At 38.0% G+C, this 72089-nt stretch overlaps 3 protein-coding genes across 3 annotated transcripts in view; 2 read left to right on the top strand and 1 right to left on the bottom strand.

The window, feature by feature from the left end:
• Positions 1 to 27660: 27660 nt before the first annotated feature.
• On the top strand, positions 27661 to 28407 carry LOC108995742. Its single transcript, XM_018971364.1, has one exon. It carries the CDS (start codon positions 27661 to 27663, stop codon positions 28405 to 28407), a length of 747 nt encoding a protein of 248 aa, XP_018826909.1.
• Positions 28408 to 30601: 2194 nt separating this feature from the next.
• Positions 30602 to 45249, bottom strand: LOC108995927 (E3 ubiquitin-protein ligase DA2L-like). The gene is given in 10 exon segments (XM_018971608.2): positions 30602 to 31267; positions 31269 to 31519; positions 35379 to 35445; positions 42959 to 43073; positions 43168 to 43312; positions 43419 to 43500; positions 43574 to 43619; positions 43698 to 43749; positions 44015 to 44212; positions 44990 to 45249. Coding segments are annotated over 9 exon segments (1272 nt in total). The 5' UTR covers positions 44207 to 44212; positions 44990 to 45249; the 3' UTR covers positions 30602 to 30945.
• A 26819-nt stretch (positions 45250 to 72068) lies between these two features.
• Positions 72069 to 72089, top strand: part of LOC108995748 — a 989-nt gene continuing 968 nt past the window's right edge. Inside the window, exon 1 of the mRNA XM_018971377.1 lies at positions 72069 to 72089. This exon is cut by the window's right edge and continues 262 nt beyond it. Coding sequence (XP_018826922.1) covers positions 72069 to 72089 — 21 coding nt within the window.

The following is a 72089-nucleotide window of genomic DNA, read 5'->3' as shown; positions in this document are numbered from 1 at the left end:
TCTGTTTTGGACTAAGTTCAAAACCAAAAACTCCAAGTGTTGTTTTGTGATTTTTGGTAGCTTTTGTTTGATGATTTAAAGCATGGTTGATCTTAGGATGATGTTATGAATATGTTAGAAGTAAGATTTGATTTTTTGGAATTCTTGGAGATGTTTTTATTAAGGTCAAAACTTGTGATTTAAGGGTTTACTTTTTGTTAAAAAGTTTGGGTCTTTTTACAAAAAGTTTGGGGTTGATGATTAGCTTTTATTAAAGGATATTTTAAGTGTATTTTTAAACTTAGGATAGAAAGATCCTTGTTACAAAATTTTGATTCAATCATAGGTTTTGAAGATGGAAGAAATTACAACCAAAATCAAGAGGAATGGCCTTTGTATGTTTCGGCCATTGTGAGTTTTCCATAGTTGTGGTTAATTTTAAACTTTTCTGAGTTGTTATTTGAGTCTCGGAAAATATTTACATTATGAATGTAAATTTTAGGAATTTTTGGAGTTAGGATGTGAAATCTTTAAGTTAAGAGTAAAATGGTCATTTTTCCACATGTAGAGGGTAAAATGGTAATTTTACTCTAAGTTGTCCCTCTTCCCTTTTCTAATTGTTAGTAATTAATTTCTAATTTTTAGAATACCTTCTTACAGTTACTCGTGTTTCGCGCTTTACACTCATAGGAAGCAACGATCGAGCTAAGTTAGCTTTTAACTTACTGTCAATTTAATGTGTATGAGTGATAAATAAGGGAACTAAATTATATGTATGCATGTTATCATATGTGTCATGCCAAGTCATTACATAATTATCTGTTACACATAATTTATTTTGTCATGAATTATTCATCTGTTACACAAGATATTCTGTCATGTATTGCTATACATTGCAAGTATGTCATATTAAGTTAAGTATGTCATCTGTTACATGTATTTTATGTCACGTAATATTTACTGTCACATGTTACATCATGTTAAGAAATGTTGTCTTGTATGCTATGTTATGAAATGTACTCTATTACATTTATGTCTTGAAGTATGTCATGTCTGTCGTCTTACATTCATGTCATGTTATGCTACGTCAGGACTTCTGTCTTTTATGTCAGGTTCATGTTACGTCACGTTGCGAAATGTTATGTATGCCAGTTAAGTTATTCATGTCAATCACGACCCTAAGCGCTAGGATGAGATAATATCCTAGTGGAACTCCTTTGTTCACCCTGGGTTGACGAAGTACAGTCAACAGGTTGCGAATGAGGCCTAATTAGCTGGTCACCGGAGTGCGCCAGGCACTAACGCCGATAGAGCCACACTTTATGTTACGTGTGTCCACAGCAAGTGTAACACAAACAAATAAGTCATGGGGTCACAACAACTGTGGAGCATACCCTACGTGAGATACAATAATTGTGACACATAGAATACGTGGGGCCACAACAACTGTGGAGTACGTGTTAACGCACTCACAGCTGGTATAGAAACTTGTGATGTGATGCGGTAATCGGCAGGGACACACGGCTCAAGGGGACCTGTGTAACACCCATATAGTCACTTTAATGATTAAGTCTATTGAATAAGATTCCAAGTTCATGCATTTCACGTTCAAGTCATGTGTCACGTTATGTTATGTTCAAGTTTACGTTCACGCAATTATGGTAATCCCATGAGACAAGAATATGTTTCAAGTTAATGTTATGTTTTATTCATGTTTGCGTTATGTTCAAAGTTCACATTTATGTTATGTCATGCTCAAGTTCATGTTCAAATTATGCATGTTCACGTTCATGTTATGTTTCAATTCCATGTTATATTTCAAGTTCACGTTCATGCTATGTTTCAAGTCACGTTCATGCTAAGCTTCAGTTTCAGTTTAAGTTATGCCAGTTATGTTATGTTGTATGTCAAGTTATGCTATGATTACTTATGATTTGATTATGTATTCATGCTTTTACTGCCATGCATGCATCATTAACTTGTGTGGAAATTTTCTATTAATTAGCTGAGATTTGTAATCAAATCTTACTGTGGTAGTCCCAACTACCATTCCCCCCGAATGATAGATTTTGTTATAGGATCTGAAGGAGAACCGGGAATCGACCAACTTGAAACGGTTGACTAAGCGACCGTGTGACATAGATGGTAGTACAGTAGTTATCTCAGATTACTACTTGTATTTGTGAAGTTCAATCTTCAGCACTCTTTTGATCACAACTATATGTACTATTATTGTGATCTTAGTTGTTTAGTATGTCGTTAAGTATGAAGTATGTTTTAAGTATTTGGGATATTTCAGTTTGGTGCATAGTATTGCTAAAGAAAAAAAAAATAAAGAAAAAATTTATTATCCGCTGCGAATATTGCATAATGCTATATGCATGTTAGGAACATTGCATCTTATATGTCATGAACGGGGGCAAGTAACCTTGTGTTGCATGTCTCGACGCTTCAAATTTCTGTCCGATCCTAAGCGAAATTTGGGGGTGCCACAAATAAATCCAAACATGGCTTTGGGGTTTGTGGACTTAAAAGGACCAAATGTGTGGGTTCATGGCTTATGGGCTCTTGGGCTTGAATGAGAGTGGCCTCATTTCCAGATTTTTAGGGTTGAAAAGAAACCCCAAGATCTACTAAGATGGGCTTGAAAAGGTTTAATTTGGCCTAATTGGGCCATGCGTCCATTCTACACCAAGTTTTGTCCAAGGGCCTTAAGCCTTCTATACCTTGGGCTTAACTTCTAAGGTTCTACAAGAAATGCCTATATCCTTATAACTCTCAAATTGTTCTAGGGCTTATGGCATCTATTCTTAGCCCACCACATCCTTTGAAAATTAGAGGCCTAAAGTCTTATGTGTGACGCCCCTAGATTCCGCTTGGGATCGAATGGACATCTGAAGTGTCGGGACATGTAACACAAGATTACCTGCCCCTGTTCATGACATATAAGATGCGATGTTTCTAACATGCATCTAGCATTATGCAATATTCGCAGTGGATAATTTTTTTTTTTTGCAATACTATGCACCAAACTTATAATATCCCAAATAGTTAAAACATAAACCATGCATACTTAATACATCCACGATTACAGTACAGGTCTTAGAAGACTGTAATCTTAAAACAACGGAGACCTAGCTTCATAATTACATTGCCAAAATATACTATTGGGCTAGTTCGTTGAGTAACTCGCATAACTCGACTAATGATGCCGGAATACTATCCAAAGACCTAACTATGGAGGCTGCAAGCTCCATGTTGCGTCTACAGTGTCTAGTCAACCTCCTCCACTCTACCAATGTCTGCTCCCTGCTCTGATCCTGACACATCTCCTACCATTCGAGGGGAATGGTAGTTGAGACTACTACGGTGAGATTTGATTACAAATATCAGTAAGTTAACAGGAAACTTCCACACATGTTAATGATGCATGCATGACAGTGAAATCATGAATACATAATCAAAGTCATAAGTAAGCATAACATAACTTGATATACAACATGACATAAATGACATAACTTGAACTAAAACTGAAACTTAGCTTGACGTGACATAGCATGTACGTGAACTTAAAATATAACATGGACTTGAAACATAGCATGAATGTGAACATACATAATTTGAACATGAACTTGAACATAACATGAACCTGAGCATGACATAACATACATGTGAACTTGGAACATAACGTGAACGTGAACATGACATAACATGAATGTGAACTTGAACATACCATGAATCTGAGCATAATATAACATCAATGTGAACTTAGAACATAACGTAAACATGAACATGACATAACATGAACGTGAACTTGAACATACCATGAACCTGAGCATAACATAACATCAATGTGAACTTGGAACATAACGTAAACGTGAACAAGACATAACATGAACGTGAATTTGAACATAACATGACATAAACATGAACTTGAAATATATTCTTGTCTTATGGGGTCACCATGATTGAGTAATCTTATCTCTTGGTATTACCATGATTGACATGAACTTGAAACTTGACATGAACGTAAACTTGAACATAACATGACGTGGAACATGACTTGAACGTGAAATACATGAACTTGAAATGTTATTCAATGGACTTAATTAATAAAGTGACCATACGGGTGCTACACGGGCCCCCTTAAGTTGTGTGTCCCTGCCGATTACCGCATCACAACACATGTGTCTATACCAGCTGTGAGTGCATTAATACGTACTCCACAGTTGTTGTGGCTCCACGTATTCTACATGTCACAATTGCTGTGTCTCACGTAGTGTATGCTCCATAGTTGTTGTGACCCCATACTTCATGCTCTACAGTTGTTGTGGCCCCGTGAATTGTTTGTGCCACACTTGCTGTGGACACACGTAACATAATGTGTGGCTCCATCGGCGTTAGTGCCTGGCGTGCTCCGATGACCAGCTAGTTAGGCCTCATTCGCAACCTGCTGACTGTACTTCGTCAACCCAGGGAATTTTACACCTATTTAGATACTCCAGCATGAACAAATGAGTTCCACTAGGATATTACCTCATCCTAGCGCTTAGGGCCGTGATTGACATTAATAACTTAACTGGCATACATGACATTTCGTAACGTGACGTAACATGAACGTGACATAAATGACATAAATGCTGACGTAGCATAATGTGACATCAACATAAGATGACAGACATGACATAAAATGTAATAGACAACATTTCAAAACATGGCATACATGTAACAGACAATATTTTGTAACATGACATAATATATAACAGACAATATTTCGTAACATTACATAATTTGTGACAGTGAATATTACGTGATATGACATACATGTAACAGCTAGCATACGTAATGTGACATACTTACAACAGATAGTAACATGAGACATAATATATTGTATAACAGATAAATATTTCAAGACAGAATAATTCGTGTAATAGATAAACATGTGATGACATGGCATATATATTGACATACGAACATAAATTGTAATTCCCTTACTCATCACACATACACAGTAAAGTGATAGTAAGTTAAGAGCTAACTTACCTCGATTGTCGCGTTCTACGAGAGTAAAGTGCGAAACAAGAGGAACTGTAAAAGGGTATTCTAAAAGTTAGAAATTTAATTACTAACAATTAGAAAAGTGAAAAGGGACAACTTAGAGTAAAATTACCATTTTACCCTCTACATGTGGGAAAATGACCATTTACTCTTAACTTAATGATTTCATATCCTAACTCCAAAAATTACCAAAATTTACATCCTCATGTAAATGAGGATGTAAATTTTATCCTAGGCTCAAATAAAAACTCAGAAAAATTTAAAACCATTCACAACTATGGAAAACTCACAATGGCCGAAACATTCATAGGCCATTTCTCTTGATTTTGGTTGCAATTTCTTCCATCTTTAAAACCCATGATTAAACCAAAATTTTTGTAACAAAGATCTTTCTATCCTAAGTTTAAAAATATACTGAAAATATCCATTAAGAAAAGCTAATAATCAACACCAAACCTTTTCTAAAAAGACCCAAACTTTTTAACAAAAAGTAAACCCTTAAATCACAAGTTTTGACCTTAATAAAAACATCTCCAAGAATTCCAAAAAATCAAATCATACTTCTAACACATTTATAACATCATCCTAAGATCATCCATGTTTTAAATCATCAAACAAAAGTCACCAAAAACCACAAAACAACACTTGTTTTAAACTTAGTCCAAAACAGAAACTTTTTTCTCCACTAATTTTGATCAATCTCTTGATCCATAGCTTAAAGACATGTGATCTTCAAACTAAAACATCTCATGGTTTAAAAATATGTCCTAAAGAAGATCAAACCATCAAACTTAAAATCACATGGCTAAAATTCAACAAAAAATGGATCTAATGCAAAAACATCAAATCTTAAGCCAAACCAAAATCCTCTTACTTAGAAAAAGATATCTTTAAAACTATACTAAATATCTTCGAAATAACATCCTAACATGTATGTAAGAGGCTTAGGAGCATCATATAAAAATATCAAAACCTTTGGAATAAGATTAAACCATAAAATATTCAAACTTTCACAAAACAAAAACTGTTTTTCCACTTCCAGTTTTCAAGTTTCTAAATCTAAGGAAATCTATCATCAAAAACTTTATTCATGCAATAAAACCTAAATAAAAATTTATAAGCACATGCTAATAACACTCCATAAAATTTTCGGACCAAGATATGTCCATTAGCTTGGTCAACAATTCCAAAACATATCATACTCTCTAGTTTCACGCCCAGAATGACCTTTCTATAGTTAAAAATACTTTTTACAGATCACATGAGCATGGAATGAGACTAATAAAATATCTACGGAAAATAGACTCAACTATGAACAACTTTTATGAAGGAGTCATCATGAGATAATACTAACAAAGGGTCGAAAATGGCCACGTAAAAAGACCCAAAAATCTGCCCGAGAGAGCTCTTTTGGGTTTCTCTCTAAGAACGGGGGAAAAAAGTGATAAAATTGAGAGAAGTGTGTCTTGCACGACTTTAGACTCCTGGAGGGGGAATTTATGTGCTTGAATGACCCTTAATTGGGGGTGGCTATGTGACATATAGTGGATAATAGAGAGGAGCAAGGATTGCCTGCAGCAGCTGTGAGAGATATAGGTTGATGGAGTGGATTTCTTCTTCACATCAAGACACTATTGGGTGCAGCCAACGGTAGTGGATGGTCTACCATGTGGGGGAGGAAACTTCTTCAAGAAGCTTTGCCAAGGTGGCCAATGTCGCGGGCCTTGGTGGGCCCCAACCAAGTGGGCTTCAATTTGGGGTTTAAAGGGGGTTTGGTTAGGGTTTGAGATGCTATCAAGCCCAAAACCAATTTTTCTTGGCCCAATCAAATTTTCAAGGTTTAAAATGTTGGATAATGATGGCATCACAAGGATTTGATTAATTAATAGCATGTGAAAGTGATTTAATCAAGTGATTAAACACAATGCTAAAAATCAGATTAAAAAGGGTTTGGAGGCCAACTTTAGGGTTTGGGGAAACCGTTTAGGATTTCGGTTTCAACCAAACTTTTGGGGTTTCAATTGGATTCCAACCATTTTGGGTTTTCTCTAGGATTGAAACCTTCTTTAGTCTGACACAATTTGGTTGATCAGATGAAACAAAACTTTGTTTAAGTGGCATGATCACACACCTTGACTTCCTTCACAAATCCATCTATTGGTTCCTCTTTGTGCCAAGTCTCTAATATTATTCACTATGTGTGGCTAAGATCTTGCCAAGTATCCAAATAAAACTTCTCTAACCTAATTTGGACATTCCACACTGTGATTTTGAAAACACTGCACTTGGTGCGCTTATCGATGTTACTATTCACAAAAAAAAATAAACTTAGTACTGAAAAATTCTAAATATTCATATTAACCTATAATGAAAATCATTTAAAGAAATTCAACCCCGAAGTACCCCTAAAAATAATTTCACAATTTCGAACAGTCGTTTTGTCTGAAATTATGAAAATTGGCTATTGTGCCATAAAATCCTAAATAATCAACTGAGTCTAATAGTGTAGACCAAAACACATTCTGACACTTCTAACTATCTCAAATAATTAAACTCATATTTCTAGCATCATAGTGAGTGATAACACTGACTATGTTGACAGACTAAAACCTGCGCAATTGGTCGATTCGTAAAAAATTAAGGAGTTTTCACGAGATTCCTAAAGTCAATAAGAATTCTACCAGTGAATTTCTAGTGGGCTGTTACATTATGTCCATCAAGTAGGGCCTAGTGTCCATCAAGTTGAGCCTAATGTCTTTACTCTTACTAGGTTAGGCCCAATGGCCTTAAGTCCTTTTTATTGGGCCTGTTTTCTAGTGTCCTCCAAGAAAGATTTAAAACTTTATATCTCCCAAGTTGAGCCTAAGGTTTTTTAACATCTTAACATCAGCCCATCAAATCCTTAATGCATTAGGGCCCTAAATGTTGAGTATTTGGAGTCTGGTTCACGCCGCTCGAGCGGAGCGTCTAGCCGCTCGAGTGAATACAAGTCAGAGAGCTTCACCCGAAGAGAGCTCGACAGACCGTTTGAGCAAAAGCAATTCAGAGAGCTTCGCTCGATAACTGCTCGACACTCAGCTCGAGCGGAGGGAAGTCAGAGAGCTTCGCTTGAGGAGCCACTAAACACATGGCTCGAGCGATTGCGGGAAACAGGTTCGCTCAATGCGGGCTCGACACCCCGCTCGAGCGAACATCACTAATTCTGCTGAGTTTAGGGTTTCCGCCGCATAACATATAAATTGTTTATGATTTTGACTTGTACTGTATCAGAGTGAACAGTAGCCGTCCTACACTATTGTATTGTGATTCCTCAAGAAATAAAATCCTCTGCAGCTCCCGTGGACGTAGGCAATTTGCCGAACCACATATATGTGTATCGTTCTTGATTGTGTTGTTTTTACTTTATTTGCCATCGTTGGTGTGTGTGCTTTACATAGTATTTCACAACACTAAAGTCTTATTGCATTTCGTAAGCCTTTTTACCCAAAAAGCTTAGGCCCTTAATAAACCAATATCTTGGGCCTTCCTAAGTCTGTCAAAAAATTTTACACAAATTACTTAGCCCAATAAAGTGGCAAAATCTCCATTATGCCACCACTTATCATTCTGACATTGGCCTCATGGCACCCTTCCTCAAAATTAATTAAGTACTAAAAATTATCCAAAATAATACTACTATACCAATCAAGATCCAAAAATCTTCATTTTCCTAAAAAATAAATATTGCACTAGAATCTTCTAATAATTCTACAAAACTCAAAGTATATTCTTATTATTCTTGTTCTACAATATCTCAACTCCTAATTCACTAGGATTAAGACTACTAAGGTCAAGGTTTAAGAATCTTTTTAGGTGGGGTGTTACAAAAAAATTCTTGGGGCATACTTGACTTATCACCCATTCCACATATTGGTCGCTTGGACGTTAAGGTGGAGGAGATAGTAGCGCACCTTCATGTAGTACACGACCAAGTCAAGCAAGCAATCCAGGAGAGCAATGCTAAGTACAAGGCTCAAGCTGACAGTCACTATCACCAAGTTCTTTTTTATGTTGGAGATTTTGTTTGAGTTGTGCTAACCCATGATCGCTTTCCTTAAGGTGAGTACAATAAGTTGAAGGATAGGAAGATTGGGCCTTGTGAAGTTCTCCAAAATATCAACAACAGTGCATACAAATTGCACCTTCCTAGTCATCTGAGAACCTCTAATGTGTTCAACATCAAACACCTCAGTTCGAGCTTTGCTAATGCTGACGTGAACTTGACGGCAAGTTCTTTCCAACCCAGGGAGACTAATGCAAGGGAATTTGGGTATGATGATGCTGAGTTAGCATATTCCATGTTGATAGCGTTAAACTACCTCGAGAAGGCATATCAGCATAATATGACAGAAAATTATGAAGACTCCTTGGATTTGGGCAATATTGTGCAGGCATCAATATTTTGGCCATAACTTTGGCAGCAGGTATCATAATCATGCATATGACCCCAATTCAAAAAGTTATTTACGGTATGCACGTTGTGGTTACCAAGCTATGACTGGTGGTCTACATTTCGACCCCAAAATCAATGATTTTTTCCCTTCTTAGCTTTTTGAGCCCAGGTTATGGGTTTCAGAACCAGTTTCTGTCTTTATGAATAAACCTTAATTTCATAGTTCTCTCTTTTTTGCATCTTGGGGAGGAAATAAAAAAGTTTTAAAAGGTTAGTAATCTCTTTCTCATTTTCTAAAACTATTTGTTAAAATCACACCACAAGGACGAGCATTACATGTTGCAAACTGGATCAAAGAATACAATCATTTTACTCCACCATCGCATTCATATACAGCTAAAAGGATCACACTTTTGTTTCTCAAGCACATTCTGTGATGCCCCCAGATTAGGAGGTGCACCAGGGAGGAATAGTAGTTGGGATTACCACGGTAAGATTTGATTACAAATCTGAACAAGTTAACAGATAACTTGACATATAGTATACAAATGCATGCATGGTAATAACGACATGAATGCATAATCATAATCATAAATAAGCATGACATAACTTGACATGTAACATGGCATGAACTGACATGACATGACTTAAACTAAACGTGGACTAAACTTAAAACCGAACTTGACATGATATGATCTGCAACGTGAACTGAAACATGAATTGAATGTGAGCTAAAACATGAACCGAACGTAAACTTGAAACATGACCGAACATGAATTACATGGACTTGAACTGAGTAGGACCGAACATGAAATATGTTGTGCTAAAAATATCTGCAAGTGCATAGAATCGTAACAAGTAAAAAAGTATTTTAAACAAAACGGATGTCGAATCCATAGGGAATAATTATGCTATTAAGTATTGAAATTTACTAAATTAATTACTATTTGAAAAACTAAAATTTGAAGAATAAATTATCTAAATTAAACTAAAGAAAAATAGCATTAAAATTAAGATTTTAAATATACTAAGAATAGATCTAGAGCGTTTTATTTCACCTAAAAAATCTCATACAATTTATTCTTCATTGTTATAGAATTCCAATTATTCCAAGTTGATTATAAAAATCCCTTAACTATTCAATAGTTTCCCTCGAACAATACCAAAAATATCTCTAACTAATAATTCCATATCTCTATGTGAATTTAACTAATTGGAGACCCATTAAGTTTTTTGAATTTTTTTTTAAAATCACACTAATCGCGATAAAGTATCTCTACTTACGCTCAACTAATGGTGCTTAATCCTAAAAATTTAATCACAAATCACCTCTTGGTCTAATTGCGATTCAATAGATCGAACAATAATTAGTTAGAAAATTGCAAGCATTAAAATAAGGAATAAACACTTAATCAAGAAAATATTGAAATAAAATAACTTAGAATATAAATTGTGTGTTCAATGCTAGACTACATCAAAACTCTAAAAATAGAATTAGTTCATAATGAAATTGAAAAGAAAAATAATAAAACTAGTGTTTTTCATTGAAGTCGGTTGATGAAACATGTAGCTCTCACCTCTGCCCTCCAGATCCGCTTCCTTGAAAGAAACTTAAATGATAAACTCTGGACTATTGAAATCTAAAACTCAGACTCTCCTCTCCATTCATCCCACAAGATGGGATTAAATAGATTTCAAAACTCAAATCTGGAAACAAGATAAATACGGTTACTATCTAGCCTAAAGATCTGGAAAATAGTTTCTAAAGATAAATGTTAACATAAAAGAAATTATCCTAAGAATAATAGAATTATCTAAAATGGAAGATTCAGTAATAAGCGGCTTGATTTACAGAGTTCAGGAGGATTTGGTGGTCAGCAAATTGATTGCGGAACTCAAAAGGGTCCCACGGGGTAGATGTTGTGTGCGTTGAATATAATTAGTCTCCTCGCCCTGTGGCCAAGATGTAAAGTTCCTGACCGAGATGAAAAACTCCTCTCGCCAACCTACCAAGCGGTAAAACTACTTGTCTTTGCTAGTTGTTGTCTACGATATCATTTAGATTGGTCACTTAAGTTGGTCGTTTAGATTGGTCGCCCAATCTAGTAGCCCAGAGCCTTGCGCCAAGTCTTCTCACTCATAAAGTAAAATATCTCGCTTATCTCCTAACACTTGTCGCCAATTCTAGTTGCGCCTTATGGTCGCGAATTTTGGTCGCACCTTTTTTGGTCTGGATTCGTAATCTCTTCTTTAGTATCAAAATACTCTACTTTCATACTAAATCTTCTCATTCCTTCAAATCCAAGAAAATAAAGAAAAATGTATAGAAATAAAATAAAATCAATAGAATTGAAGAGAAACTGACACTTTTCATAAATAAAAGAGTAATAAAAATCACACTTATCAAAATACATGAACTTGGAACTGACTGAAATAGCGTGACATGAAACTGATCGTGAAATAACATGAATTGAAACTAAACATGAGACTGAAATGAACTAAACGTGGAAGTAAAATGACTTCTGACAATCAAAATAATTTTGCCAGTTGTTTCATCAAGAATAGTGAACAATCAGAATGATTACGTCGAACATATTTCGTCAAAGATACTCATACAATCAAAATTATTATGCCATGAGTATTTTAAATGAGATACCCTAATAATCAGAATAATTACATGAGGAGTATCAAGTAATAGTTTGACAATCAGAATAATTATGTTAAGAGCATTTGAGTAGAGGTATACTAACAATCAAAATGATTATGCCGAAATACTTAGCGTGAATTATAAATTGAAATGCTCGAACAATCATAGTGATTACGTCATGAGTATCCCAGGCATAACTAACTGAGAAAATACTGTTTTAGAAAGATATATTGTACTCGAGACATGACGTGATGTGAGACATAATGACAGATGACATGACATACGTAACGTGACATATATGTGAGATGCATGACTTGATGTAACATGAATTAGATAAACAATACGTAACATGGCATAACATGTAATAGATAACATTAAACAACATGGAATAACATATAACATACAATATTACGTGACATGGGAAAACGTGTAACAAATAGTATTACGTGACATCGCATAATGTGTAACAGATAACTATTTCCTGACAGAATATAATATGTGTAACGAATAAATATTTCATGATAGAATATAATATGTGTAACAGATAAACCTGTAGTCACGTGACATGGCATGGCATGGCATATATAATAACATAAATGCATAACCAATAGTTCCCTTACCAACACACATATACAATAATCTGACAGTAAGTTAGAAGCTAACTTATAGTAATCGTTGTGTTTTATGAGGAAAAGCATGAAACACGAGATACTGTAAGTATGAGTTTTAAATGTTAGAAAATTTATCACTAATGACTTAGAAACATGAAAAATGCTAACTTAGAGTAAAATGAACATTTTACCCCTAACTTAAGGATTTCACATCCTAACTCTAAAAATCATCAAAATTTACATTCCTCATAGAAATTTTCTCCAAAACTCAAATATCAACTTAGAAGAATTTAAAACTAATCACAACTGTGAAAAACAACATAAGGCCGAAACTTCCAAAGGCCATATCTCTTGACTTTTATTGCAACTTCTTCCAACTCCAAAACTCATGAGCAAACCGAAATATTGCAACAAAGATCCTCATGTCTTAAGTTTAAAAACTTGCTTAGAACATCCAAAAAAAATCTACTTCACAAAACATAAAATTTTTTAAGCAAAAGATCGGTACTTTTAACCAAAACACAAAACTTTGAATCACAAGGTTTTGACCTTTATTAAAACATCTCCAAAAAGTTCCAAAAATTCAAAAATTTAATCTAACATGTTCATAACACACTCCAAAGAACTAAAATGTTTTGAATCAACACATAAACGTCATCAAAAATAAAAAAAAAATCGTACTCAAAGTACTCGGCTCCAACACTAAGTCAAAAACATAATTGTTTCTCAACTTTGACTTGATCAAACACTTGATCCGAGAGATAAATGAAGAAATATTCAAACCAACAGCATCATATGGTTTATAAATGTGTCCTAAAGTAGATACAATCATTAAACTTTAAACCAAATGGCTAAAAATAAACCAAAACATGGATTTAGTCGAAATCATCAAACGTTTGACTCAATAGAGTATTCCCTTGCATAACAATTTATATATTTGAAACTAACATAAAAAAATATTCAAAATAACATCCTAAGATGTATATAAAAGGTTCAGGATCATCAAATAAAATTATCAAAGACATTGGAGTAAGATTAAACTGCAAAAGATCCAAACTTTCTTAAAATAGAAACTGTTTTTCTCCTTCCAATTTCTAAGTTCCTATATCTGGGAAAATATTTTATCAAAGCCTTTTATCAAGAAACAAATCCTTAACACACATTCATATAAATATGTTAGAAACACTCCATAAAATTTCCGGACCAATATTTGTCCATTAGCTTGGTCACAAATTGCAAAATACAATATACTATCCAGTTTATCGCCCAGATTGACCTTGCCATGATTAAAATAACTTTTGACCAATCAAATGACTATGAATTCTAACATAAAAGGTACCAACAGAAACTATACTCAAAGTGTAACAACTTTCTTGAAGGAAGATTAGTGAGATAATATTTAAAAGAGCTTCAAAAACTGAAGGCAAAAAAGTACAGAAAACTTTCCGAGAGAGGACTCTAAGGCCCCGTTTGGATACAAGAAGTGTTTCATCTCATCTTATCATTACAACTTTTCTAAATTCCCACACAAATTAAAATAAGCAATTCAACTTTTTTAAATTTTAAAACAATAATAATATTAAAAAATAATATTCTAACAATATTTTATTCAACTTTCATCTTAACTCATTATCCTAACGGCACCTGAGTGTTCTCTCTAAGAACGAAAATGAAAAGGGGTGAAATGAGTTAAAAGATAGATAACCTACACGCCTAATACACTTCTGAAGAGTGAAGTATGGGCTTGAGTGATACCTTGATGGATGGGGATTAGGTCTCAAAAATGTGCAAATAGTGAGTGATTTTCAGTCAAGGAAACATCTAAGAGAAGGGTGATGGTGAGGTTGCCTTTGGCTTTCACATCATGCACAACTTTGGGATTTTCATAAGCAGTGGATGGTCAATCTTGAGTGGGTGGAAATTTTCTCAAAAAACTTTGTCAAGATGGCCAAAATTTGTTGGCCTAATGGGCCTTAAACAAGTGGGTTTCATTTTGGGAATTAAAGAGGGTTTGGTTAAGGTTTGAGATGTTATCAAGCCCAAATCCAATTTTTCTTGGCCCAATCAAATTTCCAAGGTCTAAAGGGTTGGATAATGACGTCATAATATGAATTTGAGGAATTAATAGCATATGGAAGTGATTTAATCAAGTAATTAAATACAATGCTAGAAATCGGATCAAATAGAGTTTAGAGGCTAACTTTAGGGTTTGGGGAAACCGTTTAGGGTTTCGGTTTCAACCAAGTTTTTGAGATTTCAATTGGATCCCAACTATTTAGGGTTTCACTAGGGTTGAAACCCTCTTTGGTTTGGCACAATTTGGTTGGATGGATGGAATAGTGTTTTGGTTAGGTGGCATGATCTTACACATTGATTTCCTTCACATTTCTGTCTCATGGTTCCTCGTGGTGCCATGTGTCCTATGCTATTCTCCAAGTATGGCTAAGATATTTTCAAGTGTCCAAATAAAACTCATCTAACCTAATTTTGACATTCCACACTGATTTTGAAAACACTCACTAGGTGCTACTATCGAGGTTACTATTCACTTTGAGAAAAATGAAAATAGACTTTGCACTGTAAAATTCTAAATATACACACTAACCTAACTGTGGAATTCGTTTATCGAAATTCAACTCTGAAGTGTCTCGAAATAAACAAAACGCGTTTTTGAACAAGTGTTTCGTTAGAAAATTGAAAATAGGTTTATTGTGCCATAAAATTCTAAATATTCAAAAGAAACTAATGGTGCAGACCGTATTCCATTCTAACACTTCTAACTACCTCAAATAAATAAAATCGCACTTCTGACACCAGAATGAGTGGTAACACTGACTATGTTGACAAACTAAAACCTACTCGATTAGTCGATTTGTGAAAACTTACAGTATTGAATTTTGAATTTCACTATTGAATTTCTAGCGGGCTACTACATATTCTCCATCACCAGGTGATGTCCATTTCTATAGTATTTCAATCAGACAACACAATTCCAATCGAATTTTGACAAGAATTGTTCAAGATGTAAGGGTTTCAACTGGCACTTAGTTGCTTACCATCCTTAGACTAGTGGTCAATTAGAGGTTGTTAATAAAATGTTTGAAAATTACCCCCAATGTTTTGAGGGGGATCAACCGAAAGGATTGGGTCTAGTGGATGCCCTTGGCAAAATGGTGATATACACCACCAAACATATTTCTATTCGACTAACTCCTTTTGAAGCCTTCTATGGCTACTTAGTATCATATACCGTGAACTTCAAAGGTGGAGGTAATAGAGATTGCAATGCATTCAAGGGACCAGACTTACAAATCATTCATCACAACCTTTGCAAGGCGCAAGATTGGATGAAAATGTATACAAAGAGGGAAAGAACAAGAGTTGAGAGATTGCATTTACTTACATCTCCAACCCTATGATAAAATCTCTATTGCTCATTTTCAATATCTTTAGCTAGCTCCTCATTTCTATGGGCATTTTCAGATTACCCAAAGCTTTGATGTTATTGCATACCAATTGCCACTCCTTCCAACCCAAATCCAGTCTGGTCTAAGAAATTAGGGCAAACATTTAAGCTTGAGAAGAAATTAGGGTTGTACCTCTTGCTAATTCTCACGGTGTTCTCAAACATAAGCCAAAGGAGGTGTTAGCTCGTTGTCTCAAGAAATCATAGAATTATTCTACCATGGAACTTTTGGTCTGCTGGCAAGGACAATAGATGATGCTATATGGGAAAACTATATGGAAAATGATACTTAGCCCCATGTTTTTGCCCCTTCAAAGTTACCGCTCAGGTATTTTAATTTTAATTTTATTTTTTTCTTGGTTAAGGAAGTTAATATTAGTGAAGTTGTGACTTTTTTTTCCTTAATGATTACGGATGCTTAAAAACTGTTTGAAAGAAAATGAAAACAAAAGTGCAATTTGCACTAGTGATAACTTTGAGGGGGCAAAAACATGGAGCTTAACAGAATTCTAATGATAGTAGATGAGCAGAATAGGAGACATACGAGTCTAGAAGGCTTGGAAGGGGTTTTCAAAAGTTTTTTTGAGAAACTGTATACCTCCTCAAAACCTGAAAGTGGAGATATTGAGGACTGTTTGAAGAACATGACTCCATGTGTTACAAGAGGGATGAATGACCACCTTTCAAAAGCTTACACTAGAGAAGAAGTAGAAGAAGCAGTAAGACATATGGCTCCTCTCAAATCCCCAAGACCCGATGGATTTGGTGCCTGTTTCTATCAGAAGTACAGGCATTTAATTGGTGAGGAAGTCAGCAACTCTGTGTTGGCTTGGTTGAATGGTAACTCCTTAACCCCCCTACAAATTTCATTCATTTAGTTCTTATCCCTAAGATAACAAAACCTAAAATGGCCAATGATTTCAGACCCATAAGTTTGTGCAATGTAGCTTATAAGATAATGGCTAAAGTGATGGCAAATAGACTGAAGAGTGTATTAAATGATATCATTTCCCCTAATCAAAGTGCCTTCATACCTGGGAGGTTAATCACTGACAACATTATGGTAGCATATGAGGTTTTACACACTATGAAAGTGAGGGGAAAAGGGAAAGTGGGGAGTATGGCTATCAAGTTTGAAATGTCAAAAGCTTATGGTAGGATTGAATGGTCTTGCTTGCAAGCAGTTATGGAAAAAATGGGTTTCTGTAATAAGTGGATAAAGCTAACCATGAAGTGTGTGTCAACAGTTTCCTATTCAGTTCTTGTTAAGGGTAAACTAGGTGGGAGAATAAAGCGCTCAAGAGGTTTGAGCCAAGGAGACCCATTGTCTCCCTATTTGTTCATCTTATGTGCTGAGGGGCTTAGCTCTTTGTTTAACAACTCAGATCTAAGGGGAGAAACAAGGGGAGTGATTGTTTCAAGAGGTGGGACTCGGGTAAATCATTTACTTTTTGCTTATAACTGCATACTCTTTGGCAGAGCTAAGGTAGAGGAATGGGTTAAAATCCAAGGTTACCTATGGCAATATGAAAAAGCATCTGGTCAATTTTTAAACAAGGATAAAACAGTTGTTTTGTTTTTGTTTTTGTTTTTTTTTTTTTGGCTCCAACTCAAGAGAGGAAGACAAGAAAAGGATAATGGAGGGAGGAGGTGCAGTGATGAAAGGAAATTATGAGAAATATCTGGGGCTGCCTGCAGTTGTAGGGAATTCAAAGTACAATGCTTTTAAAGGCATAAAGGAGAGAGTGTGGAAAAAGATCAACAATTGAAAAAACTCTTTTCTGTCAGTTGCAAGGAAAGAGGTTTTAATCAAAGCTGTCCTTCAAGCTGTGCCCACTAACACAATGAGTGTGTTTCAACTTCCAAAGCAATTGTGCATGGAGCTTAATGTTATGCTTGGTCGATTTTGGTAGGGTAATCATAAAAAATGGAGTGGTGTACATTGGTGCTATTGGGAGAGGATGGGGAAACATAAAGGGAAATGGGGTCTGGGCTATAGGGATATAGAGATCTTCAACATGGCTCTTTTGGCTAAACAGGAGTGGAGGTTGCTTCAGAATGAGACAAGTATGGCTGCAAAGATCCTAAAAGAGAAGTATTTCAAAGATAAGTCACTTCTCGTAGCAAGATTGGGTCATAGACCCTCATATTTGTGGAGATGTGTGCAAAATGCAGTGAGACTTTTAAGGGAGGGAATGAGATGGAAGGTTAGGAATGGGGGAAAAAAATAAAATTTGGGGTCAAAGATGGCTTGCAACACCCTCATCTTTCTCAGTACAGTCTCCAATTTCTATTTTGGATTATGAAGCAAGAGTGTATGAGCTAATGCAATGTAAAGGGGAGTGGAATGTACCATTAATTCGAAGAATTTTTAGTAAGGAGGAGCCTGATCAGATTTGTAGTATACCATTAAGCAGCATGGGGGTGGATGATAAAATGATTTGGGGACCATAAAAAAAAAAAGTTTATTTTCTGTCAAGAGTGCATACCATTTGGAGATTGAAAGGAAGTAGGATAATAAAGGAGAAAATTCAAGGAATCTAGAGAGGGATAAAAGCTGGGAAAGCATATGGAAATTGAATGTTCCACGGAAAGTTAAGCTTTTTCTTTGGAAAGCTGTCAATGAGTTCCTAGCTACCAGGAAAAATCTTTTTATGAAGAAAATAACAGCCAATCCCTATTGCCCCATTTGTAAAAGAGATGAGGAAACAATTATGCATGTGGTTTGGCAATGCCCTGCAACTTGTGATGTGTGGTCAGAGTCGTTGAGTAAATTGTAGAAGACGAAGATTGAAGTGTATGATTTGCTATTAGAAAAACTGAATGGTTCAAAACTAGAGGAGGTAGCTATTGTGATGAGGGGCCTATGGCTAAGAAAAAATGAGAGCATTTTCGAAGACAAGTTAAAATCTCCAAGCCAAGTAATAAGAATTGCTAAACATGATATGACATAATATCAACAAGCTCAACATATTGATAAGGCAAGTTTGAGAATGAATGATGGGAGTTGTAGCAAAACTATGAGGTGGGAAAAACCAAGACCAAGCTATGTGAAAGCCAACTGGGATGCAACAATAGATAAGAAGGAAAGGAAGGTGGGCATAGGGGTTGTAATTGGAGAGGAAGATGGGGAAATGTTAATAGTTGTGGAGGGACAAAAGTATGATGTTGACCAACCTGTTGTTGTTGAAGCTCATGCTCTATGGAAGGCACTGGACGTATGCAGAGAACTACGTTTTGACAAGGTATTGTTCGAGGGTGATGCTCAAGTGGTTGTCAAAACTGTTAACAATGCAAGTGAAGATTTATCATACTATGGAAGTTTAATTGAAGGCATGAAATAGTTACTAAAGCATAGGGCAGATTGGATAGTACAGTTTACTCATAGAACAAACAATGAGGCAGCACATACATTAGCAAAAGAAAGTTTATCTCTACAGTCTGAATTGATTTCGATAGAAGATATACCTGATTGTATTCAAAGAATTGTAGAGAGTGAGAGTTATTGTAATGACTAATACAAAGTGATCAATGAAGATAGTTTTATTTAAAAAAAAAAAATGTAGCAGCACCAACTTAGGCTCCATTTGTTTTCTTTGTGTTCTGGTAATTGATTGCGCTTGAAAAAGTCGGTTAATGAAAACCATTTCTCAGTCAATAAAAAGTCAAAGCCTTCTTTTTTAGATGTTGGTCCAACTTTCAAAATTCCAAAAATCGAATTCCAATCTTTTAAATATGTACTTTGTTAATTTTTTATATTTTTTATATCTTAATTGTTTAAAGTTATAATATTTATGAGATTTTTGAATTTTTGAATTCTTTTCTTTTGAAATTTTTATTTTTAACATGCTTTTTTAACTTTTGATTTTCTTTTTATATTTTCAAGTTTTTTCTTTCAGTTTTTTATCTCGTGAAATGTCATGTGCACCACATTAGTATAGTCAATAGTTTAATGTCTAATGGAAGAACTAACTAGATCGATTTTAATAGCACAGAGTAAAAAGATCAATTAAAAATGCACAAAGTGCTATTTGACTTTAAGACAAAGCACAAAGACATATTTTGTCTTTAGTCCTTTTAATGTATAAAAATTTTATCATAAAAGTATAAGTTAAAGAATTAATGCCAATATTTTAAAGTCCGTTAATGCAGGTTTAAGTATTGGAACATGATGAGACTAAGAAACTCATTTCGTTAATCCTGGCCTCTGTGGAGAGTGCGAAGGTGGAGCTTGAGTCTCGGATTGCTTGGTAAGTGAGGAAGAGGAGTTTTCTCGCAGCTTGTTTGCAGGCTGAAGAGAGGTGATGGAAGGTTTGAAAGAGCAGTGGGAGAAACTTAAATTGACGGAGGAGGAATTTGAGGCTATAGATCTGGACTCTGGACAATCGGAGAAGGTCATCGAGGAAGGGGATCGAAGCTTAGTAGGGAAGTTGATCTCTAATAGAAAGATAAGCAAAGTAGTTATTCAAGCCACTTTGTTGAAGATCTAGCGAACAGAGGGATCTATAGTTTTTCACGAGATCGAATCGAATCTCTTTGTCATCACCTTCGAGTATAAGCGGGATAAGGTAAGGGTGATGGAAGGTAAACCGTGGCTGTTCGATAATCACTTGCTTGTACTGAGACTATTCGATGGTTTTACACCACCACAATTAATGGAGTTCAATAGAGAGGAAATGTGGGTACAGTTATTCAATCTTCCCTTAGCATGCATGACGGAGGAGGTGGGAAATCGAATTGGTTCATCCATTGGTGTGGTGAAAGAAGTAGATGTAGGTGATAATGGAATTGGATGGGGAAAATCTTTGAGAGTCAAAATTGATGTTGATTTGAAGAAGAAGGTGGCGAGAGGGAGGACGGCAATGCTATTGAGAAATAAGATCTAGATCTCGCTAAAGTATGAGAAACTTCTGAAATTGTGCTTCAACTATGGTGTGATCTATCACCGGGGAGGATATGGGGATCTAAAGGAAAGTGCATTGCGAGTCAAGGGTTTGGAGCAGCAATACGGGTCTTGGCTCAGGGCCACCTATAATCCACGACGTATGCTTAAAGGAAAACAAGGTAGCAGGGGGTAGGGGAGTCGATATGGGGATGAAGGGGAGGGCGAGAATGACGGTGTAAAAGAACAAGGGTGTAGGAGGGAGAGGAGTGTAGATGGAATTAAGGGTATGGGACATGCTGATACTATGTTGGGTAGTGTTTCTGTAGATTCGGGGAAGGGTGGGCAGATGATGGAGGGAGGGGAAACTAACTTTGGGAGGGATCAGGGGGAGGGGGAAAATGTTACCATTATTTTGGCTGGTGCTGAGGAAGTGTTTGATGCGAGTTCTGAAAGAAGGGTGGAGGGGGTTGATACCACGATACTTGTTGAGAGCAATGGTGAAACTAAAGGCTATGTGGTGAGTACTAACAGTCTTGATAAAGCTGATGGGGGTGAATTAGTGAGGGAAACAAGAGGGAGGTGGAAGAGGAGAGCTAGAGCTATGCGGATTATGGATCTGTTAATCCAAAGAGCACTGGCAAACGAAGATATGATGTTACTTTGAGTGGGGTGGAGTTTGAAGGAGTGTGTGAGAAGGGGAGGAAAACAGAAATGCAGATGGAAGGGCCTGTTTCTTCATCTATGGCGGTGGCTGGGTGCCAGCCCCGCCAATCATTATGAAAATTCTTAGTTGGAACTGTCGGGGGCTTGGGAACCCCAGGACAGTTCAGGCTCTTCATCTGTTGGTGAAGAGTAAGAGACTCGAGATTGTGTTCTCGATTGAGACTAAGCTAGTAGCTAAAAAATTTGAAGGAATTAAAAGAAGAATGGGATGGGAAGGTTGCTTTATAGTGGAGCCAGTAGGGAGGAAGGGAGGATTGGTGTTGTTGTGGAGGAAGGAAGTGGGGATTGAAATTCTAAATTACTCACAGTATCAAGTTAGTTTTTATTGATGGGGAAGTTAGGTGGTTGTTAACGGGGTTCTATGGCCATCCTGAGGTGAGTAGAAGGAGGGAGACTTGGAGGTTGATGTCACTGCTCAAACCTAAAGAGCAGATGGCATGGTGCTTGATTGGTGATTTTAATGAGGTGGTCTGTCAAGGGGAGAAGAGTGGAGGAAGGCCTCATCTGTTGAGGGGTAGATGAATGATTTTAGACAAGCTCTAGAAGAGAATTCTATTTTTTATTTAGGATGGAAGGGGCGCAGATTTACATGGAGTAATCGGCATGAGGATAATTCCTTCACCAAGGAAAGGCTTGATAGGGCTGTTGCTAATTGCAATTGGACAAATTTTTTCAGAAATCATGAGGTGGAGGTTTTAATAGCTGCACAATCAGATCATAAAGCTCTGTTGTTGAGCATAGAGAAAGGGAGTATGGGAAGGAGGAGAGGTCAAAGAATATTTCGATTTGAAGCTAAATGGGCTATGGATGAGGAAGGGGGTGCTGTAGTTGAAGGTGTGTGGTCGAGAAGGCCTGGTGGACAGGATTGTTTAAGGGTGATACAGAACAAGCTCCATAACTGCAAAAGGGAGCTGTTATTGTGGATTCGAAAGAAAGGGAAGAGTGATGAGCTGCTTATTAAGGAAAAAACAGAAAGGTTGAAAGAGGAGCAAGATAACGAAGGTCCTCATAATGCTGACTTTATTAAAAGGCTGCAAAAGGAGCTGGGACTTTTACTCGAGCAAGAAGATATGAAATGGAAGCAAAGGGCTAAGAGGAATTGGTACTAGTTGGGGGATAAAAATACAAATTGTTTTCATTCTTGTGCTAGCCAGAGAAGAAGAAAAAATTTGGTGAAAGGAATTTTGACTGAAGAAGGAAGGATGGTGACTGAGCATGACGAGGTAGAGCAGGTTTTTCATAGCCATTTCCAACAGCTTTTTGAATCTTCGGGGCCAACTAAGGAGAATATAGATGAGTGCTTGAAAAACGTGGTGCCAAGGGTCACTAGTGATATGAATGCAGAATTACAAAAGTACTTTACTAGAGAGGAAATTGAGTTTGCCTTAAAACAGATGGCTCCCTTGAAATCCCTTGGACCCAATGGGTATGGGGCTTGGTTTTTTCAAGCCTATTGGCACATTGTGGGAGAGGAGGTCAGTGAGGCTTTACTCAAATTTTTGAATGGTTATAGGAAGCTGAACAGTTCCTTAACCATACTTATATAGCACTTATCCCTAAAGTGAAGAACCCCTCAAAAGCTAGTGAATTTAGACCCATTAGCTTTGTAATGTGGTCTATAAGCTAGCCTCAAAGGTGATGGCTAACAGGCTTAAGAAGCTGCTTCCTTTTCTGATTTCCAGCAATCAAAGTGCCTTCATTCCAGGGAGGCTTATTACAAATAATGTCATGATTGCGTATGAGACTCTCCACACAATGAAGACTAGGCAAAAAAGGAAGGGTGGGGAGTATGGCTCAAAAGCTGGACATGGCTAAAGCATACGATAGGATTAAGTGGAAGTTTTTGGAAGGAATGATGAGGAGGTTGGGGGTTGGAGTGTAACACCCCCTTCCCGTAGGCTAGGTGTGTCACGTATTTTTTTTTCATGAAAAATAAACCCGGCAAGCGATTCTCTAATTTCACAATTGAAAAATAAACTAAAATAATTTATTATGAAATAAAAGGTCTAATAGAAATGTCTTCCCAAAAACATTAAAGAAATAACTGAATAAATTCGTCATAAGAGACACATTTTATTTTAAAAAGTCTGAACAAAACTAAAATGCTCCTTCTACTCCTGGCCTGCCTGCTCGTAATCATCATCTTCACCTGGGTAATTAAAAACATGAAAATAAACTAAAATGAGTCGATGACTCAGTAAGAAATCTATCATAACGAAAACGTAATAAACATAAAATTTTCATAAGAACTTTCATGCTGAACTTAAAATTTATGACTGTTCATGCTAATGCTTATGCTATGTATGACTGAATTTTCTGAACTAACTGACTGATTTATCTTACTTATCTGACTGGCCAACACACTTAACCCTGTGTGTAAGGTTGTGCACCAGCCCCACATCCCGCTGCAGCAAGGGGAACTGCTGATAGTATTCTAGCATACTATGGTGGACCACGACTGAGTTCGTGGCTTGCACACCACCCTGAAACTGAACTGCATTGGTACCATGCATCTGAATGGCCATCTTATTAACTGATCTGATATTATCTTACACTTGAACTTAAGATGGCTTACGTGTCTTATACACATGAGATGCATGACATACTACATACATAATCATAAGTTCTGAATTTAAACATGATGCGGAATGACATGGTCATATGCTATGCTAGATGACATGCTTGCATATGACATGAGCGGTTCATAAATAGTGGTTGTCAAAGAACTGGCTTGAATAATACATACATATAAGCTAACTGTGATGATCCTAATTTATGATCAAATTTACTTACCTCGATGCGTTTCTCCTTGAATAAAACTTCGTAACTTGAGACCTATATTCAAAAAAATAACTATCACTAAATTGTTTGGAACTAAAATAAATACTAATATCTTACTTAACTAAATTCAGAATTCTAAAAGGTAGTCAAACAAATATTTTGTTTAACACTAAAATCAATAATTCATAGTATTTAAATTACTTAAAATACTAATTTATAATTTAGTAGAAATACTCGAGCTATTTTTAAATAATTCACAAAAACTTAAATTCTTAAACTAAGTTTCATTTCTTAACGTAATTATTAAATCTTATAAGAAATCTAATAAATATTAATATCATTTAAATAAATCGTTCAAAATAAATTAACAACTCTTACTGCTGAAATATGATATCTAATCTTTCAAATATAATTTAACTGTATATAAATATATATAAATCTAAAATAATTGGTGAAAGTCTTCGATTAATAAAAGTAGACTTAATCATAATATTATTCAAAACTCATAACATATTCCTTAATTCTTTTTAAAATATAACATAATAATTTCATTAAAGTCTGACTAAATAGGTAAAAGAAAACTAACTAAAATAATAGGCTTCATGATGTACTTCAAAACACATTTTAAATTCCTTAAACAATTTCTTAATAAAAAGAGCATTTGACTAATATATTTACTTAACAAAATTAAACTCAACTTGAAATATTAAACTCAACTTTAATTAAAAATGACATAACAATATACATAATTAACATATACTTAAACGTAACGTTATAAATATAATTATACTTAAAAACACTGCTTCAAGATACTAGATTAGAAAGGGCATACTTGTAATTTCATCTACTAACACTTAGTAAACTGAAACCTAAAGCAAATACGTAAATATATACACTGCAGCAGAAAAACAGAGAGCTCGGGAGAGAGAGACGCGCGAAGCAAGGGCTCACCGAGAGATAAGCTGACGTGCCGCAGTTCTGGGTTGCTGGCGGGGGTCACGGCGGCGCGACTGGGGGCTCGACTGTGGTGGTGCGACGCCGAAGGAAAAGAACCATGCGGCAGTGCAACCGAGAGAGAGGGAGGCGCACGCACAGAGCTGGGTGGCTGAGGGTCGAAGGCCAACCGGGATGGAGTAGATGCCACGGGGAAGAGCTAGTCGGCGGTTTCTGGCACCGTGGGTGGTGCTCCGATGTCTTCTGGGGTGGACTCCGGCAAAACAGTGGTTCGGTTGCTCTGTTTCGGAAGTGCAAAACAGAGGCTTCGGCCTTCACGTCCATGGCTGCTGCGGCGTGTCTTCGCGGCTGGGGATGGTCCAGTGTCTTCTAAGGTGGCTGGTGGTGGCATCGGCGTCTTCTGAGCAGCATGGAGTCGCCACGGAGGAACGCGGGTGATGGTGGTGTTACTGCAAGGGGAGGAGCAGCGCTGATGCTACGGTATTTGCGTGGCTGGGTAGTGTTTTCTCTTGATCCAAATGCCAGTGCAGTGGCGGTAAATTCTGGGCAGGGGCCGAGTGCGGCTGGGCAGAGGCTATCGATATTTATAGGCCTAGCTGGTTGAGAACCAAAAAGGAAAACCCTAGAGAAAAAGAGACGTGAAAGCGCATGAGTTTGAGAATGCATATCTCCCGTGCAAGTTGTTGCCGTGAAAGTCGTAGGATAGAAACAAGATTTAAAATTCAAATCTAAAACTCTAATAATCTGATAAAAAAATAATAATAACAATAATAATAATAATAATTATGGCCTAAATTTAGGATCGGGTTGTTACATGGAGAGAGGTGGATAGGGCTTATCATGCAGCGCTTATGTTCTGTTTCTTACTCAATCTTGTTGAATGGTCATCCTGGTAGAGTGATTAAACCAACTCATGGGATTAGACAAGGGGATCCCATATCCCCTTATTTGTTCATTTGTGTGCTGAAGGACTTAGCTCCTTAATTAATATGGCTGAAAGGACAAAAGAGATAAGGGGGGTTGCAGTGGCCAAGGGTGGAACAAGGGTAAATCACCTGCTTTTTGCAGATGATTGTGTGTTTTTTGGGAGAGCACTCATGACTGAATGGTACAGAATTCATAATTTGCTGGAGCTGTATGGGAAAGCCTCAGGTCAGATGCTTAATTTACAAAAATCCACCATATTTTTTAGTTCGAACATAGCTTCTGAAGTGAGAAGACAGATCCAAAGGGTGGTTGGGGTTCCTGTATGTGGAAGCTATGAGAAATATCTAGGTCTACCTGCCATGATTGGTAGATCTAGGTACAACACTTTCAGATCAGTTAAGGAAAGGGTATGGGCTAAGCTGAATAACTGGAAGAATCTGTTCTTATCAAAGGCAAGGAAATAAGTTCTTTTGAAAGCTGTTGTTCAGGCTATTCCTACATACTCGATGAGTGTGTTTATGTTGCCACAGAAAATTTGTAAAGAAATTTCATCCTTAATGGCCAAGTTCTGGTGGGGGCAGAAACAAAATGAGAATAAGATTCAATAGAGAAGCTGGAATAAGTTGGGGGATTCAAAAAGGGTTGGCGGGTTAGGATTCAGAGATATTGAATGCTTTAACCACGCAATACTTGCTAAGCAATGCTGGAGAATGTTTACTTCCCCTTCCTTACTGGTTGCTCAGATTATGAAGGAGAAATACTTTAGAGGGGTTAGATTGAATGATGCAAAATTGGGGTTTAACCCTTCATACATATGGAGGAGCTTGTGGTCTGTCATTGACCTTGTCAAAGATGGGATGTTATGGAGGGTTGGGGATGGTAGGCAGATCAGCGTCTGGCACGATAGATAGCTCCCATGTCCTAGTTCATACAAGGTGCAATCCCCTCAAGGCATCTAGAGAGGGATAAAAGCTGGGAAAGCATATGGAAAATGAATGTTCCAAGGAAAGTTAAGCTTTTTCTTTGAAAATTTGTCAATGAGTTCCTAGCTACCAGGAAAAATCTTTTTATGAAGAAAATAACAGACAATCCCTAATGCCCCATTTGTAAAAGAGATGAGGAAACCATTATGCATGTGGTTTGGCAATGCCTTGCAACTTGTGATGTGCGGTCAGAGTCATTGAGTAAATGTAGAAGATGAAGATTGAAGTGTCTGATCTGCTATGGGAAAAACTTATAGAAAAACTGAACGGTTCAAAACTAGAGGAGGTAGCTATTGTGATGAGGGGCCTATGGCTAAGAAGAAATGAGAGCATTTTCGAAGACAAGTTCAAATCTCCAAGCCAAGTAAGAAGAATTGCTAAACATGATATGACAGAATATCAACAAGCTCAACATACTGATAAGGCAAGTTTGAGAATGAATGATGAGAGTTGTAGCAAAACTATAAGGTGGGAAAAACCAAGACCAGGCTATGTAAAATCCAACTGGGATGCAACAATAGATAAGAAGGAAATGAAGGTGGGCATAGGGGTTGTAATTGGAGATGAAGATGGGGAAATGTTAATAGCTGTGGAGGGACAGAAGTATGATGTTGACCAGCCTGTTGTTGCTGAAGCTCATGCTCTGCGAAAGGCACTGGACGTATGCAGAGAACTAAGTTTTGATAAGGTATTGTTCAAGGGTGATGCTCAAGTGTTCATCAAAACTGTTAACAATGCAAGTGAAGATTTATCATTCTATGGAAGTTTAATTGAAGGCATGAAACAGTTACTAAAGCATAGGACAGATTGGATAGTACAGTTTACTCATAGAACAAATAATGGGGCAGCACATACATTAGCGAAAGAAAGTTTATCATTGCAGTCTGAATTGATTTGGATAGAAGATATACATGATTGTATTCAAAGAATTGTAGAGAGTGAGAGTTATTGTAATGACTAATACAAAGTGATCAATGAAGATAGTTTTATTTAAAAAAAAAAAAGGTATACCTGATTGTATTCAAAGAATTGTAGAGAGTGAGAGTTATTGTAATGAATTGATTTGGATAGAAGATATACCTGATTGTATTCAAAGAATTGTAGAGAGTGAGAGTTATTGTAATGACTAATACAAAGTGATCAATGAAGATAGTTTTATTTAAAAAAAAAAAAAGGTAGTAGCACCAGCTTAGGCTCCATTTGTTTCACTGTAAAACAATTTGTTTTCTTTGTGTTCTGATAATTGATTGCGCTAGTCGGTTAATGAAAACCATTTCTCAGTCAATAAAAAGTCAAAGCCTTCTTTTTTAGATGTTGGTTCAACTTTCAAAATTCCAAAAATCGAATTCCAATCTTTTAAATTTTTACTTGGTAATTTTTTATATTTATATCTTAATTATTTAAAGTTATAATATTTATGAGATTTTTGAATTTTTTTCTTTTGGAATTTTTATTTTTAACATGCTTTTTTAAATTTGATTTTCTTTTTATATTTTCAAAATTTTTGTTTCAATTTTTTATCTCGGGAAATGTCATGTGGCACCACATTAGTATAGTCAATAGTTTAATGTCTAATGGAAGAACTAACTAGATCGATTTTAAAAGCAGGGTAAAAAGATCAATTAAAAATGCACAAAGTGCTATTTGACTTTAAGACAAAACACAGACTTATTTTGTCTTTAGTCCTTTTAATGTATAAAAGTTTTATCATAAAAGTATAAGTTAAAGAATTAATGCCAATATTTTAAATTCCGTTAATGCAGGTTTAAGTATTGGAACGTGATATTTTAGTACAGTGCGTTCCAGAGTACCATTTGGGGTTAGCAATATATATATATATATATATATATATATATATATATATATAGACATATATATATATACATATTTATATGTGTGTGTGTATTGATAATTAATAAATATATATGTCAGTGTGTATCATGTATGTATTTGTGTGTATGTGTATAATAACAGAAGATTTATAAAATTAATATGAGTTGAAAACATTAAGACATTAAGAAAATGTAGAAATAATTGTCTTAAAAGATAATATTAAAAAAATTACAAACTTGAGTTGAGTTGAGACACCAAAAAAAAAAAAAGAGCTAAGAAATTATTAAAAACAATGAGATTTAGAGAGAGAGAGAGAGAGAGAGAGAGAGAGAGAGAGAGAGGACATATTTAAGGTTACAAAAGAAATAAAATTATATAAATTCTTTTTAGATTTTAAAATTATATAAATGCCATCTAGATTTAAAATTTACAAAAATGTTATCAAAACTCAAAAAAATTACAAAATTGCCATTAAAAGTCTGGAATGGAAAGGAGTTTGAAATGCAAAATCTAGCTGGAATAACCAAAATTGGCAGTAATGGCCAAAATGGACCGAAATTTGGAACGAAATTGAACAAGAATGTATAGTGTGCCGAGTACTACACCAGAATGGAAAGTTCCGACCATTTCGACTAGAACGGAACGAAATTTAAAATTATGATTATTACTACATCTGTTATAAAAGTTGCAGTAGACAAAAGATTATACACACCAAACAAGAAAAAGTGTTTTCTATAAAGTATTCTCAATACAATACTGGTGCGTTTCCTGTAGAGCAGTTAGACTCAGGCTTCATAGGGACGTAAGGATATCTAATGTTAGGCCCAATTCCCACCTCAGAGAAAGGGCCTAGCCCCATTGGGCCGACTAACTTGCAGTATTACCCAACTAGGTTAGAGACCCTGTACGCATTAAGGGAGAGCAAGTGGCAGGCTACAAAGGGCCCTTCTCTTGTGGGAGAGTCGGCCTGTCAAGAAAGAAATAGCGTATCGAGATGACCATTCAGTTGCACCCCACCGGAGTATCGCAGGAGGAAGAGGCGCCTTCGAAGCCGGCCAACATACTCCAACTGGATGAGTCAAGGATCAAGTCAGGTCAAAATGGTAACTCGGAATCAGAAAGGATTATCGCATTTAATAAGGCAAATTGCCCTCTTAGGTAACATTCCTGTGTCAGACCAGGCTAACCCAGAAGCCAAGGGGCTACTGCATTAAATGCTGTGACATACTTCCTACACCACACCAACCTTGGAACGAGTTATATATAGAATAGGTAAGTGAGGAAGGTCCCTAATTACGCTGTTGAAACGATAAATACACAATCAAGAACAAGTGAACTAATTAAAGCAACTTTCAGGGCGGTTTTCAAACAAGAAATAAAATTACAAGACTAGAAATTTTTTTTTTGTGGGGGGGGGGGGGGGTACGACCATAGCATAAACCAGCAAACCTTTCATTCACTAAAACAATCTGTTTTCCCTTCACATTTGTGTATGGCAAGAAAAGTGTATGGGGGGGAAGAGAATAATCGCTATCTTGATATACTCGAACAAGTTTCATGCTGCTCCTTGGGCACTCAGGTCCTAAGCTCGAGTCTTGGCTAGCTAAACAGCCATGGCCAGCAACATCTGTTTTATAAAGACTATCACTAGTAGGTAGACGTAGAACTACGACTGCCAGGAAACTCCAGGTCCACTAGTTATAGCTTGTGCTTCAGCCAAAGACACTGCCATAGCCAGCATCATCTGTTCCTCAAAACTCTCAGGAACAATGGGCTCAGTGGCATTTTGAAGGTTGTCCTCGATTTCATCAGGAAGTGGCAATGCAGAAGAATCTTCTGCGGCATCTGAGCTTGCATAACTGGTGCCCGCTACAGCAACATCTGATCCACGGTCCCCATAACATTCTCCATCATCCCTTGTCAAAATCATCCTACCATCAGTTGAACATTCTGTTGCGCACTCTGCAGTTTGGTAATTCTCTCTCTCTCTCCACCCGGTTGTAAAACCTGCCAGCTTGTGGAAGCATATTGCACGCTGGCATACTTCTGTCGGGATTAATAGAAGATTCTCCACCTATTTGCTGACGCTCAGCAAGGGCAGCTATGGCACAAGCAAGACCCCCTGAAGGGGAAGATGATGATCCAGCTGGTGGACCCAAGGAAGGCGAGACATAGCCTCTGATGGCATATTGCTCAGAATGAAAATCACCATCGGCTGGATTTCTCTGTCTGCTGTTCTCCTGTAAAAATCATTTTAGTACAATTCAAAGGAATTGTGGGTCAGCTGGGGTTAATCAGCAAAACTAGAGAAGCCAAAAGACCAACTTCAAATTAGAAAGAAAGATCGATTGAGAACTAACAACAGTGGCTACGCCAAATCATGAAAGGAAATACTATGTTTGCATTCAAAACTACATAATTACAACACATACAAGGTCTTAAAATTCTAAGCTAGGCAAATTGAAGAGGTAGTTATATAGCCTTAGCCTTTGCATTGGTATACTCTTTACATGTAGTTGGGAAATTCTGTGTATCACAAGCTGCTCTCAGTGAATGTTAAAAGCCAGTCAAACTCCATGATGAGAAGATTAGATGAAGACAATCATTAACACCGTAATTTAAATATTTGATTACAAAATTGAAAGGGAAAATTATACAGTACATGGGACGGCACCTTTAAAAAGTATGAGACAGATACGTGGCTCACATGCAGAGAAACTAGAGAGGAAAATGGCATTCCTAACTAACAAGAAAAAAGTTCAAAACGAAACTTTGCATGTTTTACAAGGGAACAACCATAACTGGTATATGACATAAATAGTTGCACTCTTTAAATCCAGCTTTTATATGATACCCCATATTGACCGATAAATTATAAGGGTAGATGGTGTATGAGATCCCACATTGCTTAAGAATGAAAAGTTCTTGTTCTTTATAACGGTTCCAATGTGACTCCAATTGTATCATTGACTAGTTATTTTGGAGTATAGACCCAAATGTGACTTGGGCTTTTTTTTTGGACATTACAAATGGTATCAGAGACTATCTCAACCAGAAATGTGGGACTTGAGCCATGCCACCTACGATGTTGTGATACGCCATATTGACTGATATGTAATACGGGTAGGTGATGTCGTTGCTTGGGAATGAGAAGTTCTTGCTCTTTATAATGATTTCAATGGAATTCTAATTGTATCATTGACTAATTCTTTTGGAATGTAGACCCAGATATGACTTGGGCCTTCCTTGGGGCGTTAGATTTTAGTTTTTATTATCTGTTGTTCCTCAACCAATCATTCAACAAAGGAAAGAACGCAACGACTGAACAGCTATAACCAAAGAGTAAGGGCATGTTTGGACACTTGGAGTATTTCAGAATTTTGTGAATAATAGTGAAATAATTTGAGTAAAGATGTTTTATTGGGTTTTGGGAAAGGGGAGAAAAAATTGAATAAAGATTTTATTAAGTTAAAAAAGTGTTTGAATATAATTTTTTAATATAATTTTTATTTTGAAGTTTGTAGAAGTTTTGATTGTTGTGTTTTGTTTTGATGTTTGTAAAAAGTTGTAATGATTTTTGTGTTTGAATAATGATTAGATGAAATAGTTGAAAATTTGAGATTGAAAAGTGTTTTATTGTTTTTGAGTGATGTTTGTGAATGAAATTATGAAAAGTTTTGAGAATTCTCGAAGTGTCCAAACATGCCCTAAGACATGACTCATAATTTTATAATTATTAAAAAATTTATATTGACTCAAATTTTTGGGTTTTCTGCAATGAAGATTCACTTATCAAATTTTAGAGACCACTACAGCCCAAGATTACTAACCTAAGTTTCACCATGAAAGAATACCATGCAAACCTCTCTACACAGTACCTATAAACTTCCGATGGGCATCCTTATATGCAACACAGAATGAGGAACACTGAATAAAAAGAGGAATACCGACATCAAAGATCATATCCACCAAACAAACTTCTGAAAATATCAAACTACTGTTTGACCCATAGAATCAACACTCTGTCCAAGGAGAAATAGTAGCTAATCCAAATGTAATTCCAAGTTTCTATGCTCCATTCAGGTTGTTCGTAGAGCATTCCACACTAGTTTACTTCAAAAATATGAATGAGCGATTACTCTTAATTGCAACATATAAGAACTTCTCAACATCATGTTCAAGCAATCAATTCAATTTTTTTATCACCGAAAACTTTATTAATCAAGTAAAGTGGTATTGCCTGACTACAGCAGTTTATACATGAGAAACACAGAATAAAATAATAAAGTCAACTGGATATAGATTGACTAAAATGAGTGAACAAAAAATCAATTCTTAGAGCAAATCAATAATTGCTGCAGTAACTAAGCTCCTTTAGAGGCACTCGAGCAGTCCAACATAGCGCTATTAAACGGGTCAGGTCATTGGGATAATTTTTTAGCCAACGCGAATAATTGAATGGGTCAATCACCCCGACCCAAACCCAAGTTTTAAAGGTTGACCCGGCACAACCCATTTGACTTGTTTCTTTATCCCAGTCATGTTGTGTCGACCCATTTGACCCAAGAAAAAAGGATAAAAAAATAATATTCACAAATATTTATCATTCCTATTGTTGGATAACAAGGTAAACGCTATATTATAAAAAACTTTTTAATGCTATATTTAGGGGTGTAAATTCAAAAAACTTTTTAATGCTATATTTAGGGGATTAAATTCAAACCGGAAAACCGGACCGGACCGGACCGAACCGGATCGGTTTTACCGGTTTTGAACCGGTCCGGTCCGGAACCGGTTTTTAAAACGTAAAAACCGGCCGGTTCCGGTCCGGTTCCGGTTCCGGGGATTTTTTGGACCGGACCGAACCGGACCGGACCGGTTGATTAAAAAAAATAAAAAATAATATTTTTATATATAAGTTTTATACAAAATATTTTATATATATTAAATATTAATATATATAAGTTTTATACATAATGTATAATTATAAATTTTTATGTGAAATTTTATATATAACATATATATTCATATATGAAATAATTTCTTATTATAATTTATAAATTATTACATAAAATGTTAATACTAAATCACTAAAAGTTTATAACTAATACTAATATATAACTTATAACTATACCAATAGTCTAATATTAATACTATTACATAGTCTAATATATTAATAAAAGTATAAAACAGTTTTTTTTAAATTAATTTTTTTTTTATAAACAAATTTTTAATGACAAATTGTGAAATTTATATTTTAAAAAAATCGGAAAACCGGACCGGACAGGACCGGAAACCGGTAAAACCGGAAGTACCGGTTTAAGATGGTAATCGGTTTTGAAAAATACAAAACCGGTACATACCAGTTCGGTCCTAGATTTTATCCAAAACCGGACCGGACCGGTTACACCCCTAGCTATATTTCTCAATCTAAAACTTAATATCTAACAAAAAAGAAATCTAGTGGGTCATTTGGGTCACAGGTTGACCCGGGTGAGCCGAGCCAAATGACTTTTTTTTTTTTTTGGATAATTAGGTCACTCGGGTCAACCTGTGAACTTGCAGGTTGACCCAACATGAACCGATTAATTAGTTGGGTTGACCCGAATTGACCTAAACCCAATTGTGTCCAATCGTAACCTTATTATTGCGGGTTGGGTTCGCAGGTCGTATCAACAAAACCAAAACAAGTTTGTAGCATTTTGATTTGTTAAGTATACAAGTCTCCATATACAAACAAAGGATGGTTTTTTTCTTACTTATAAAAAAAAGAGTAATATAATGAGGTTTTCATATCTCAAGACTACAAATTGAAACTGTTTTGAAATCTTTGTTTGACTGGATGAATAATGTAGGCAATGTCCATTACCTATCTCTCCTTTAGTTTTTGGACATTCCGATATTCCAATTGTAATTCTTTAAAGATCCATCTAGCTCATATCATGTGTACTTAGTTCTCAAATTATTTACTTAAAAGAAAGGACTTATCAATTATTTACTTTTAAAAAATTGTTTAAAAAATAATATTTTTGAAAGTAACAATATCTCAAATAGTTAATTAAATGAAGCAGAATACAAAAATTGACTTAATCGATGTACCTGAATGGAAAGCCAAATTGCTTCCATGACCATTATGTCCTCAAGATCAAGGTCAAAATCGTCGTCCCTGCAACTCCAGAATTTGATAATAAATTATAAAGTTGCCATGAAAACTATTCGCCAAACATGAGAGATTCAATTCAGAACATCTAATAATCAGAAATATTGAATGAGGTTTAACTCATGTTTGCTAGAAGTGCCAACTAATATTCAAAAGTACCCACAAGAAACTTCCGGTCAAGGTGAAGCCATAATATAAAAGGTTGTAAGCATCAGGCACAAGTACCAGTGTGACGTACCGGTTGGGAAAAGCCAAGAGAATAGATATATGTGAATTGCCAAGTCTGAAATATCGTTCAAATCTTGTTTTAGAGCTTTGAGTTTACCAGCCAATACAAAACTCGGGATACCAGAAAAAAGGTACGGAGACCACCACAACCTCACCCTATCCACAAAGCCCTCTTCCTCCAACCACATATTTTCAAATTTCAAATCTATGCCCTCTAATAATGCCCCCACAGTCCAACATAATGGGATAATGATCAGAACAAATTCTCGGTAACCTTTTCTGACTCAAATCAGGAAAACAAGCTTCCCAAGAAGCCGAAACCATAAATCTGTCAAGCCTAGACCATGCCCTTCCATTGGACCACGTAAAATCCCCACCGGCCATCAGTAAATCAATCAAATCTAACTCGAAAATCAGATCAATCCCCACCACAGAAGCTGCCAACCCAGCCTCCTGAACTTAGATGCACGTCCCTCCTCCCTCGGTAAGCCACGCCGACCACTCCCTCTCTCTGCCTTGCCGATTCTCAGTGTGAAACACCAAACTAATTCTCCTCTCCTTGTGTCTCACCATCACGTTCAGAGGGACCCTCCAGTTGCCACCGTCGAACTCAACTCACCACCGCCACTGGACCTTTCTTCTCTCTCAGTGAGTCCGTCGCATGGCCTTCCTCTCAAATGAACACTTTGTATTTCACAGGTTAAATCCTTTAAGTTTGCTTTTGGTTTCTGCCTAGTGATTTAAAGTATTTCAAAAAGACCCATCAACCCATGCACATGGCATTTTGCAGCCCACTATTAATTGTTAACTTTTGATAGTAATCCTTTTAAGCAAAATATCTTGTAACCTCTGTAAAGTATACATGTTCAGACTTCAGACCTTGGTGATTACAAATTTACGTTGCTGCCCTTTTTCCTCAAGTACCCTCTTCAATTAAAAATATTTCCCAACCTACCCGAGAAGCCCATGCTTGTCTATGAGTATGTCCCAAATCACCCTTTAATTAGGCTGAGTCTTGCTGGCCGTGTTTTGTGTTGGGCTGGTTTGGTTGTATTTTACAGAAATTGTTTTAGTGATATTAAGGGATTTAAACATAGGTTGCTAGGTATTAAATTATGATTAACTTATAGCATTATTAAATCTATTTTCTGAAACCCATATTCCCACAGTTATTTTATGGAATAGATAAAATATATTCCCTAATAAATTATATTTGACTGACTAGATATGATATTCTTATTTTTAATAATTATATGATATTGGCATTTATGGAATTCAGTATGTTGCTAAGTATTTTGTTAGATTAAAATCCATGATATGTATTCAATGGAGTAGAATGCTACGACACGATTTCTAGAAATTTAGTAATGTCTAGTTCCCCGTATAGGTAACGAGCTATGAAGTAGGATCCAATAGCATGATCATAACTCTATGTGTACTGTTAATATTCTGTTTTTGCATGAAAAATGTGATGTTTATCTATGCTACGCTACGAGCCAATTCAAGGTTAGCCCCTTTTCATGAACTTCTATGAATTACGATGATATGCTTGTGAAGGAGATTATGTATGCTATGCTGATATGGATTGTTGTTAGAATGGATTATATGTTATGAAAATCACATGTATGCCATGTAATGTTTAGATCATGTTATGCCATGTCCATGTTATGTTGTGTTGCATAAGACTCATAATAATATGCATGTTTAATGTTATGCCATGCACAAGAATATGTCATGCCATGTACATTCATGAAATCAACATGTTCACATGTATTATGAAAGTTAGTAAGAAAACACATGAATGACAAGCAAGCTATAAGATTGGCCTTATGCTATGGGTGGATGTGCAAGCCACAGACTCAAGCGTGGTCCACCGCATGTAAGCTATTATGTTTTGAGGTGACACGGACCCGAGCATGTTTCACCACAAGTTATGATATGTAGTGCCATGGACTCAAGCATGTTTCACCATAGGTTATGTGATAACACGGATCCAAGCGTGTTTTACTACATGTCATGATATGTTATACAGTGCCACGGACCCAAACGTGGTTCACCCATGTTATGATATGTAATATATGGTCAACGACAATTGGACCAATGCACACATGTTATGATGGCCACTAAATAAGTGAAAGACATGAATTAGTTGCGTTCGAGCGATGGGAAATGCATGGAGTCAGTCACGCATGAATCATGTTACATGTATTACCATAATCATTGTTAATTCCGCATATATTACTGTAAGTTTTCTAAAATAAGCCTATTGTTAAGCTAAATTAAGTTTACTGTATGATGTGTTATTACTGAGTCTTTGACTCATTTGTTTATCTGTTTTTATGTTTTAGGCCCGGTTTGGATACACAAAACCAACTCATCTCATCTCATCATTACAACTTTCTCAAACTCTCACACAAAATATAATAAACAATTCAACTTTTTCAAATCTCAAAATAAAAATAATATTAAAAAAATTATATTCTAACAATATTTTATTTAATTTTCAACAAAACATCTCATCTCATCTGAACTGCGTAACCAAACGAGGTCTTAATTTCCCAAATGTTGATTGCGTGGACGTGGAGTTGGAGGGCCAGAAGTAGACTAGTGTTAAAGACTTAGACTGGAATAACTGTTATTTCCACAAGGATTTAGTTTATGATTAAAACATCTAAATAAGTGATCACCACATAGAACTAGTTTATGCCATTTTCGTTATATTTCAACTTTTATATTATGAAAGACTGTCATGCTAATTAAGTTTTATGATTGAATCTCTTTACCGGGCATATACTATGAGTGTATGTAACAAAACCTAACCTATGGGAAGGGATGTTACACTACCATACGAATTTTGATACCCTTGAACCAAGAATACTCTATTTCCCTCGTCGTCTGGTAAGATTTCATTTTGCCCGATGACCTCCACCACCTTAGCCATCCAAACAACCATCCCTCCACCACCTTAGCCATCCAAACAACCATCCCTCCACTAAGATAAAGGGACTTCATCAACTTCCTACTCTTCTTAGAGATACAGAAAAAGTTGCCACCTTTCCTACTAAACACAAACATCTTAGCTTCTATCCAAAATCTACATTCCATCTTTACCTAACTAAGGAAATAACTAGAAGAAAAGGAAAACCAAGAAAGATTAAGGATTATTCCCGGCGAGAAGCACCGGGAATGGAAGATGAAGGGAGAGAGAGAGAGAGAGAGAGAGAGAGAGAGTAAAATGAGCAAAATGATCTTATGAAAACTTCAAGATGATCTTTTTGTTCAACTATATACCCTTCAACAAGGTAATTTTTTAATTATGCTAAAAAGTATAAGGAATTAAATATTAACTGTAAGGGTGTTCAAAGATGGGCCAAACCTGACCCACCTAATACCAATCAAATTAGCTGGTTTTTGACAGGGCCAGTTCTCTTTTTTTTTTTTTCCAGAAGAAACTTCAGTCAGTTTGCCTGCACCTTCATTAACCAAGGGCAACTTCTTGCTACTTGAAAACGGATTCACAATAAATAATAGTTGAAAACCCCATTATTAAAGGGATTTGGAGCTAACACCCTAATTTGGGCCACCACAAGATAGTGGTGCCGGCAGGGAAAGCTCTCTTTAATTTGTATTTTCAAATAACAAAATGTTTGCATTTCTTAGGATAGAATTCTATTATTCAATTTCCTTTAAAAGAATTATTTATTATTTTAAATTATTAAATTTAGTTGTTCATAAATTTTTAACGTGGCAATAGGGCTGCCACATGTTTTCCATTAGTGACAGTAGATGGAAAAACTAACTGAGAGATCTTTTTCTCATTTAAGCATGGCACATGAGGCCATTTCTAGAAGGAAAAATATCACAGAGAGGGAGTCTCAAATTAGGCAAACATAGGGAGTGTTTGACCACCTCTTTAAACAAAAAGTTCTTTTTTTTTTTGGGGACTAATTTGCATTTTTTTCTTGGTGTTACAGCAACTGCACTTTTTGCACAAATCTTATATCCTATTACTCTGCATTTCAATATTCTTGGAATCACCAAGAAAAAGGAAAAACAGGAGAAAAACCTGTGTCGACCAACAACAGAGCTATTTTATACAGTTACCAGGCAATCTGAAGTCTTCCATTTAAAAATAAGTATATTATTCTTACAACTAAACTTTATGTTCGACCCAAGAAAAGTGCAAGCCACATCTGCACTATAACTCTAAAAAGACGAGTAAATTTGAAACTTCCCAATAAATCACTTGTAAAGTCCAGTTTCACCTATTAAGTAGCCAATGTGGGACTTAACACCAATGCCTACCTTTACAGCCAACCCATCCTACACAATGCTCCAGTTTTACATGGCTAACCTCACCATGTGGCACTGATACCATATTTAACGACCCAAGGAAAGTGCTAGGCACATCTGCACTATAACCAAAAAGACTTGTCAACTTTGAAGTTTCCCTAGAATCACCTAAAAAGCCTAGTTTCACCAAGTAGTTAATGTGGGACTTGTCACCCATGACTACCTTTACCTTTATAACTCACCCACTCTCTACTAGTTCTTTCTTATTCCCTGTAACACACGTGTCCTAAATTAGGGTTTAGAATTTATTATTATTATTATTATTATTATTATTATTTTAGTAAATATTTTTAAGATCTGTTTTAAAATAGTGATTTTATTTGATTGGGTTCCTACTTTCTTCCACTATCCCCCATATATCCCTCTGTTTGATTTCTTAGTTTGAATAAGTTTCCTAATCGGTAACCAACACTCACCTCAAAACCTTCCCATAAAATCCTCTCTTTTCCTCTTCATCAAACCCACGACATCCTGTGGCCAAAACCCCCGCGACATCAAATTTCTCCTACACTTTAAACCAGAACTACACGGCAAAAGAATCGAGAAACCAATTTCACAAAGACCACTGTAGCAGTCCCTCTTCATACCAAGTCAGCCACCTCGCCAAAAACCACCACAAAGCACACCAACGCCCCTGTGTGCTTTGTCCAGCACACCTCGACCCCCTAGGAACATCGGAGCACCACCCAGGCTGCCCAGAACCCGCCGACCAGGCACCCACTGCCACCTCGCACCATTTCGACGGAGCCTCCAGTTGCGCAGCTGTGACTCCTAGCCGCCAGAGCCACCGTCACGTTCAGTCTCCTCTCTCAGTCACAAGCTACGACGTGAGATTGTGGAAGTAAAGCTAAGAGGTAAGTAGTATGATCATACATTTATGTGTGCTGTAAATATGCAGTTTTACATGAAAAATGTGATGTCTACCTACGCTATGCTACGAGCCAATTCAAGGTTAGCCCCTTTTCATGAATCTTTATGAATTATGATGATATACTTGCGAATGAGACTGTGTATGCTATGCTGATATAGATGGTCATTAGAATGGATGATATGTTATGGAAATCACACGTATGTCATGTTTAATGTTATGCCATGTAATCATGAAGTCAAACATGTTCTCATGCATTATGAAAGTTTGTAAGAAAACACATGAATAACAAGCAAACTTTAAGATTGGCCTTAAGTTATGGGTGAATGTGCAAGCCATGGACTCAAGCGTGGTCCACCACATGAAAGATATGATGTTTTGTGATAACACGGACCCAAGCATGTTTCACTACATGTTATGATATGTCAGACGGTGCCACAGACTCAAGCTTAGTTTACCATATGCTATGTGATAACACGGACTCAAGCGTGTTTTACTACATGTTATGATACATTAGGCGGTGCCACATACTCAAGTGTGGTTCACCATATGTTATGCAATAAGACGGACACAAGCATGTTTCACTACATGTTATGATAAGTTATACGGTGCCACGGACCCAAGCGTGGTTTACCCTATGTTATGATATGTTATATACGGTCAACGACAATTGGACCAATGCACACATGTTATGATGGCCACTAAATAAGTGAAATACATGATGAATAAGTTATGTGCGAATGATAGGAAATGCATGGAGTCAGTCATTCATGCATCAACGTTACATGTATTGCCATGATTATGTTTGATTCCGCTTATGCTACCAATGAATGATCTATATGTTATGTGTATGTGTGACGATGTATGAAAGTTTTCAAAACTAAGCCTAATGTTAAATTAAGTTAAGTTTACAGTATGATGTACTATTACTAAGTCTTCGACTCATTTGTTTGTTTCTCTGTTTTTATGTTTTAATGTCCCAGATGATGATTTCGTGGATAAAGAGCAGGAGTGCCAGGAGCAGAATATATTTTCATAGACTTAGTGTATGATTTAGACATTCATAGAACTAGCTTATGTCATTTCTTTTATTTTTCAGCTTTTATGTTATGAAAGACTGTCGTGCTAGATAAGTTTTATAATCCAATAGGTGAGGTATTTTATGAGACTGAATCTCTTTACCAGGCATTACGTTATGAATGTAGGTAACATTCCTGACCTACGGGAAGGGGTGTTACAAATATTGTGATACCCCCCATATGATAAGGATAAGGGTAAGTGGTGAATGAGATCCCACATTACTTAGGAATGAGAAGTTATTAATTTTTATAAGGTTCCAATGAGACTCCAATTGTATCATTGACTAGTCCTTTTAAAGTATAGATCATGTGGTTTGGGCCTTCTATTTGGATGTTACAAATGATATCAGAGCCTAGCACAACCAGAAATGTGGGACTTGAGTCGTGCCACCTACAACAAGTAGGCCCAACAAGAATGTCGGGAATTTAAGGGGGTAAAATTGGGATACCCTCATATGATAAGGATAAGAGTAGGTGGTGAATGAGATTCTACATTATTTGAGAAGGAGAAGTTCTTGCTTTTTATAAAGTTATAATAGGGCTCCAATTATATCAGTGACTAATCATTTTGGAGTATAGGCCATGTGGTTTGGACCTTCTATTGAGAAGTTACATTCCCATTGCGGGATTGTATTTTCTATGAGTATATTATATCTATAAAAATATCATTCTCTAATGAGAATGAAAGAAGACATAAGACATAAGGATGTGGTTTTGATTAAAAAATGAAATATTAATTTTTAATCAGTAAAAAAATATTAGCAGACAATAATTGTAGGAACAAGCATATATTTTGACTTATTGAGAAGGAAAGAGTGTTATTTAAAATATCTTTAAGAAGTAGCAATGCCAATTTTGCTCTCTTTTCTTTGGTTTCATCGACTAAGTCATTTTAATTGTTTATACACTGATTTGAATAAAAATACATATGAAACACAAATAGCATAAAAAAACACAGACTAGCATTGCTACAACTAAGATCATCAAATACCTGTTCGTTCTATGAGGTGGGCGTGGAAGTGGAGATGGTCGGATCATTGGGGACGGAGATGAATCACGAGATGCGACAATTTCCTCACTTTCGACAGGAGACCTGGAATATGGAACTGCAAAGATGGAAATGAAACTAGTATACATAAATGATATAATCGCTAAATATTGAACATTAGATACATAAAGGAAACAGAACAAAAATAATACCCGTTACTGAGTTACAGTCAACCTCCGTGGGTGTCACATTTCCACACAAGTAGCTGGGTTCTTGCCTTTTCAGCATTCTCTCTTCTTCATCCTGAAGCTCCTGCTGCCGTATCCTAATCTTGGCTTCTATAACGCGCTGCTCTTCCTGCATAATTTCAAATCACATAAATCACCTTCAAGGGCATTCTGTGAGTAAAACTACCAGAGCTATTAACCAATAAAAAAACAAAAGTGGCCAAATCAAATCTTACAATCTGCTCCAAACCCTTCTCTTCCTTTGTTTTAACACCTCGATACTCCACAGCATAATTTGCAGTTTTGCAAAAAGGACACCTCCAAACTGTTAAAGACAGACAATAAAATGGGCACTGAAAAAAAAAAGCCTATAGTTAATGATGAAGGATACTGTGTCGGACGAGTTGAATTGGGAACTTTCATCTGTAGAAAACACTCTGGTGAAAAGAAGACAAGTCAAATTCCAAGCATATAATAGTGTACACTTATCATCTTGGATATTTCTAAATAATCACCTGTGCAAATGCTTTTCATGCAACATCTTGACCGGTTGAGACTTGGATAATACTGAAATAATGCAAATAGTCAATTAGGAAATACAACACCAATGCAACCAAAATGAAACAACCATCAATTAAAATGCAGAAAACTAAATACTAAATTTGGCTGCCATGGATCTTTGGCGTGCTGATTTATAAATCCAAATGATGATAACAATAAGTACTAATATATTATGTTTTCTGTTTACTGGCTCCCAAAAATTATCTATAGAACAACTAATATGCAGTCAGCAAAACCAGCTTATAGAAGTATTTAGCTTCAATTTTCTTACTAGAAAGCAAATCGGACACTCTTCAAGATCACAAGTGCATTCTTCGTCTCCAGGGTAGCATGGAGCAAGCTTAGATTCAAGTATTAGCTTTCGAAGCTTCTTATGATCTACATCTTTATGATTGTAAAGTCCCTGTGGTCTGGTGTACTTCTCATCTACCACTTGTCTCCTCCTCCCAAGTTTATTACCCATTTCCTACTGTTCAAAAATTACAAAATCATATAACAATTTGAAAAGCTGAACAAATTATACAAAGAAACGCATTCAATTTCAATATCTACCATAAAACATCAAAACTCCAAATTTCTGCAATTTCGGTTCAATTGCTTCTGTAAAGCAGTGAAAGAATCATATTAGAGACGCCAAGAAAAGAAAAAATTCAACACAAACCCCAAATTCACTCCAATTTCAGAAACAGAAGCACTAAAATAAAGCAACTAGTACACAAAATACGATGCATAAAGCATAATACTAGACTAAAATAGGTTGAACCCCATCCCTAAAACAAAATCAATAACCCTAAACGATGAATTACAACATTTCTTAGGTCCAATTGGCTATCATTGCTATACTAAAATTTATTGCTTAGGATCACAGGAACGTCAACGAAGGCAACGAGAAAAAAGCTAAACGATCCACAGCATAATGAAAACCAAAAGAGTAAATATGGAATGCAAACAAGTGAGGAATTATGCTTAGAAATGGAACATCAGAAACCCTAACATGGAACTTCAAAGACTGACGGGTCCAATTCTCTATGAATTCTACACTACAACGCTCTCTAAGCTGAAATCCGCTACAATTCCGTACTGGAAAACATTCCAGGAATCACCAACGGAGAGAGGAGCAACAAAATGGATCAAAGAAACCATACAAAGCAGACTATAACGCAGGGATCACTAAGCGTGATAGGATGCTTCGATGTTGAAGAAAAAGACCACAGCAGTCTGAGGGGAATTTGTTTGGAAAACGAACCTGGAGAAAATTGTGATTTCAGAGAGCGAGAAAGAGAATCTCTCCGTGGTAGAGATATGCCAACAAGAAGAGGAACACAACCTTCCCAAGCAATTGAAGACCAAGAGAGAGAGAGAAGATTATTCTACAACGTATAGATTGTGTATTCGTTTCTTTCTCATTCGGCCTCTGTGCGCTCTATCGGACGGAGACTTTTATATAGATGTGTGGGAAGCAAAAGGCAGGGAGGGAAGAGTAGTAGACGAGGAAAGAATCGTCCATCAGACCATCATCAACAACAAAACAAACAACAAAAAAGTTTACGGAGCCGAAGCCGACCGCTTGCTCCCACCACGCGCTTGCTCCATCGCGTCTGCTTCAAACCCAATTTAGATCTTTCAAATGTTTTCTCATTTTTATTTTTTTATCATCTTTATTTCCAATTCGTGAACCAAAAAAGTATAAAGAAACGGTTTTTTTTCCTTGAGAAAAGTCTTATTTAAACAAAAATATTATGTAAGAAAACTTACACATTAAAGTAGATTAATTTGATCAATCAAATTGTAAAATTTTGTTTATTGTAGAACAAATCTAATAAAATATGTTAAGGTTGCATTTGAGTAGTGATGTATTCTCAAGTATTATGTGAATAATAGTAAAAATATAATTATAGAATATTGAATAGTAATGAAAAGTAAGTAAAAAGTAAAAAGTAATAATAAAATAATAAATAGTAGTGAGGTATTCTCAAGAATACCTAATGTATTCTCAGTACCCAAACTAGGCTAAATAGTATAAATTTCTCTTTTATAAAATTTATGTATTTTTTTTTTTGAATAAAACTGATTTCATTAATCAACTCCAAACTCATACAGTTTAAATCAGTATTACAAAGAAACCAAGATACAAGTGCTGATCTTAGTGCCTCATTTCCTTAGAAACTACTTGACAGATACAAGCTGGGCATATCTCAATATCATACATGTCTTCAGTACACTCGTAAGCCGCTTGTGCAAGCATGTGAGCTGCCATGTTAGCTTCCCTGTATGCATGTGAGATGGACCAAACAGCAGCTAAGTTTAGAATCTCTTTGGCATCTGATATGAGACAGCCACCCAAGCTCCAGTTAGGACTATCTTGGTTCATTTGGTCCACGACCTGCTTTGAGTCCCCCTCCAAACAGATTTGCCTTACTCCAATCTCCTTACAAAAAACACAAGCCAAAAGTAAACCATAAGCTTCAGCATCAAAAACGCTGCCCTTCAAAGGTCTGTTAGCACGAAGAGCACCTATCACTAGGCCATGGTGATCTCTGATAATTACCCCAATTCCAATCCTTCCCATTCTCATTTGTACAGCTACATCCCAGTTCACTTTCAGGCATCCTGCTGCAGGCTTAGTCCATTCGAGGACCCTTGTCATGTTCTCAGAATTATCACCAACCATTTTCTGCATGGTCTCATTATGAAGAGTTAGTTCTGTCCTAGCCTGTGCAATAATTTCTCGAGGGTGTTTGAAGGCCTTCCCATGTAATACATCATTTCTTCTCGCCCATATTAGCCTCAATGTAATGGCTGCCTCATTTAACTCCTCTGAATCAAGTTTGCCAATCAATTCTGCCCATATATTAAAGAACAAGTCACTCTGAGAAGATGATTTCTGCACTTTTATTGGACCTTGGCTCCAAACATCTTGGGCACCACTATAGCCCCATAATGCATGTCCAGAAGTCTCATGTTCTTTCTTGCAGATTAAACAGCTGCTGTCCTTTATCACCTTTCTTCTTTTCAGGTTTGCCATAGTGGGTAATACTTCACTGCATGCCCTCCACACAAACATTCTGGTGGCAGGGGGTACCTTGAGCTTCCAGATAGATCTCCATACCAGACAGTCCATTGTTTTGCCTGAAGACTCTCCTATTTTCTCTCTTTCCAATTCTTTGCCAAGATAGTACCCACTTTTAACAGTGTAGATTCCATTAGGAGTGAATTGCCATATAAGTTTGTCTTCTCTTCCTCCTAAGCTGATGGGTATAGCTTTAATGCCCTCTCTTTCCTGAATAGAAAAAAGTTCATCTAAGAGAGACTCCTGCCATATCTTCAATTGAGGATCGATAATATCACTGACTTTGTCACACCAGCAGTCATCATCTCGAGGGGTCACAATTTGTTGTCCAGGTAAGGAGGGTATCCATCTGTCATGCCATATGTTAATCTGCTTTCCATTTCCAACTCTCCAGCTGATGCCTTTTTTTAATAGAGATAATCCAGCGTGTATTCCTCTCCAAGCAAAAGAAGGCCCAGTCCCAAGCTTTGCATCAAGTAAACTTCCTTGTTTGAAGTATTTCTGCTTTAGGATTTGTGCCACTAGGGATGTAGGATTTTGGAGTATCCTCCATCCCTGCTTGGAGAGTAAGGCAATATTAAAACATTTTAGATCTCGAAATCTCAACCCTCCATTATCCTTCCTGCCACTAAGTTGCTCCCATTTGACCCATTGAATTTTGGAAGAATCTTCATTGAAACCCCACCAAAACCTCCTTAAAATCTGGTTTAGTCTCCTTGTTATAGAAGCTGATAGGAGGAACATCCCCATTGCATAGGTGGGAATGGCTTGGAGCACAGCTTTGAGCAAAATTTCCTTTCCTGCTGCAGAGAGAAATTTGGTCCTCCAGTTAGAGACCCGAGACCAGGTTCTATCAATTAAAGAATGGAAAGAGGCAATCTTCTTCCTACCCACCAAAGATGGTAAACCTAAATATTTCTCAAAATTGGAGGTGGATTGGACCCCTGCTAGACTCTTGATCTGCTGTTGCGTCATCAGAGTGGTGTTCTTGCTAAAAAAGATAGCAGACTTGTCCTTGTTTATAACCTGTCCTGATCCTTTCTCATAGAGCTCGAGGATCTTGAGAACACAATTAATTTCCTCATACTTGGCTTGGCAGAACAATAGGCTATCATCAGCAAAGAAGAGGTGGCTTACTTTAATAGGACCTCTGCCAATAGTCACAGGGGTTAAATTGCCACATGCTTCAGCATGTTTAAGGAGAGAAGAGAGGCCTTCAGCACAAAGAATAAACAAGTAGGGGGACAGGGGATCTCCTTGTCTAAGACCTCTCGAAGGTGCAAACTTTTCCTGAGGTTCTCCATTGACAAGTACTGAGTAGGAGACAGAAGAGAGGCATGCTTTTGTGATATGGATCCAATGACCAGGAAAGTCCATTTTGGTCATGATTGCTTCAATGAAATCCCACTCAACCCTGTCATAAGCTTTACTCATGTCCAATTTTAGAGCCATGAATCCTTTCTTCCCTTTCATTTTAGAGTTCATGGAATGGAGGGTCTCATAGGCTACCAAGGTGTTATCAGAGATAAGCCTTCCAGGCACAAAGGCACTCTGATTAGGGGCAATGATTTGAGGCAGTATGTGTTTCAGTCTATTAGCCATGGTTTTTTACACAACCTTGTATATAACATTACACAGGCTTATGGGTCTGTATTCCGCTACTCTTGTGGGGTTTTGAACCTTGGGAATAAGAGTAATGAAAGTGTCATTAACCTCACTGAGAGATCCACCATGATTGAGGAATTGAAGAGCAAAATTACAGACTTGATCCCCCACTACCTCCCAGTTTTTTTGGTAGAATTGGGCAGGAAAGCCATCAGGACCTGGCGACCCCAAAGGATTCATTTTGAAAATAGCTGCAGTGATTTCCTCCCTAGTGAAAGGTTTTAAAAGCCAGGTCTTCATGTCCATGTCTAATTTGGTGTCCATTTCTTGCAGACATTGATCAATAGATAGAGGTTGGGAAGTAGTAAAAAGAGAGGAGAAGAAAACTGTGAATACCTCACCAATTTCAGACTGGTTAGTGACAACCCTGCCTTGTGAATCCACTATGCTATTAACTGCATTGATCTTCTTTCTCTAACTAGCTTGCATGTGGAAATACTGAGTGTTTCTGTCCCCGTGTTTCAGCCAGTGTTGCTTTGCCCTTTGCTTCCACTTCATATCATTAGCAATAATGGCATTGACCACCTCCTCTTGAAATTGTTTCATAGCTGCCACGTGCTCGCCAGTACCATAATTCTGAAGATGCCCAATATTTAGAATCCCATTTTTAACAATTTGATCCTCTTGTTGTTTAAGAGTCTGCCTCCAAGTCATGAGGCCCTTTTGGCATAGATCAAGCTGTGTTCTTAAGGACTTTGCCTGACAATCTGTTATGCCAGCATTTTGCCAAGCCTCACCCACAACCTTCAGGCATTCTTCCTTTACCTCCCAGGCCATCTCATATCTAAAGCACCACCTTCTTTTCTTCCTCCCATTAGAGGTATTGTGTAAACTGACTGACAAGGGGGAGTGATCAGAACTAATGGCAGGAAGAACATTATAGACACCATGCCTAAATAAATCAATCCATTCATTATTGCCAAAAACTCTGTCAAATTTTTCCTTTGTAAACTCATTACCATTTCTGTTGTTTGACCAAGTAAACCTTTGCCCATATGAGTGAATGTCATGGAAACCACAGTATTCCACTGCTTGTCTAAAGTTCTCAATCTGTTTATATGGTCTGCTAGCACCCCCCACCTTATCACTCTGATGAAGAATCTCGTTGAAATCTCCAGCACATAACCATGCTATGGAAGTGGTGGGTTTTAGCATCTTCAGTAATTGCCAACTACTGCCTCTCTTCCCTGTGTTAGGGTGTCCATAGAAGCCCGTGAATTGCCATGTTGGTCCATTTTCTTTCTCCTGGATTAAAGCACTAACATGCCATTTAGTGTAATTTATTATGTTAACACACCATTCATCTCTCCAGAGGAGGGCAATGCCCCCACTAAGCCCCATACAATCTACTGTGAAGCATCCATCCATTTGCAATAACCTCCTAACTGCCTCCATCTTAATCCTTCTGCATTTAGTCTCTACTAGGAAAACTAAATTGGGGGACTTTTCCTTAGATAAATTCCTAAGGACCTTAACTGTCCGAGGGTTCCCAAGCCCTCGGCAGTTCCACACTAGAATACTCATTTGTCATGGCAGGGCTGTGAACCAGCCACTGCCTTAACCATTGGAATGTCTGTGGTAACAAGCCTTCTTTTATTGTTTTTGGGAACAACCTCCTACCATGTTGAGACCCTTTTACACCCCCTAGCATACATGTATCTGGCATTGGATTTTGGCCTGTCATCTATTTTTGGATTACTATTGCCTCTTGTATTAGTACCACTCTCCCGGGCCTTCCTTTTCCATTTCTTTAAAGTTCTCAGACCATCACCCTTAGCCATTGCCTTTATAATCCCTGTACCAGGTGATGTATCGAGATCCATCCTTCTCTCATCATGTTGGAGAGGAAAGGCTACATCAGGAATGGTTGCATCCATGCTGTCATAATTGGAATTTTCCTTCGTACCCCTTTGAGTTCCAGTGCTCCTCATAGTGTCATGGAGCCTATGTGTTCCCGACAAAGGATGAGCTGCCAAATCCTCTCCCACGTGGAAACTCTGGATCTCCTGAGGGCCATCAGGGTCTAAATACCTAGCACCCTCCTTTCCAAGCATAGCCTTTTCTTGGTCAGAGTATAGACTTACACCCTGACTCCATACCATCTTCCCGATGCATTCTTCCTTAGTAGCACCTTCTCCTGCTTGCTTTTCTGTAGATGACCCTCCTTCCTTCTTTCCCGCTGACATCTGTTCCATTTTCTCTACCACCTCTTTTGAATGGACGTCTGATGTACGTTGCACCACCACGTCTTGGACCAAAGTACCCTCTCCCCCTTTCTGACCCGTCTGTTGGTTGTTTTCTCCCGTTGAACCACCGAATCTACGCCTATCGAAGATGTTGGTGTTCTGGGGCTGTCCTCGAAGCCAAGGACCATACTGGGGTGGAGGCAAAGTTCCTCCTTGCTGAGTGTTGCGAGCTGTTGAGCAGCTTTTACCTTTATGATTGAGAATTCCACACTGAAAACAGAAATTTTGCAGCCTCTCGTACTTGAATGAGATCCAGTGTGTTTTGTCATCCAACTTTAACCATTTCCCTCGAAGTAATGGTTTGTTGAGGTCCACAGCTACCCTTACTCTAAGGCATCTTCCCCATGCACGTCCATCTACTTCTACTTCTACTCTAATGACCGGGCCTATAACCTCTGCAAACTGCTAACCGAAGTCTTCTGTCATGACTGTCAATGGGAGGTTGTGTAGTTGTATCCAAAATGGCTCAAAACAGAACTTCAACCCATCAATGGACTCTTTCTCATCCACCTCCATCATGGTGAAGAGGTGTCTGTCAAAAAACCATGGACGTCCACTCAGCACCTTTTCTTTGTCTTCCATTTTCTGAAATTCGATCAAGAAGCACTGATTACCGAGCTCCTTAAAGGTCACCCACCCATCCAACCTCCATATTTGGGACATTGTGTTTCTGAATCCTTCACTATTCACTCCCTTCTCTATCATGGCCTTCCCAACGATACAATACTTTCCTTTTTGTTCACCATTGTGGCCCTTCTGCTGGACATGGAAGCATGCACTTTCATCTTGGGAGAGGTGTAATCTTTCCCAACGTGATACCAAGTCTTCCGCCTCCATCACTTCTTTCTGCTAGAACAATACTATCAAACCAACAAAACCAACTCACCGAAGTGAGACTTAGACCTTTGTTGAAGCAACAAAGGTACTCGAGCCTCACACTTTCTCCCAGAGAAAGGGACGGCACTCGATATAAAATTTATGTATAGACCTTGTTAATATTGTGTTTCATACGTCTTTGGACCAGTTCCAGCAACTTAGGTCTTGAGTCTTTCACCTACACACTTGAGCAAACACGGAGAGTGGGGGCCTTGGTAGTGGCTGGGGAGAAATTAGTATATCTTCTTAGTAGTTTGTATGTGACCTTAGATGAATCAAATAGAGTTCTTCATACTTGAGGATCAACTTTTATACTTAGTTTCTAGTAGGGACAACTCATACCTGACTTTGAGGAGCTCATGTCCTTTCCAAAGTTCGTTTAGTAAAAATCTTTTAATGCGGTGTGGCTTCTGGGATGACGTCATTAATGCAATGTAGAGTCTGGGGAGTGCGTTATTAATGTGGTGTGGCTCTCTGACTCACTTTACCATGCGAGTGTTACATGTTAAGTCCCTACATGTCTGCTGTTAGAAGATCAAAGGTTCTCTATATTTCCCACCCACCTGCCTGCGCAGATTTCCGAGGGTAGGGTGTCATCGGGGTGGTGTCAAGGCGGCGAGTCTCATTTGCCCTTGTCGCCCGCTTTCCCTACACGCGAGTTGCTTCGTAGGTAGATTTTGCTCATGGGCTGAGTACTCTACAGAGGCCCATTAACTCCTTTTAGAATAGGGTCATTAGGCTTGACACGAGCTCTCTGACTTACTTCCCCAGTAGTCCCTTGTGAGCTTGCTTTAAAGGCCGATAGGGGGAAAAACTTCCTTACAGTTACCCCACAAATTCTTATCGGACTAGTCTAATGGAAATTCCTTTTTGCCTTCGTCTTCATGCCATATATTTTCCAGTTGTCGCTGCCATTGAGATCCTCTTCCCTAGAAATTGGCAGTTATTACTCTCTTGGCTCTTCTATTGTCAAGTTCTGGGCTCCAGATTATGCCTGTATAAATTCTTTGTTATTTTAACGATGTCAGGCGACAGTTTCCCTCCTGACTTTATTGGCATGTTTTCTAACGGTTGGATTTAACGGCTTATTCTCTTCACATCACATCGTACAATACATGTTGTGGGATGCATCCACATCTTGCTAGCTTTGTTGAGCGCGTGTGTTCCCGTGACTTTGGGATGTTGACCATCGCTGAGGTCTATTTAAATTCCCCCATTCATCGTTGGGGCCCTCTTTTTTGCCTTTCACCTTCCTTCTTTTACATTTTTACCCTTCATAGTCTAACGACTAGACTCCTCAGACCTGCATTGAGGCGCTATTTGGTTTCCCACGTCGCGTTGTGTCACACGTTTCACGAGATTCAAACCTTTTTGCATCCCCCATCTGCCACATGGGTACGGAAGGCCAACCATAATTTCCCCTTTATATAAAGACGACTCTGCTCTTTTTTCCCCCCCTTTTCCACATCCTCGTCTCTTTCTATTCTAATCTTCTCATTCTCTTTGCTCGACTCCTCTTCCTCACCATCGCTTTTCTCAACTTTAATCTCAATGGCTCACAAGAAGACCATTCAACCCAAGATTCCTGTGGAATTGGACTAGCCCAAGGTTCGCACCGTGGAGCAATTATATATCGATCACAACTGGTGTTCAAATGTTAGTTATGAGTTCTTGTCGTCATTGGCTTCCACCTTTCATGTCCCAAAGAAGATGGTTTTTGAGGTTCCTGGACCACGGAAGGGGGCTATCGACGATGAGGATTATGCCTCGAAGGTTGCCCTCTTCCCCAACATGTTCTCTTATGGGCTGAGGTTACCCTTCCCTCGTCCTGTAAGTGACCTACTAGACCGTCTCGGATTGGCCCCTCCCAACTCCACATAAATGCTTGGAGGATCTTGATGTGTTATTGTGTCCTCTGGTAGCGAGCTTTGTTAAAATCAAACCTGGAGCATGCTGACCTTACTAGCTGCGAGTTTCTTCTGACCCACAACCTTATAAAACGTGAGGGGAACATTTGCAGTTTCAAGGCAATGCAGGGGACCATTCCTATGTAGCCCAAACCCACGTCGGCCTGGAAGCGTTCCTCAAGTCCTCCTCCCAAATGCAGGGGAAGAAACTCCACACGGAGGTTGCTAGGGCTGACAGCAGCCCAGTGTCCCCTCCTCGAATTCCTATGGAGCAATCATCAACACTGATTGAGGTACGACGACTCCACCATTTGTGTTTGTCCCACTGCCATTCCCATCTATCCATCCATCGAATCCATCAAGGAAGCCTGGAGTTCTGCCATCCTAAGGGGACTGGCCGCTCCTCCTTTCACAACCGCTTTGATTTCGAAGCCTGTCATAGTTGCAGTCCATGCAGTGCCCGCCGCACCAACGGGCTCATGCAGGTTGGCCCAGGGGGCTAACATACTCTCAACGCACTTTTATGGGGCCCTCTTGGAACTGGCTCCTTATTGATCAACTTTGGTAGAACCTCCCTCTGAGTTCAACGTAGAGATGATCCCTTCCTCTCCATCCACATTGCAATCCGCCATCAAAGGTCAAGTCTTTGAGGGTATTGTTGAGGATTGCACAAGAGGCTCCAACCTAGGTGTGGAAGGGTGTCTTCCCCTGAGTCCCCTCGTGCCCAGCCGTCACAAGAGGGCCCTGATTCTACCACCGCCACCGTCAAGCTCACGGTGGCCATGACCGAGGAACCTGTTAGGAGAGCTTCTGGAGGGGAAGGAATTGAGCCAAACTTGGTCGTGTTTCCTTACCTTGCTGCTGAGTAGACTACTGCTGGTCTCTCTCCAGTGTCTGTCTCAAGGTCGCATGCTGCTAAAATTAAGATGGTCGTGGAGCCAAGGACTAAAGAGAGAATATGTAGAGCCCCAGCGAGAGAGGAGAGCCTCAAAATCCTAGCGAGTAACTTTCTTCTACCACCGAGGGCCACCTTCTCTCCCAACCCTCCATCAGCCCTGCAGAGAGGGTTGTGGAGCCCCAGTCATCCCTCGAAGAGAGCCTAGTGGAGGCCTTTCCTCCATCAGAGGCAGGAGGAGCTTGAGAAAAGTCTCTCAAATGGGTGACCAAGTCTTTGATGGACTTCTTCTCCAAGGTCTCTCGCACTGGCTTATTCTTTTCTGCCATCTTATCGATTAGGAATCTTATACATACTATTCTCGCATTTATTTTTGTTGTCGACAGGGTACATCTCAGCTGGCCATTTTCATTATGGATGGCCATGAAGTAGTTGCAGGGGAGAACCAGGCCCTCCGTTTTCTAGCACGCCAAGACTTGCTATGTGCCCTAGGGGAGAGGGACAAGAAGGAGAGCCTGGCGATGGAGCTTGTGAAAGCCCAGCTTGCTCACAAAAAGAGCCAAGATCTTGATTGAGTCGGCAACGAGGACCTTGGTCAAGGGTTCAATCGATGAACTGACTGCAAAGGTGGCGGTTCTTAAGGAGTCACTAAGCTAGTTTCTGGGGGAGAATGCTAGCTTGAGGGGTCTTCGGGATTATGAGGCTCAACGGCTTGAGCAGTTGGGCAAAGATTGTCAGTCCTTTTCTAAAGCCTTGAAATGACGAGAATATTCTTTGTCGGTTGCCTAGGCCACTACCGACCAAGAGAAAATGAGAGCCGACCAAACATCTGAAGAGTTAGAGGGAGCTGAGAAAAGGCTAGCTGCCCAGAGGGTGGTCATTGAAGATCTGTTGAGCGACCTATCTCAAGTTCAAGAGGTTGTTCCCCGCTTAGAGGGGTAGCTGAGGTCAACTTTGTTTGTCCGTGACTAGGCTTGGTCGTACGGATACATTGAAGGCCTCAAGAGGATGCATAACCACATTTTGGAGAAACCTCAAGCAGACTCAGGAGCCCCAGAGGCACACTTAAGATCCCTTGACCCCCGCGACCTCCCCTTAGACCCTGATGCGCTCAAGCACCGCTACACCCTTGGTAGAGACATGATTCCTGACACCTTCCCTCCATATTTTGATGCTTCCTATCCAGATCCTAATGCTCCTGAGCTGGATCCTGATGCTCTTGCGCCTTAGTTTTTGTTTATGTTTCTTTGTTTGTAAAGTTATGTACATTATTTTCTTTCCTTGTAAAGACCTTTGACCAAGTATCTTTAGACATCCTTGCGGCCGTTTGCTCGCGCTTTGTATACGTTTAACTATAAATAAAATTTTCTTTTTCCTTTGTTGCTTGGCCTTGGATGTTTGTTTCTCCCTTAATGTTATTTTTCCTTTGGTTTTTCTTACGTCGGCATGGCGGACCTGATGCAAGGGATAAGTCAAGTCCGTGGAGACACGACACTTGGCTCCCATGATCTTCTTGTCAGGGTCGTAGACTGAGGCAAGGGTTGAAACAAGTTCGTGGAGACATGACACTTGGCTCCCCTGATCTTCTTGTCGACCTCGTAGACTGAGGCAAGAGTTCAGGAAAGTATGTGGAGACACAACACTTGGCTCCCCTAATCTTCTCGTCGGTCTCGTAGATTAAGGCAAGGGTTGAAACAAGTCCATGGAGACACGACACTTGGCTCCCCTAATCTTCTCGTCAACCTCGTAGACTGAGGCAAGGGTTTAGGCAAGTCCATAGAGACATGATACTTGGCTTCCCTGATCTTATTGTCGACCTCAATGATTGAGGCAAGGGTTAAAGTAAGTTTATGGAGACACGACACTTGGCTCCTCTGATCTTCTTGTTGGCCTCATATATTGAGGCAAGGGTTAAGGCAAGTCCATGGAGACACAACACTTGGCTCCCCTGATCCTCTCGTCGACCTCGTAGACTGATGTAGGGATTAAGGCAAGTCCATGGAGACACAACACTTGGCTCCCCTGATCCTCTCGTCGGCCTTGTAGATTGAGGCAAGGGTTTAAGCAAGTCCATGGAGACATGACTATATGGAGGGTTTGGAGAGAATGTGAGATCATGTGCTCTTGAATCCCCGAGGCAATTTGAGGGCACTGAAAGCGCAAGGACTCCCTTGTGACTTGGTGGTGTTGAAGCGTGGGGCCTCGATAGGGAAGGAGCTAATCCCGAGGGCATTCTCAAACAACCCCACCAGTGTCAACCCCACCGACTGACTACTTTTCCTTTTTGTACCAATGTATTTCTTTTTTTTTTTAGGTTCTTCTTTTTCTTATTTGTTCTCAGCTTTTCATTCACATGCTTTGGGGAGTGCATTGGGCGAGGAGTGTAGGGGTGATGCTGATAAGTGTTATTTTTGTATGATTTTTATCACTCTTTTTATTATGAAAAACATCATTTTCCCTTCAATACTATTGATTTTATTTTATTTCTACATAATTTTATTTATTTTCTTGGATTTAAAGGAATGAGAAGATTTAGTGCAAAATGAGAGCATTTTTGTACAAAAGAAGAGACTACGGATCCAGACCAATAAGAGACAACAAGATCTGAAGAAAGCCGATGAGATTTGAGCGAGAAGCCTTGTCCCGTGGGCAACAAAGAGCTCTTTCTCTCCCAAAAGCGAGAAGACTTACCCTCTCGGTAGTCAATGAGACTTGCAACCAGAAGGCGCGAAGATTTGGCTACAAGGCTCTAGGCGATTAGATTGGGCGACTAATCTAAATTATCAACTTAAAAGACCAACCTAAACGACATTGCGGGTAACAACTAGAAAAGGCGAGATGAATCTTTCATCCCGGTCGGGAGTCTTTCCACTCGGTAGGCAAGGGGAGGGTCATGTGGTCTTTTTTACCTCCACGCCTGTTCATTTGTGACATTCCCGCCAGTTAAATTCAGAGCACACGTCATCTATTTGGTGGGATAATTCCTCCCGACCAGGATCAATCTACTGCTGATCACCAAATTCGAGTTCCGTAATCAATCTATTGGTGACAAAATCCTCCCGAACTAGGCAAATCAAACCGCATATCACTGATAGATAATTCCGATAATCTTGGGATAATTTCCTTTTATGTTAACATCTATCTTTAGAAACTATTTTTCAGATTTTTAGGCTAGATTGTAGCCGCATTTATTTTATTTTCGGATTTGAGTTTTAACACCTATTTAATCCCGTCTTGTGGGATTAATATAGAGTGTGGGTTCTTAATCTTAGTTTTAGTTTTAGTCTTTTGATTTTTGAGTTTTTAGTTTTGAGTTTCAGAGAGTCTGAGTTTTAGGTTTTCGATTATTCCACAGTTATTCTTTGAGCTTCTTTCGAGGAGGCGGATCTGGAGAGCAGAGGCGAGAGACACATGTTTCATCAACCGACTTCAACGAAGAACACCAATTTTATTCTTTTTCTTTCCAATTCTATTACGAACATTCTATTTTCTAGACCTTTGATGTAACCTAGCATTATATTCAAAGTTATTTTATTTTCAATATTTCCATGATTGAATGTTTATTCATTATTCTTAATGCTTACAATTTTCTAGTTAACTATTGTTCGATCTTTAGGATTTCAAAGAGACCGAGAGGTGATTTGTGATTAAACCTCTAGCATTAAACACCATTAGTTGAGCGAAAGCAGAGATGCTTTACCATAACTAGTGTGATTTTCAAGAAAGATCCAAAGAACTTAATGAGTCTCCAATTAGTTAAATTCACATAGAGATATGGAGTTATTAGTTGGAGATATTTTTGGTATTGTTCGAGAGAAAATATTGAATAGTTAAGGGGGTTTTATCATCCACTTGGGATATTGAGATTCTATAACAAGAAAAAATAAATTGTGTGAGATTTGCTAGGTGAAGTCAAATGCTCTAGATCAATTCTTATTATTTTTAAAATCTTAATTTTAATGTTCTTTTATTTAGTTTAATTTAGAAACCATTCTTCAAATTTTGGTTTTCCAAATAGTAATTAATTTAGTCAATTTCAATGTTCAATAGCATAATTATTCCTTGTGGGTTCGATAACCATTTTCTTCAAAACATTTTACTACTTGTTATGATTCTGTGCACTTGCAGATATATTTTTATGCGAACAGATGCCGCCTGGGTTGTCTCAATTTGTTGTTGTCGGTTTGTGGGGAGAGTGACTCCTTGGGAGCCTACGCTGTGTAGTGGAGAGCGGGCCCATATTTCTCTGGGAGAGAGGCAGAGATGCCTTGGGCTAAGCCCCCTCCTCTTTGGTCTCCCCGGGGAGCATGAGTCGCCATGTAGTTGAGATGTTTAATAGAGTTGGAGACACTAAACAGGTTAATATATAACTCATCCGCTACTACGAGTGTAAAGCTTGCAAACCTGGCTTCTCATTTGGTGGATAGGGAGTTTGGCTAGGATTCTCAGGCACTACTTATTTGGCGTTCTATCGTTGGAGATGGCGTAATATTGGATAGTCGAAGGACTAAACCGGCTCTCCACCGGGGGAAGGGTCGAGATGCCTTAGGCCATGCCTGCCCCTTTGGTCCTCCTGAGGAGGTAGTTCGCCGAACGGCTGAGAAGCTGGTTCGCTTTTTACCGCAAGGCGAGTAGGAGACATCTAATATACCGTTAGAAAAAATAAATAAGTTAGTATAACTTATCCTCAATCTACGAGTGTAGAATTTGTAAACCCTAGTGGTTTTGCCAGAGACGTGAGGTGTTATTCGCTTGGCGTTCCATTTGGTGGAGAAGAAGCGTGGCAAGGAGTCTGAGGCATTGCTTGTTTGGCCTTCTGTGGTTGGAGATGGCGTAATGTCGGGCAGTCGAATGACTAAACCCGCTCTCCATCGGAGGAGGGGTCAGGATGCCTTGGGCTAAGCCCACCCCTTTGGTCCCTCAAAGAGGTAATTTGTTGAACAACTAAGAAGCCAGTCCACTCTTTGCCTTGATGGGGGTGGGATAAGTTGCCAGACAGCCAAGAGGCTGGACCCGCTCTCCCACGTGAGGAAGGCTGAGCCGTCTGCCTATTGATCCTCACGGTAAGGTAAGTTGCCGAACAGTTTGGAACTAGACCCGCTCTCACCCGTTGATATCATCGGGAATGTAAGTATTGGGCAGGCTGATGCTAATCCCATTCTTCGTCGTGACGAAGGTCAGGGTAAGTTGCTGAGTAGCCGAGGTGTTGGACCCGCTCTTCATCGTGGGAAGGACAAGATGGCCTTAAGGCTGGTCTCTCCCTTTACCTCCCGCGAGGAGGTAAGTTCTCAGGCAATTTGAGATTGGACATGCTCCCTCTTGTTGATGTTCATGAGGAAGGTAAGTGTCGAGTAGTTGAGGGCTGGCCCGCTCTCCATCGTGAGAGGGATAAAGCAACCTTCGGGGCATAACTCATCCATTTGGTACCTCACAGGGAGGTAAGTGTTGGACAGCTGAGCAGCCTGTCTACTCTTCACAGTGATGGGGGCGGGGGAAGTTGTCGAGTAGCTGAGAAGCTAGATCTGCTCTCCCTGTGAGGGAAGTTGGACCGCCTGCCCACCTTATAGCCCTCATGGAGAGGTAGGTAGTCGGGCAGTTTAGGACTGAACTCGCTCCAGCAGGTTGACACCATAGGGAATGTAAGTGTTGGGCCAGGCTAGTGCTCATCCCACTCTTAGTCGTGGCGGAGGTCGAGGTAAGTTGTTGGGCAGTCGAGGGGCTGGACCCTCTCTCCGTTGCGGGAGGGATGAGATGACCTTAAGCCATATATTGCCCTTTACCACTCGCGGGGAGGTAACTTACCAGACATTTTGGGACTGGACTCACTCTTGCCTATTGAAGCTCACGAGGAAGGTAAATGACAGACAACCAAGGGCTGGCTCGCTCTCCACCTCGAGATGGTTAAAGCAACCTTAGGCGAAACTCATCCCTTTGGTGCCTCGTTGGGAGGTAAGTAGTCGTCAATGGAGATACGTTGATGGAGATTATGTTGTTGGAGTAAGGAGTCGAGATAGGCGAGACATATTTTATCCCTGAAAAGTCACACTTTCATTAATAGAGTTTATATTATCGACATGGAAATATAAATTACAAGTCATAAAGTTCTTTTGCCATAAAACTTTCGCAGATACTCAGCGTCCTATGGGCATGGACCATGTGCACCCCGCTATTTCTTAGCTTCAATTCTTGCACGTAACACTCCCGTGCCAAGACTTGTTCTCCTCGAATTTCTGTCACCTCCTAAGAGGTCAGGAACTTCATCTTCAAGTGGTAGGTCGACATTACTGCCCTTAAACTATTGAACGTGGGTCTATCGATTATGGCGTCGTATGATGAATGAGCCTTTACCACCAGGATGTCGACCATGACAAAGATCGTCGAGGGGGCACTGCTTGCCAAGACGGAGAATGTGATGGTTTCGACCTGCTGGACTATTTCCCCGGAGAAACCCTTCAGTGGCATGGGAGCTGGTTGGAGTCGAGTGGCATCTATCCCCATCCGAGTAAAGGCTTCCCAGAATAGGATGTCTGCAGAGCTACCGTTGTTAATTAGAATCCTCCTAATGGTGAAGTTGGCGACCAGCATAGGCCTTCGAGGGGGCGTTGCATGCCAAGACGGACAATGTGATGGTTTTGACCGAATGGACCATGTCCTTAGAGAAACCCTTCAGTGGCATGGGGGCTGGTTGGAGTCGGGTGACATCTATCCCCATTCGGGTAAAGGCTTCCCAGAATAGGATGTCTGCGGAGTTGCAGTTGTCAATAAGAATCCTCCTAGTGGTGAAGTTGGCGACCACCATAGTCACTACTAGGGCATTGTCATGCAGATAGAGGACCCCTTCCTCGTTGTCCTCTCTAAAGGAAATGATGGGGCCGATTCGTTTCTCCTATACTTGGTGGGGCGGCACTCTATCGAATACACTTCTCTATATCTCGCTCGCTTGGAGTGCACCTCCCGCAATGGTTCTGATTTCCCCTTCTTGATGTGGTGCATGGGGGCGATCGTGTTGGGGTCCCTACGCTGCTACCCTTTGCCTCAGGCTCCCTTCCCTCCTTGGCCTTCTGACTCTGTTCACACTTCTTTCCCGCGATCTCTTCCTCCACTCCCATTTTGGTCTCTAGGCGGGAGGGTATCGTGGCCTCGGCCACCTAGTCTGCTCTCTTTCCTCTTTCAATGAAAGGCAATCTTCAGTATTATGAGTGTTGGACTAATGGTAGGTGTAATAGTGACTGCTAGTGCTCTTGTAGTCATTGTTTGGGCGTGCTGCGGTATTCTTTCTGGATGGCGGGTGACGGTCGGTCAAATCAAAACCCCAGGCCCTTCATAGGGGCTTATTCTCTCCTATTGTCGCGTGGCCTTTTCTACAGCTTCTCGCGAGCCTTGCCTCTGGTTGGTGCTTTCCCTTTCTTTTCTGTCTGTTCTAGTTTTTCTTCCTCGGCTCGGTCAGGGCCTGGAGTGTGTCCTCGGCGTTAATAAAGTTATCAACTTGATCCATGAATTATCGCAGCATGGTAGGATTTCTTCTTGCCAATTCTGCCATAATTGGGATCAGGGCCACACTCCTTCTAAAAGCGCCGCCAAAGTTATCTTCTCATCCTGGTCGTCTGTAGTCATATTTTGAAAGTATTAATAAACCCATTATTACTAATGTTATAAAACAATTATCTCCTGACAATGGCTCATCTACCTGTTTACATCTAGTTACCACATTTGTATATGAGAATATAAATTTTCAAGGTTAAAACTTTGGAGTAGGTTCTCACAACTTAGCTCACATGTTTAGGGTTTTGCTACGTATAAATCGGTCTGTTAACACACCACTTGTTGTGGGGTCCATTACAATTTAAAAAAAATTTCAAAAATCAATAATTTCTTAGAAGTGTTACGGTCACAAAGAGGTTCTATAAAAATAAATCCACAAATTGATATAACTTCATATGATATATTAGATATATTTTACAATAAAAGTAACTTTACAATCTAAAGTACCAAATCAAACCACATCAATTTACGGATTTATTTTTGTATGATCTCTTTGTGACGAAAGTATTTTTTATAATTTTTTAACATAATTAATGTGGAAGATTTTCACATTAGCGTTGTGTTGTATGTGTTAAAAATTAGGTTTGTAAATAAACCTTTTATTACTTTTATGGTGCAATTATAAAGGTATTCTCATAATTGAAAATATGCTACCGTTCAAGAAGAAAATCCAATGGAAACTGTACTTAGTGGCTCCAAGATTTTTTAAAAAAGAAAATGAAAGAAAAAAGAAAGAGTTGGGATCCAATGGAAGATTGGTTGCCACGGATGAGGTACGATGGGGAGTGCTCGTTACAATCCATGAGTTTGAGTGGGCATCTTGTGTTTTATAATTTGTTTTCCTAAAGCAAGTGGGGATGGCCCAGGAAAGGGTTGCCCTTTTTGTCGAGATTTTACAGGAGTTCGGCTACCATTAAATATCCCTTCAGTTTTTAAACACTTGCATGATCGCCTCTGTAAGCTTGCTTAGGAATATAAGTACCACAAGATCACTGAGCAGTTACCCATTTATTTAAAAAATAAAAAATAAAAAATATTCAAAAGTAATGAAGATCACATTTTATAAATGGGATGAAAATATACAATCGGAAGGTCCAACGCCATGCTATAACATAACCACATTGTTTGCGGAAAGATAATGTATTTTTCAATTTCTTTTGTCTCATGTGGTTGTTTAATATATATATATATATATATATATATATATATATATAAATATAACAAAAATGTTAGCAGGATGGTTCAGGTTAGGTTCACCAATTGGTTAAAGATGGCGTAACAGTTGGTAGTATGTGTCCCAACCTCTTAAAGGCGCTCCTTGCCTAATGAAACCTAATCGTGATACCTCAGACCGCACATTCATGTCAAAAGATGATCTCATTGAGACGACATGTTTCAGTTTTATAATAAATAATTTTATGATCTAATATGCAAGGCTGACTCAATGGCAAGGCCATTGTCTAAGGCCCCACTCTATGCAAGGCCATTACTGATGATAGTGTAATTTTTTGTAAAGCTGAAGTTGATACAAATATCAAAATGCAACTACTGTTGCATAAGTATGAGAAAGCTTCAGGGCAAAGTATTAATCGTGAAAGAACCTCTATGATTTTTAGTAGGAATGTGAAGGAGGATCTGAAAGCTGAGATCATATGAGAAGTATTTGGACCTCCCACCTATGGTGGGCAGATCTAATCATCGAGCCTTTTCTGGGATTAAACAGAGACTTTGGCAGAAACTTCAGGTTTGGAAGGGTAATCTCTTGTCTCAAGGGGGTAGGGAAGTGCTTATTAAAGTAGTGGCTATGTCTATCCCAACATATGCTATGAGCTGTTTCAAGTTTCCAGCTTATTTGTGCCATGAGTTGGAGAAGATGATGGTTCGGTTCTGGTGGAGAAAGAGATATGAGGAAAATATAATACATTGGGTTAGCTGAGAGAAATTGTGTGATTCGAAGTATAGAGGGGGTTTAGGTTTCAAAAACTTAAAGCTCTTCAATATGGCTCTTATTGCTAAGCAATGGTGGAGAATTATACAAAATGAAGACTCTTTATTGCATAAAGTCTATAAGGCCAGGTATTTTCCTAATACAATATTGTTTGAGGCTAAAGTGAGATATAACTCTTCCTAACCTTCTTGAAGAAAGGTTGTATGTGGAGAGTGGGTGATGACAAATCTGTGAAAGTGTTTAAAGACCCATGGATACCAGGCCTTCGTGTTGAGCAACTCCTTGAACAGACTCAGGTGCAAGATTGAGGTTTAAAACTCAACTCTCTGATTGATGATGATACTCAGTGGTGGAACGTGGAAAGGGTGAGAGCTCTATTCAATCCAAATATAGCAGCAAATATCTTGAAGATAAGAGTTTGTACCAGTTTAAATGATACATGGTTCTAGTCTTAAGAGAAGAATGGTCTTTATTCAGTTAGAAGTACCTGCAAGTATTTCTAGCAATTATCAACTTAACAAGTGGGTGAAAGTTCTATGGAGAGAAGAAACAAATCCTTTTCGAAATGTTTATGGCAAGTAAAATTACCTAATAAGATGAAGATTTTTGCATGGAGAGCATGTAGAGATAGCCTGCCAACTTTTCATAATTTAAAAAGGAAATATGTTATGATGGAAGATAAGTGTGCTTTTTGCTTACAACAACAAGAAGATCCTGCACATGTTTTTTTTTATTGTTCTAATGTAAGACATCATTGGTCAATCCATCTTCCTGTGATGCACAATACATATTTAGGTTTGTCTTTCTGGGATTTAGCAAACACTATGAAGGATAAAGGTTCAGAGGAAGCTTTGACAACTTTTGTTTCTGTTGACTAGGGCTTATGGTATCATAGGAACAAATTTATTTATGAGTAAGTTTCCCATAATCCTAGATATGTGATTAATTATGCTTTGTCCTCGCAGCAAGAATATAAAAATGTTCAAGTGTTTGATGCTGATAGTAAGAAGATCAGAAAGGTATGCTTCCGGAATCCTCCCCTATCTGATTTTTTGAAACTAAATGTGGATTGAGCTATATTTTTTTATCAACAAAAAGCTGGTGTGGGTGTAATTCTCAGAGATCATAAAGGTGAGGTACTTGTTGCTTGGAGCAAAGTGGAGGCAGAGGTGATATATTCTGATTTTAGTGAAGCTATAACTATGTTAAGAGGGCACCATTTTTGTCCTCAATGGGGTGTCCTGAGATTGATGTTGGAAAGTGATTGCCTAATTTTAGTCAATGAACTGCTACATTCAACTAATAATTTTACTGCTCTAGGGTTTATAATGCAAGATATTAGAAGACTATTGAATGGTTTCCAACACTACAAGAAACACCATGTATTTCCATGAATGCTCTTGCAAGAGGCTAGGGTATTACACATTAACAGAATGGGGAAATGAAGCTACTCACCAATTGACTCGGCATGCTTGTAATGTTTTAGACACTAAAATGTGGTGGGATTTTATACCATCTTTTGTATCTCAAACTATTTGGCTAGATAATAAGAACATTTTGTAAGCTATTTTCAATGATATGACAATTTTTCTATGAAAAATAAGTAAATAAAAAAATAAAAGTAAGGTATTTTTTTTTTTATGAAAAAAAAATAAAAATCATTTCATTAAATCAGATTTTAAATAATTTTCATATTTTTTAATATGTGCAAGGCCCCATAATATTAAATTTAATATTTAATACAATGAATTATTTATATTTTAAAATAAATTTTTTAAGATCTTACTAAATTGAAGTACAAAATTTGCATCGAGACCTCATTTTAAGTTGTTGTATTAAATATAAATTAAAAAAAAATTATTAAAGATTTTAAGTAAAAATTTATTTTATTGACAATTTTGAAAATATTTTATATAATATTTTATATTTTATTGTATTATAATTACGAATTACTCACTTAAATTTTGTCTTAAAAGTCGACTCTGTCAATATGTCACGTTAAATTATATTAATTTATAAATACTATTTTGAAATTCTTTTATAAAAAGGGGTCATTACTATAAAGCTTAGGGCTGTACAAAAATCGACAGCACCGGCCGCCACCGATGCGAACTGACCAGTCGCATTAGGAACCGGCCGAAACCGATGGAGAACCGGTCGGCGTACGATGGAAATTTCAAGAAACCGACATTCAGTAGTTCGGTCTCGGTTTGAAGCTGGACCAGACTGCTGAACCGACCGATATAATAAAATCTTTTTTTTTTTAATATACCCTTATCAAAATGGCACCGTTCCACTTAAGTTTAAATGGAACGACGTCGTTTTAGTTAATAAGTATTACAACAGATATTGGAAACGACGCCGTTTGGCATTAAACCAAATGGCGTCGTTTTATTAAGGACGTAAGAAAAAAATAATAAGTCTGAAACGACGCCGTTCCACTTAAACTTAAGTGAAACGACGTCGTTTCGATAAGAGTCTTCTTCTTCCCGAATCGTCTTCTTCCCGAACTCTCCTCTGTAACTCTCTCTCTCTCTCTCTCTCTCTCTCTCTCTCTCTCTCTCTCTCTCTCTCTCCTATGCATCTCTCCCTCTCTCATTCTCTCTCATTATTCTCTCAGTAGAACTGCCAAAGAACTGATGTCGACCGAGACCCGGTAGAGAACCGCCTCGATTGGTGTCCTCCTCACCCTCGACCGGTTACGGTCGGCCCCTCCCCCATTTTTTAAGACGTCGGTCAGCGTCGGTTTTGCCCAAAAATCGCGCCGATGACGTCGGTTTTCACTTCTAATAAAGCTACAAAAACAAAACAAGAAATAGAGAAACTATCGTAAGTGAATGTAACGTTGTGTTATGTGCGAATACTTCTTCCAAGCCACTTTTCGTGTTTAAGCCACCCAGGATGAAATGCATTGCTTCATTTTGAACCTGATTAAGGCTTCATTTGGATAGTGAAAGTGTTTCATCTAATTTCATTTCATCTTATCATTACAACTTTAAAAAATTTTCACATAAAATATAATAAACAATTTAACTTTTTCAAATATCAAAATAATAATAATATTAAAAAATAATATTATAATAATATTTTATTCAACTTTCAACTTTAATCTCAATTCATCTCACATCACATCATCTCAACTCACTATCCAAAGAGCACCTAAGTCTCAAAAAGTCTTACTTAGCAGTGTTTACCTTTAAAAGTTTAGCCAATAAGGCATAGATTAGTTAATTGAAATGCTTTAGTCATAAGAGTAAATTCGTAAACTGATTTGATTTGATTTGATACTTTATATTATAAAATTATTTTTATTATAAAATATATCTAACGTATCACACTAAGTCACGCCAGTTTGCGAGCTTATTTTTATAAAATTTTTTTGTAACTATATCACTTCTCAAATTAATTTATTTTAAAGACATCCCTCATAGATCAGTTATATAAGTTTGATTAAACTACTAAAATGACATTTTTAATTATTTCTTTATTTCTACTTTAGCTAAAACTTATAAATGTTCACCCGATCTGACCTGGCCCGAAAATTGACAGTCTGACCCGACCCGATTCAATGATGTTTCCGTTCACCCGTTTACTCGAATACTTGACCCAAAATTTCGGAAGAAACGGGTATTCCAACCCTTTTTTTTTTTTGAATTTTTTTTTTACAACACACAAGGGCGACCCATTGTGCATTAGTTTTTATAATTATTTATTATGTTCTTTTTACATTATTTTCCTTTTTCATTTTCTTCTCAAATTATTTTTTTTCTTTTTCTTATAATTTTCTAATAATAGCTTGGTTTGGAATTTAAAATCATCTTAACTTATCTCAACTCATCATTATAACGTTTTTTAATTCCCAACACAAAATAAAATAAACAATTCAACTTTTTCAAATTTTAAAATAATAATAATAATAAATAATAATATTCTAACAATATTTTATAATCTCAACTCAACTCAACTCAACTCAGTTCAATATCTAAACACAGTAAGTTTTCATTTTTCTGAATATTTTTCTATTTTTTAGTTTATAATGTTAATTAATTTGATTTTTTAAAAATTAATTTTTCAAAAAGAATACGAGAGCATCATTCAGACAACCAACATCATAAGACCTAGGATTTTATAATTTATTCTCATGTTGAAGGAAGTGCTCAAGAATGCATTGGTCTCAAGAAGTCACTAGTTTATTACAAAGGAAGCGTTGGAAAAGGTGGCACTAAAACTGATTGAATGATGCATGAGTTCCGTCTCCCATTACTTTTGTTTTTTAAGAAAACGAAAATCAACCCAAAAAGAAAATGAACCCAAAGTACCTCAGATGGCTCCAGATGCGTGCCTCACGAGTCCAGAAAGCTTTGGCAAGATGGCAGAAATAGCAGCCTTCAGATGTGATTGCAAGATTGTTGAGAGGGAGAGAGTAAAGCTGCAACAGAGAGATGATTGAGAGCTGTGATGGAGAGAGTGATTGAGAGCTGCAGAGTGAGCCGTCGAGCGAGAGAGAGGAGTGTTACTGCCTTATTGATATCAGGTAGGGTAAAATCAATTAGGTTTTTATATAAATCAGGTATCGGGTATTAACCGTTTAAAAAAGAAAACGGGTTCGGCTAACCGGTTCCCTTTTTTACCTCAACTGGATCGGGTTTTTCAGGTCGGGTCGGTTCAGAAAATCGACCGAGAGGTTTTTTTGAACAGCCCTACTAAAAATACTAGAAAGGCATTGAAATTGGAGTCGTAGAAAGTTGAATCAAATGGAGGCCAATGGTACCGGTGGTGGGTGAGGCCCAACATCCGGCCCGCCCGTCTCCCTACCCCTCGGTTCGGCCCTTGCCACTGGCAGGCGTGGACATCTACCTGCACACTCAATTCGCACGCTATAAAGAGTTGAGGAACGGAACTCAGGCTGGGTCCAAACCAGCCCAGCATATTTTATATATATACGTTTAAATATATAATAATATAATAATATAAATCATAATATCATATATATTAGAAATGAATCCTTAACTATAAATATCATTTTTTTTCCTCTCCCCTATCATTTTTCTCATTCTCAGCTTCCATCCTCCCATACTCTTCTCTTCTCCCCCTTTCTTTGAGGCTTCCACACCTCAGTGGCCACTATCCTCTCTTCTCACTCATTTTTGTTCTTCTTCTCCTCCTCTTCTAAGCCAGCTTCTACGCTCCTTTTATTGTCGTAGGTCATATTTTGTTTGAGACCCATTGTTGGTGGCTGCGACTGTGGGTGACAAGTTTGTGAATTTAATGACACACAACCACGACCATGGCTACCATTGGCCATATAGATCTGCCCACAAATCTTTGAAGATATATGCACATATTTGTGTGACCTATGACCACAACCGTGGCTCGTGGGTTTGTGCATAAATGGTACGTGCACATATTCAAGTCTATGAAGATATGTGCAATTAGTACTTGATTTTGTTGATTTGTACTTTTGTAAGTTTGTTTTGATTTTTTGTTGGGTTTGTGAGATTTTTCTAATCTATATGTTTGTTTAGTTTTATTATCATTGAATGATCTTTTATTGGATGATTCTTTATCATCTAATGATGATAAATATGCCACATCTTACATGGTGGGAGGAAAATAGGAGAAGAGTATGGAGTATAGCACTTGTAGTCTAACTTAACCTAGCTTTGACAATTATTAACTAAGCCATATGCATCACAAACAAATATTTGAAATATTCGATATAATCACAAAAAGGCTTCATTTGACTAGCAATTAGAAAGCCCTAAGATACTAGTTGTGAAAACGAAGGCACTTAAAGTGAGTCCTAACACAAAAAAGCTAAAAAAAAAAAAAAAAGGTGGCCGCCCATGAGCAACATGGCTATCCCTTTCAATCCATTACACATCATCAAGACCCAAACTAATTGGGCATCTCATGTTCTATTAGTGACTACTCGCAAAAGCACGCCTACCAACTGCAATGTATGATGCAGATATGCACGTGATAAAAATCCAACCCCACCTCATAATCCGGTCCGATATTATTAGAAATCAAATAAAAATAATTTTAATGGGCCTAAATTCAAACCCGGCTCATTACAATTTATCATGTGACTTGCTACATAAAATTATAGGCAAGCTCAAAAATTCGGTTAGGTCTATTAAATGGCCCAACCCATTTACTGAGCACAAAGAGAAAGGAGTCGAGGACCCTTAAAAGCCCAAAAATAAGCCCATTAGACCAAATAGACCCAAAACAACCTCCGGGCACATGCGTCAAGCCCATAAAATGGACCCAACTCGTGTTACCCAACACCCTACCGGCCGATAACATGTGAAAACTGCAAGATGATCCGTAACACTTTCAACCCCTGCACGGTGATCTCATCCTCCACACATTACCTCCACCCAATCAGCGTCGTCGACCACAGTACCATCAAGCATCTGTTTTTTCTACAAGCAAGAACATGTAAAGAACAAGACTAGCAAGCGTCGGAAGCATCCTACAGAAGCCAGAACCACACTTGAAACAAGAGGAGATTACCAGCTAGCACCACTTTGAGGTTAGTGCTCCGTCTCTACACACAGAAAACCGGCCAATCCATACGAGCAAGAACCTCTCTCCCAGGTTCAGCCTCGTTGCACCGTCATCCTCCCTCTGTCCAGACCTGCACTGTGAACCAGCCATGCACCTGTCTCCGTTCTCTCTCTCTCTCTCTCTCTCTCATGCACCTCGTAGGTTAGGGGTGGATGCGTTAACAGGTCTGGTCTAGCTAGTTCATGGGTCACTCGGCTCAAGCATACACTAAGGTTTATGCCGATTGGATTGAGAAATGATTTCAACTCATATTATCATTACAAAATTTTCAAATTCTTATATAAAATATAATAAATAATTTAATTTTTTACAAATTTTATAATAATAATAATATTAAAAATAATATTATAATAATATTTTATTCAAATTTTAATTTTCAACTCAATTCATCTCATTTCAATTCATTGTCCAAATCATACATTAGTTCAGAGGTAGTACGGGTCACAGGTAAAAGGATTACGAGTTGTGTGAAGTCATGTGTATTACGACTAGTGGGTTCTTGTTATTAGGTTCCATGAAAACAAATATGGGGGGTTACATGCATGCTGATCTACGGTTCTGGGTTGCGGGTTTGCATGCATTACGCGAATTCGCATGGATCACAAGAGTTTGCATGGGTTATAACACCAATTAAAAATTTAATATAACTTTTGAGCCTGTACCATGGGTTTATGTGTTACGGGATTGTGTACGTGACTTTGGTTAAATATACAATTTAAGGGCCGTGTATCAGAAGAAAAGTGGTTGTGATTATTTTATGTTACGAGGTTAATGTTTAATGATTTACAGACATCATGACCTTAAGTACGTTGGTCACCGGTTGGATATCAAATATTTATTATGAGATCAAGTGATAAAAAAAAAATTGTTTTGTCTGAAGTAGGGAAAGAAACTTTGCTAAAAGCTGTCCTGCAGTCAATCCTTACATATAACATGGACATCTTCAAAGTACTACCAAAGACCATTATAAGGAGTCTCAACCACATGCTGCTGCAGTCCTTTTGGTGGGGTCAAAAGGATAATAGTTAAAAAATCCACTGGTTGAGTTGGCAGGCCCTTGGTAAACCCAAACCTAGAGGGGGCTTAGGTTTTAGAGAATTTGAACATTTTAATCTAGCCTTATTGGCTAAACAAGGCTAGATGATTCTTCAAAATCCTACTTCTCTTGCTGCCCAGGTGCTCAAGGCCAAGTATTTTGTCAACTCAGATTTCCTTTCAGCTAAACCAAGAGCTAATGACTCATTTGTATGGAGGAGCTTCCTCTCAGCAAGACCCATTCTCTCTGAGGGTTTACTATGGAGAGTAGGTGACGGGAAAAAGATCAAAATTTGGCATGATAAAATGGCTCACTTGCCCATCAACTTTTAGAATTCAATCTCCAGTAAGCATACTGAACAGTGAGGCTTATGTTTCTGAGCTAATTAACCCAGCTACAATGCAATGGGATCTTTCTCTCATATATGCCATTTTCTCAACTTTTGAGGTTGATCTAATAAGTAAGATGATCATTAGTCCTTGTAGGAGCCATGATATGCTTACTTGGAGATGCTCAGCAGATGGTAAATTTTCGGTGAGGAGTGCATATCAACTACAGGGCACCATGAAGGATAATAAACTGGGA

This window comes from Juglans regia, chromosome 2 (assembly GCF_001411555.2).
Source record: "Juglans regia cultivar Chandler chromosome 2, Walnut 2.0, whole genome shotgun sequence".
Classification (NCBI taxonomy): domain Eukaryota; kingdom Viridiplantae; phylum Streptophyta; class Magnoliopsida; order Fagales; family Juglandaceae; genus Juglans; species Juglans regia.
This window is presented reverse-complemented; position numbering and strand designations above follow the sequence as displayed.

Excerpts from the sequence above, each read along its gene's own strand:
- LOC108995742 (XM_018971364.1), top strand. The coding sequence starts at position 27,661 with ATGAAGATTGAAGTGTCTGATCTGCTATGGGAAAAACTTATAGAAAAA.